Below are 63548 nucleotides of genomic sequence, written 5' to 3'. Positions count from 1 at the left end.
ACATTTGTTGTTGAAGTAGAAGTCCTGGGAGTGCATTCTGACGAAGAACAGCAAAGGTAATCCAATTTTTCTAATAGTAATTCTGAGTTTAGGTGACCCCGAAGTTGGCGGATGTCAAAATAGCTAGCTGTGATGGCCGAGCTATGTACTCAGAATATTGCAAAATGTGCTTTCGCCGAAAAGCTATTTTAAAATCGGACATAGCCAGACTGCATAAAGGAGTTCTGCATCTATAATTCATAATTTAATTGTTATGCATTTTGTCAACGTTTATCAGTTAATTCACCGGAAGTTTTTGGTGGGTATGTTAGTTCTGAACAACACATGCTAATGTAAAAAGCTGGTTTTTGATATAAATATGTACTTGATTGAACAAAACATGCATGTATTGTATAACATAATGTCCTAGGAGTGTCATCTGATGAAGATCAAAGGTAAATGCTGCATTTAGATGTGGTTTTGGTTTATGTGACATATGCTTGCTTGGAAAATGGCTGTGTGATTATTTGTGTCCATGTACTCTCCTAACATAATCTAATGTTTTGCTTATGCTGTAAAGCCTTTTTGAAATCCGACAATGTAGTTAGATTAACGAGAGTCTTGTCTTTAAAATAGTTGATTGTTTGAGAAAATTGAACTGTAGTGTTTTAGTTGGTTTTGTATTTCGCGCCGTGCGATGCCATTGGCTAGGGGTTCCGCTGGCAGAACGGGGTTCCGCTGGCAGAACGTCTGTCCTCAACGGTTAATAAAAGACTGCACTATGCAAGTAACCATTTTGGGTACGTTCGTAAATTCAGTCTGGCCATCTAATACGATTTCAGAGTAGAGGGGACGGCAGCAGTGGGGTAGTCTATGGCGATACGGATATCACTGATATCTACATAGCACATTGATGTGAATCACACTGCTGCTCTCTCATTTAGCAATTTGCGCCTTACAGATTGTGGTTGTTGTGGATGGCTGTTCACAAATCTAAATGTGTATTTGAACCCAATGATGGTTGAATCCAAGAAAATTAAGCTGCCTATCAATCATTGTTTTCGAAACCAGTGGACAGCCAGTATAAAAAAATAAAAAAAATAAAAATAAAGCGCTCTTGCAACAGCTGCATAGTGCAGATCCCAGCCTATGGAATAAAAGTGGGGCTTTTATTGCTCATGACGCCTGCTGACTGAAGTGTTGTGGAATATAACTAAAAGCACGTTTTTAGTCAACATTTGGTTAGCTAGCTTCTTTGGGATAGGGGGCAGCATTGGGAAGTTGATGAAAAGCGTGCCCAGAGTAAACTGCCCGTTTCTCAGGCCCAGAAGAATATGCATATAATTCATAGATTTGGATAGAAAACTAAAGTTTCCAAAACTGTTAAAATAATGTCTGAGTATAACAGAACTCATATGGCAGGCAAAAACCTGAGAGAAATCTAGCCAGGAGGTGGGAAATCTGAGGTTTGTAGTTTTTTTAAGTGATCGTCTATCCAACATCCTGTGTCTATGGGGTCAGATTGCACTTCCTAAGGCTTCCACTAGATGTCAACAGTCTTCAGAAAGTTGTTTCAGGCTTCTATTGTGAAAGGGGAGAGAATAAGACCACTGACAGTAGGTGGCTCAGCTGAAAGCCTTTAGTTGTTTATCGCGGGCGAGCTCCGTTCCCTTGCTAATGACAATGGAATTGTCCGGTTGGAATATTTATGATAAAAACTTTAAAATGGTGTATAATACTTGTATGTGAGGAATTTTAATTATGAGATTTCTGTTTGAGTTTGGCGCCCTGCAATTTCACTGGCTGTTGGCGAGGTGGGACGCTAGCATCCCGAACGATCTCAGAGAGGCTAGCTAACCATGTCAGGGTCTGTAACTACCTTAGCTAGCCTAGTCTGACACTTCTTCTGGACTGTCTTGTACAATGTTTCACTTGTTATCTAACGTTAGGTAAGTTAGCCAGCTAAGTTACCATAACTAGATTTCACTTGTCCATCTGGGTTCATTTAAGCAAGCTATTTAGCTAGCGTTACTGTACTGGTTTGCAATGGTTTCTGACAGTGGCAGATTCAGTCGGACTTGTGAAGTTTAGGAGGATGAATGAAAATTTGCTTGCTATCGTTAGAGTTTCTTAAATTTGATGTAGCCAAGTTAGTTTAGCTAGCTAGCTATGTTTCTAACATGTCTTTACTTAAATGCAGAGGTCAATTAATACACAGCTTTGTAAAGATATGCTGAATGACTAGAACCTGGCCTCTGATTCCAAAGTTTGAATGTAAGTTAAACTGAGAAATTCCTTCTGACAGTGGGGACAGAGCTTTGGGGAAAAAAGATTTGACCCCGTGTAAAACAGCATCTACATCTTCCACATTTTCATCAATAACCAATAGTACAACCTTAATGGAAACTTGAAAGACAGCTTCACCAGAGCCTCTTAGAACCATGCAGCCACTTTGGGACTAGATACATTACATGCACAGCCACCATAGATAGGCCTTAATTTTACCTTACATGTTGACCACACCGCTCGCTTTACGTGCTCGAGTGTTGCAAAATAAATGTACGTGTTATTCAATCATTTCATTGAAACTGCTCTCACGCGTCTGTGTAGCCAAATGCTAAAATAGAACTTGGTTATATTTGACGCTTGATGCATTACAAGGCTCTCTCATTTCCTCCGTGGTTTTTAGGAGCATAAAACAATGTGGGTGATTGAAAGACACCTTACAGTTGGTTGAGATATAAAGTCCACAGAAGAACTGCTACTGGAGGAGAGATTACTAGAAACTATTCATTTTCGCTTTTATCTGTGGATTAAATATCAGAGTAGAGAACACACGATTGTGTGTGACTCAAAATGGTTCAAAATTATACAAAGATCAATAAAAAAGGGCCTTGTGCATTTCAGGTAAAATAACAACCCAATGTTTATCTCCCAGGACAAATTATTTAGCAACAGCAAACTAGCTAGCTAAATGTCCATGAATCTTTCATGTGTTTCGATCTGTCCCCAAATTAATATAGTTGGTTCAGAGTTTGTTTTGATATTTCAACCTGCATGTCTGGATCGCATCTGATGTGGATGTACAAAATCAACATGCACACAATGGCGCACTTGTGTGCCCAGTCTTGACAGCATGTTACTTGCTTTATTGGTCATTTGCACAGATATTCTGTCACGGTGACCAACCTGACACACATCACAGGCCGGGAGCAGTTCATGGGCACTCAGGGGTAAAGTGCTTTGCTCAAGGGCACAGCAGCAGTAGGTAGTATACAGAGATATTGTAGCTGGTAACGGATCACTCCCTCTTCTGGCTGACGGATCACTCCCTGCAGATTTCCCCGGAGGCAGCTTGGGGTTCAAATATCGGCCTGCCTTTCTAACCTTGAAGCCACTGCCGCCCCCATTCATTTCTCTTTCCTCACTCCCTTGCCTTTGTTCAACCATTTGGCTGAGCGTTACAACCCTTCCCTCAAAGTATTTAATTTAGAAATGTGGGTGAAACTATCCCTTAAATCTCCCCCCTACCGTTTAGGCCTAGCGGTTAAGAGCGTTGGGCCAGTAACTGATAGGTCGCTTGTTTGAATCCCCGATCCGGAAAGGCGAGAAGAAAAAAACAAACAAAAAAAAAAACACGTTCTGCCCTTGAGCAAAGCAGTTGACCCAACAACAACTGCTCCCCAGGTGCTGAAGATGTCGATAAGACAGCCCCCCACACATCTGATTCAGAGCAGTTGGGTTAAATTCAGAAGACACATTTCAGTTTAATGCATTCAGTTGTGCATCTGATTAGGTACCCCCTTTCCTTTTAACCCTCTTTTGCAGTGGAAGAGATGGACCAGGAAACGCTCTTGCTTTTGGTCGACTCGAATAAAGCCTGAAGTTAAACATAAAAGCCTTACGAGCAGAAGTGTTTTCTGTAAACGGCACCTTTTTTTTTTTATACATGAGGGGAGGTCCTCATGTCCAATCAAATCATGATTGGACATGATTTGGAAAGGCACACACCTGGCTACAGTATATAAGGTCCCACAGTTGGCAGAGCAAAAACCAAACCATGAAGTCGAAGGATTTGTCTGTAGAGCTCCGAGACATGATTGTGTCGAGGCACATATCTGGGGAAAGGTACAACATTTCTGCAGATTGAAGGTCCCCAAGAACACGGTGGCCTCCATCATTCTTAAATGGAAGAAGTTTGGAACCACCAAGACTCTACCTAGAGCTGGCCGCCCGGCCAAACTGAGCAGTCGGGGAGAAGGGACTTGGTCAGGGACTTGGTCAGGGAGGTGACCAAGAACCCAGTGGTCACTCAGAGAGCTCCAAAATTCCTCTGTGGAAATGGGAGAACCTTCCAGAAGAACAACCGTCTCTGCCACTCCTCAGTAAAAGGCACATGACAGCCCGCTTGGAGTTTGCGAAAGGGCACCTTAAGACTCTCAAACCATGACAAACAAGATTCTCTGGTCTGATGAAACCAAAATTGAACTCTGGCCTAAATGCCAAGCGTCACATCCGGAGGAAACCTGGCACCATGCCTACGGTGAAGCATTGGGCTCCCGAGTGGCCCAGCGGTCTAGGGCATCACTATAGACCCTGGTTCGATTCCAGGCTGTGATTGGGAGTCCCATAGGGCAGCGCACAAATGTCCCAGCGTCGTCCAGGTTTGGCCAGTGTAGGCTATCATTGTAAATAAGAATGTGTTCTTAACGGACTTGCCTCGTTAAAAGGTTAAATAAAAATTAGAAATAAATGGTGGTGGCAGCATCATGCTGTGGGGATGTTTTTCTGCGACAGAGACTGGGAGACTAGTCAGGATGAGGCAAAGTACAGAAAAGATACTTGATAAAAACCCTGCTCCCAAGCACTCATGACCTCAGACTGGGACAAAGGTTCACCTTCCAACAGGACAACAACCCTAAGCACACAGCCAAGACAACACAGGAGTGGCTTCAGAACAAGTCTCGGAATGTCCTTGAGTGGCCCAGCAAGAGCCCGGACTTGAACCCAATCGAACATCTCTGGAGAGACCTGAAATTGTGTTCTGTTTTTTATTTGTAATACATTTAAATTGATTAACAGTTTTTGCTTTGTCATTGTGGGGTATTGTGTGTAGATTGAGGGGGGAAAAACAATTTAATGTTATAATATGGCTAACAAAATGTGGAAAAAGTCAAGGGGTCTGAATACTTTCCAAAGGCACTGTATACTTAAATGTTTCATGAGCTGAAATAAAAGATCCTAGAAATAGTACATATTTCTCAAGCTAATTTCTCAAATTTTGTAAACAAATTCGTTTACATCCCTGTTAGTGAGCAGTTCTCCTTTGCCAAAATAATCCATCCACCTGACAGGTGTGGCATATCAAGAAGCTGATTAAACAGCATGATCATTACACAGGTGCACATTGAAATGTCACTCTACAAGGTGCAGTTGTCACAAAAAACAATTCCACAGATATCTCAAGTTGAGAGAGCATGTAGTTGGCATGCTGACTGCAGGAATGTCCACCAGAACTGTTTCCAGAGAATTTAATGTGACTGACAAGGGCCCTAAAACATTATTGGATCATTAGGTACATTTTTTTTAAATATTACATTATTAACTCATTAATATAATATTTCATTCACAATGTACTAATAAAACCAACATTGCTTTTTCTTTTGTTTTTGACCAAAAGTTAAAATCCATTGAGCCTCTGTATTGCTAGTGTCACGGATGTCGTAGGAAGGAGCGGACCAAAGTGCAGCGTGTGTCGTTTCACATTTTATTTACACTGTGAAACTATGCAATACATAAATAAACTGAATGACAAACAAACCGTGACGCAGATGTGAAACATACACTGACTCAAAGATAATCTCCCACAAACCCAGGTGGGACAAACACCAACTTAAATATGACCTCCAATTAGAGACAATGACCAGCTGCCTCTAATTGGAGATCTCAAACAAAGCCCAACAGAAATACAAAAACTAGAACCCAACATAGAAATACAAAACTAAAATACAACATAGAAAAACGAAACTAGAAAACCACCGTCACACCCTGACCTACTCCACCATAGAAAACAACAACTTACTATGGTCAGGACGTGACAGCTAGCAGTGAATTGCGAGTGAGGAGTGCCGGTGGAGCATCATGTCTCAGCTTCCTAAAGAAAAACCTGGCTTCCAAAAATGTAAAGAAAGAAAAGAAAGACAGGAGAGAGAAAAGGGCGACAGTTATGTCACAATTTTTCACAAAGGAAGGTGGGTGTAGTCCGTGAGTGGTGGAAATTAACCTGTTAGCTTAGTCCACAGTGAAATAGGCTACTTTTGCTCCCCTAACATTAGTGACTGAATATCTTCAGAAAATTCAGAGTGTTTACATTTCACTCTTTTAGCCGACATTTAATCAATGCAGGCAAACGTTTATCAAGCTTTTCATACTAAATCAGTTGTCCCTGCCTGGTGCCAGGCCCAACAGATGCAGCTTCAGGATAAAGTCCCTTCTGTGTGCCGACCACTGATCATGAAGTATTCCAGAGATCATACACCTGAGTTTCAAAATGAAGACACCTGAACTGACACCTATGCTGCCCCCCTAACTTGTCCTCCTGAATGCAATTTGTAAGATGCAGCATTTCTTTACGTGTATTTTGCACACTGCCTGGGACTGTTGCCGGTGGCAAGAGAACTTTCAGTAAGCTAAAACTGATAACGATTTGAGGTCCACTATGTCCCAAGACAGGCTTTGCGGTCTTGCCATGCTGTCCATTGAAAGTCAGTTGGCTAGAAAGCTGGACTTAAGACTTGATCAGTGACTTTGCTAGCAAGAAGGCTCGGCGCTGGGCTCTGAGTAAGGCTGAGCAAGTGCCATAACTGTTAAATGGCATGGCTATTGGATCACTACACACATAATGCCCACAGGCTGAGAACAAGATATATCTCAAAGTAATGGCTGGATTGCCATACAATGTGCACAATCAAGACCAAGTGGAAGTGACCACTTGACCTTTCATCTAGCGCCACCATCATGCCTTTTCATATCCATTTTGTTTTCCATTTCCACTTTTACAGCTGCTAATTTTCTAGTTGGTATGTATACTTCGTTCAAAACTCTGCTGATTTTATTATTTTGTTTGTTATATTATTCTATAGTTGATCATGTTAATTTATTTTATTTGAAGAGGTTAATGTATATTTAAGTTATATTTATTTTAAGTTTGTCACAGGCCGGCTCATAGCCTGTGGCAAAAATGAGGGGACATCAGCAACAGGTATAGGCCAATTCAAAAGGTTCTTTATTGTAAAACAAAACTATTAACTCTAAACAAAGAAAAAGGAATGAGGTGTGGAAATGTCATAATGTAAGGTGCATGTAAGGTGCATGGATAGATGCATGTGTGTGAACATGACTGAGTGGAAACTAAACCTACAAAGGAACAAACAAAACAGGATCATACCTGGAGAAAGAGGTTAGTGGAGCAGTTTTATACCCTGAGCCCAGGTGGCGCCAATCACTAATGACCCTCCTCTGCCTGCAGGAGGAACCGCCCCTGCACTGCAGAGCAGCCGTGACACCCCCTCCTTAAAATGAGGGTCCCACCCTCAATCCAAATTACGACCCAACACTCAAAACAATCCAAAACTCCCAAAAAAGAACAAAAAAAACAGATACCAGTCCCGGCTCCTAGTAGTAGCACCGTGTCCCCTAGCTGACTGTCCGTCCTCAAACTCAGCAGCCCTGGTACCTGGGGAGCAATTTAAGAGGAAATTGGTGCAGACAGCACGCAGGGGTCAGCAGAGAGAAAATACAAACTAGGCTAACGGAGCACGGGACAGAGCATCAGCAATAATATTATCCTTACCCCTAATGTGTCTAATATCAAGGTTGAATGGTTGCAAGAACAAAACCCAACGCATCAGGCGCTGGTTGGGATTTTGCAGGGACTTCAGAAAAGTGGGTTGTGGTCAGTGAACACAGTTAAACGGGTTAAACCAGAACCAACATAGACCTCGAAGTGCTGTAAAGCCCAAATGAGACCTAAAGCCTCCTTTTCAATTACAGAATAGTTCTGCTGACACTTATTACATTTCCAGGAAAAGAAACTGACTGGACACTCATTATCATTTTCCTGGAGAAACACAGCCCCAGCACCGATTTGACTGGCATCTACCTGCAATTTGAAAGGCTTCCCAAAATTTGGTGCTACCAACACAGGTGCCAAACACAAAAGAGCCTTAACTGCATCAAATGCCTCTTGACACTGGGTGGACCAAAAATTCAGCCTTGGCATTCAGATTGTCAGGGGGGACAGTACTACAGAAAAGTTTACAAAAAGCACGGTAGTACCCCGCCATTCCCAGGAAGCGCACCAGTTCTTTCTTTGTGGAGGGCTGTGGGAACTGCTTCACAGCCTGAACCTTGGCTTCCACAGGACAGACAACACCCTGACCAACAACCTTGCCTAGGTATGTGACTGTAGCTTTGGCAAACTCACACTTGGCCAAATTGATAATCAACCTGGCCCACACAAGTCTTTCGAACAGGGCTTGCACTCTACATACATGCTCCTCCCAAGAGTCTGAGTAGACGACCACATCGTCCAAGTACACGGCACACCCTTCCAGACCTGAGACCACCCGATTCATCAGCCTCTGGAAAGTGGCTGGAGCATTCCGCAACCCGAGAGGCATCACTCTATAAGAGAACAAACCAGGGAGAGTTAAAGGCAGCAATCTCACAAGCTCTTTTGGTAAGGGATACTTGCCAATATCCCTTTAAAAGATCAAATTTTCTAACATACTTTGCTGACCCAACTTGATCAATACAGTCCTCCATCCTAGGAAGAGGGTAAAGGTCTGCTTTAGTAACATTGTTCACTGATTATAGAAAAGTTCAAGGTCTGAAAGTGGAATCAGAATTTGACCAGAAGACAGGGTGAAGCCCAATTTGAATAACATGGCTCCGCAATACCATTGTCCAACATATGCTGCACCTCTGTTTCCAATTGCACTCTACTCCTGAGAAACGATAAAATCTGTTTAATAGGCTTAGCATCTCCGATGTCTATGTCATGCTCAATTAAATGGGTTTTCAATAGAGTGTCAGAAAACAGGGTAGCTTCTAATAAGAGCTACCAATTCATCACGTTTGTCAGAGTCGAAATGATCTACCAAAACCAAGGTTTTGCAAAGTCTGGGAGTTTTTCAACCAACCTTGTAAGACCTCATCCGAAACTCTAACTACCTCCTCTCCCCCCCTCCACAAAAGATACCCTTGCTGGGGGCACTGAAGGTTGCTTCGTAAAGATGTTTAGTTTTCCATCTGCCCACACCGTATTACCTGCCAAGTCATTGCCCAAAATCATGTGGACTCCCTCTACTGGCAACTGGGGTCTAACCCCAACATCTACATCACCCTCTACCAGACCACATTTTAGGGTAACTTCATGTAAAGGAGAAGAGAATGGAACTAAACCCATACCACGTACCATTACACATCTGCCAGTATCAGACTCCTTAGAGAACGGCAAAACAGATTCCAGCATAAAAGAATCTAGTGTCTCTTAAGATCTTGATCGAAACATTTTGGTTGCCATCTTTCAGGGACACTAAACCATCTGAAATAAAGGCTGAAAAAAAAAAAAACAGTGGGAAGACTGAGAATCAAACTCAACTAGTGGCTGAAAACTCACCCTGGTGGTCAGAGGCTGTAACAGAAGCTGCCATAACTGCAGATTTAACTTGACCTGACTTTTTTTATTTAAGTAGAATAAACAATCTTTCTTCCAATGTCCTTCAACTAAACAGTAGCGACAGGTATTAGCATTAACCGGTGCTTTAAGTCCTCCAGACCCAAACTTCTGCTGAGGCCTCGGGAAAGAAGCACCAGAAAATGTTGACCTACTATTCCTAGAAGTAAAGTTATTTTTATGGTACATGTCACCATTTGACTCAAAATGGCTTTTATGTGTTAGCCTGTACTCATCTGCAAGGACTGCTGCATCACTTGGAAACTTACCTTTACGTTCATTCATGTATGTAGCAACCTGGTTAGACAGAATTTTTGAACTGTTCTAACAATCAAATTAGACAGATCCTCAAAAGTACTAACTTCTGAAGCTGTACACCAACGATTAAATGCAGAAGTGAAATCATGAACAAACTCAGAATAGGTTTGTGAATCTAGCTTTTTCCTGTAACGAAAACGTTGACGATATGCCTCTGGCACAAGTTCGTAAACCTTCAGAACTGCTGATTTAACTTTAGAATACACTTTACTGTCAGCTACACTCAGTGCTACAAAAGCCTCACGTGCTTTACCTGTAAATACACATTGCAACAACATAGTCATGTCCAAATCTGACCAAGCTCTAGCTTCCGCAATACGCTCAAACAAAACAAAGTATGTGTCTGGATCTGACTCTTCAAATTTAGGAAACAAACAAAGATTGTGAAACAAACTGGTAATTCTTTTGGTCTATTAGAGCGATTGAGAAATGCTATCTCCAACTGCATTTGCAACAGCTCCCGCTGCTGCTCAAAAGTTAAATGAAGGACTAGACTGAACTTGTACCCTCACTACTAGCAGACTGACCCGAAAAAAACACCTATTTCCTTAAGACCCTGCTTTAATTTAGTTTTAACAGTCAATATTTTTTATCAACATCAATCTGATAATGTTCAGCAATTTCAATTAAATGCTCCTTAGTACACAACTCTAAGGCTACCTCTGAAGGAGCTTGAACAAGTCTTCCATTCTGAGTAGTTATTTTCCTCAACCAATACAACTATTATACAATGCAACTAAATGATAAAAAAAAAAAAAAAACACAACTCACCTGCAGTCCGTCTGGGTTCAAGGACAGGAGCGACACCCCACTATCCTCCAAAAACAACTAACTAACTAACTGGCCCTGGTCTTCGTGCAGTCACATGTGGTGGGGTTTTATGCACACAAAACCAGTGGAGTGGAAAAGACAACCAGAAACTGGCGGCCCCCCCCATAACCACAGAGATGCTCCCGAGCCGATGTAGGGTAAAAGGGAAGCTCAACCCACGTTCACTGCCACCTAAAAAAAAACAAAAAACACCACGAGCCTCGTACTGACACTCGCTGATAAGCCTGAACAGGAGAGGACTCCCACTTGAACAAAAACCCAGAGTGAATTGTTAACCAAATTTAGCTACCAAGCTAACTGAACCAAAAGAACACATGACTCTCAATGCTCTCGCCAACAATATTGGCCCAACCAAAACATCCCCTCAAAAAAAAAAAAGTGGCAATAAAACAAGTCAAATAAGCCAAAATACAAATAAACAAAACGTATCAATAATAAAGCAAAGACAATGGACAAAACCTTAACCAACTATGACAAAATGTTAACTAAAATACTAAAGTACAATTAACTTTAACTTATGGATGAGCCCCCACTTGTCACAGGCAGGCTCATAGTCTGTGGCAAAAATGAGGGGACATCAACAACAGGTATAGGCCAATTCAAAAGGTTCTTTATTGTAAAACAAAACTAACTCTAAACAAAGAAAAAGGAATGAGGTGTGGAAATGTCATAATGTAAGGTGTATGGATGCGTGAATATGTGTGTGTGAACATGACTGAGTGGAAACTAAATAAACCTACAAAGGAACAAACAAAACAGGATCATACCTGGAGGAGCAGGGAGAGAGAAAGAGAGAGGTTAGTGGAGCAGTTTTATACCCTGAGCCCAGGTGGCTCCAATCACGCCAGCTCCAATCACTAATGACCCTCCTCTGCCTGCAGGAGGAACCGCCCCTGCACTGCAGAGGAGGAGCCGTGACAAGTTATTCATTAAGAGAATTAAGAGAATTTTCCATTCAAGGATTATACCATTAAACTTACATTTAGACTGTAAAAGATGGCCTTTAGCACTTTTCTTATAGAGGGTATCAGTCTTCCATCAAATAGTGAATTCCTCTGTATGCAGAATGTTGCATGCATGTCTGCACAGTGTTATATTTTCACAGCTCACTGTCAGTAAATATCGTACAGTGAATATTTGACGACAAGAGAGTTGCAAGCCTGCAAAGGTAGAGTTATTTAAACCTTTGATTGGGTTCTGGAGGTGTGTGGTTACAGTAATTGCGCAGGGTTGGTGTGGCCTGTGGTGGTGGGGCCCAATGTGATATCTTTTCATGGGGCCCAAAATCTCTGTCGGTGCCCCTACACAGACCAGATGTAACCACACCCACCCAGGACCTCCACATCTGGCTTCTTCACCTGCAGGATCATCTGAGACCAGCCACCAGGACAGCTGATGAAACTGAGGATTATTTCTGTCTGTATTATAGCCATTTTGTGGGGAAAAACGAATTCTGATTGGCTGGGCCTGGCTTCCCAGTGGCTGTGCCCATCCCCAGTCATGTGAATTCCATAGATTAGGGCCTAATGATTTATATGAACTGTAACTCAGTAAAATCAATGAAATTGTTGCATGTTGCGTTTATATTTTTGTTAAATATACATTGAGATTATTACAGATAAGAGTGATATTATTTGTATTTGTCAAACAGCAGCCAAGCATCAATCATCATGCCACCAGAATAAAACCATCAATATTTATTGGAATGGAGCAGCAAGCTCGTCACCTTGCACATTCACCATCCAGTGAAGTTCATCATAATTTATTACATATGTAGCCTAATAAACTGCATGCTTTCCCGAGTCGTTGAGGGACGACCACACAACATATCAATGCATGATTACAAGTTTACTTCAATATGATGGTTATTATATCAATATTTGTACATAAAGGAGTTTCCACTGCCATTTATCGCATAATACATATCCCACCATGTCGAACTAACAAATTGTCTGTATGCATTTATAAAATTGTACCGGCATTTCATGTTTCCACCAACCCGGTCGTGACTTTTTTCATGCGTCAGTTAATTAATCCGCATGAAATGGTTGGCTGAAAATGTGGCTAGTGTTGTGTAAATGAACCTATGAGCCCAAGCCCCAAATGAATGGAAGATCTTGGCATCAAACAGGGATTGGGTGTTGATTGATGTAAATGGATATATAATATAAAAAATGTATTGTGTGTGATTGCATTGTCAGTGTGCCTCCATGCTTTCATGCTTTTTTAATTTTATGCTCAATTATGGTTGAGTTCCTGCACCAGGCGGAGGTGACCGGACCCTGCCCACTTGTGTTTGCTCACAGGTGTTTAGAGTCATTAGTGGACCGGCATTGGAGCAAGGTATACTGCTTGATGCACAGGATGTCCTATTATGTGTTTATCAACTTTCCCACTGTGCCCCAGCATGGGAATTCCGTCAGACCACGGTGTATCATCTGCCAGGAACAGAATTTCCAGCAGTAAGACTGTTGCGAGCATGTCTTTTTTCCACTAACAATAGTGGTTAAATATCTGCTCTTGTTTGTAGTGTGTGAAGTGGCAGAAGGAAGCACAAGCCTCCGGCTGATGTGTTCCTGTGAATTAATAGATCAATGGATGGATGAGTCATGAGTGTCTCATTCCAATGCTAATATGCTCTTAAGGCACTATTTACAGCTCTGTTAAATTTACTTTTAGTTTGTTTTTTAATGCATTTGTGCCTGCTTTTTGCCTTTAGTTCAACTACTAGTTCAATTTATTTGAAATACAAATGTTACATTTTGGGGATTGTGAAAAGTACTTTATGAATGAAATACAGTAAGTAATGAGCATTAGTCCATGTCCTTTGGAGTGAACTTCAAATGTAATATTTTACACTTATTCTGTTTAACAATGTTTTAACTCGACCCAAATGTAGACCCTTATTGTATGGCAATAAGGCATGGTGTGTGTGTGTTTGTGCTGTCACCTAAGATTTCCCGAATTATGTAACTGAATGTGAATATCTATTGATTAGTTGTGGCACTGTGATAGACAGATCTGTGTTAATACCACAGACAGTGTCACATGCATGCATGTTTTGTTTTTCTCAGATTGTAATCTGGGTTGTTTTAACCCAGCAATATAGTCTAATTTACTCAACAGTTGGGCCAAGTACTCAACCCAAGGTGCTAGGTTAGAAGCACAGCCCAAACCCGCTGTGTTGAATTAACCCAATGCTGTGTTTGTTTAATATTGACCCAGCTCTGTGTTGTAAAAATTACACAAATTGGGGTATTTTTAATAACAAAGCATTTTTGAAGAGAAAAAATTATGATTTTTGGAAAAATAATGATATTCAATATGTGACCCGATTCAGGAAACAAGGCATATGTCGCAAGTCACAACTTCACAGGAGATCTTTTTGAACATAAAAAAAGGTTTTGGGCAGAAATACCTTATCGAACATGAACTTTCATTTGCCTTAATATCAAATTTGAATGCTATCTGTAAATACAAATAAAATTGTTATATTACGAGCCTAGTTGGTTTAGCCACAGAAAAAGTCAGCAACCTTCCCACTAGCCATGATTGGCTGAGATAATGAGTGAGCTGGACATGCCGAGAGATGAGTTTGGATTGGGCTACCATACTGCACGCGTCTATCTATTGAAGCTGGTCAGTATGCTTAGGTAATCGTGTCGAATGTGTACAGTCGTGGTCAAAAGTTTTGAGAGTGACACAAATATTAATTTCCACAAAGTTTGCTGCTTCAGTGTCTTTAGATATTTTTGTCAGATGTTACTATGGAATACTGAAGTATAATTACAAGCATTTCATAAGTGTCAAAGGCTTTTATTGACAATTACATGAAGTTGATGCAAACAGTCAATATTTGCAGTGTTGACCCTTCTTTTTCAAGACCTCAGCAATCCGCCCTGGCATGCTGTCAATTAACTTCTGGGCCACATCCTGACTGATGGCAGCCCATTCTTGCATAATCAATGCTTGGAGTTTGTCAGAATTTGTGGGGTTTTGTTTGTCCACCATCCTCTTGAGGATTGACCACAAGTTCTCAATAGGATTAAGGTCTGGGGAGTTTCCTGGCAATGGACCCAAAATATCGATGTTCTGTTCCCCGACCCACTTAGTTATCACTTTTGCCTTATGGCAAGGTGCTCCATCATGCTGGAAAAGGCATTGTTCGTCACCAAACTGTTCCTGGATAGTTGGGAGAAGTTGCTCTCGGAGGATGTGTTGGTACCATTCTTTATTCATGGCTGTGTTCTTAAGCAAAATTGTGAGTGAGCCCACTCCCTTGGCTGAGAAGCAACCCTACCCAATAATGGTCTCAGGATGCTTTACTGTTGGCATGACACATGACTGATGGTAGCGCTCACCTTGTCTTCTCCGGATAAGCTTTTTTCCGGATGCCCCAAACAATCAGAAAGGGGATTCATCAGAGAAAATGACTTTACCTCAGTCCTCAGCAGTCCAATCCCTGTACCTTTTGCAGAATATCAGTCTATCCCTGATGTTTTTCCTGGAGAGAAGTGGCTTCTTTGCTGCCCTTCTTGACACCAGGCCATCCTCCAAAAGTCTTCGCCTCACTGTGCGTGCAGATGCACTCACACCTGCCTGCTGCCATTCCTGAGCAAGCTCTGTACTGGTGGTGTCCCGATCCTGCAGCTGAATCAACTTTAGGAGATGGTCCTGGCGCTTTCTGGACTTTCTTGGGCACCCTGAAGCCTTCTTCACAACAATTGAATCGCTCTCCTTGAAGTTCTTGATGATCCGATAAATGGTTGATTTAGGCGCAATCTTACTGGCAGCAATATCCTTGCCTGTGAAGCCCTTTTTGTGCAAAGCAATGATGACGGCACGTGTTTCCTTGCAGGTAACCATAGTTGACAGAGGAAGAACAATGATTCCAAGCAACATCCTCCTTTCGAAGCTTCCAGTCTGTTATTCAAACTCAATCAGCATGACAGAGTGATCTCCAGCCTTGTCCTCGCCAACACTCACACCTGTGTTAATGATAGAATCACTGACATGATGTCAGCTGGTCCTTTTGTGACAGGGCTGAAATGCAGTGGAAATGGTTTTTGGGGATTCAGTTCATTTGCATGGCAAAGAGGGACTTTGCGAATTAATTGCAATTCATCTGACCACTCTTCATAACATTCTGGAGTATATGCAAATTGCCATCATACAAACTGAGGCAGCAGACTTTGTGAAAATTAATATTTGTGTCATTCTCAAAACTTTTGGTCACGACTGTATACTTCTAAACCAATTTACTCCCACTCAATCTGAGTAGTGATTATGTAAATGTCTGCCTTGCTCATGCTCTAATTGGATCTAAGGTTGATCAAATCAATTTCCAGGTTTCTTGAAAAATGATAATTTATCTCAACGAGACTTACCTGTTTAAATAATATGTGTAGTGACTAAAGAGGTACTGTCTCCTGCACTATTCAGGTGCAAGCTTAAACTATTCCCTTCAATGTGTGTGTAATTTGCCTCAATGGAAGGAAATTAGCACCTTCACAGAAAGCAGCCATTGAGAAAACAGACCCTCCTACCCAGCACGATATTCTCTCTCTCGCCCTCCCTTTCTCTACTCTCTTTTTCTGCACTTCAGCATTGTGAATGTGTTTCATAGCACTGTACAGTATGTCGTCATTGAACTTGCCTTAATCTGTGTTCCATATGGAAAAAGGGTACAGCTTTTGATAATAGAACCCTCATTCAATACAACACATTAATTTCATAAGGAAATACACTATAATGACATTGTGACAAGGTTATGGTTCCTGTAGAATTAATTCTATTGAGTTCTATTGAATTGCATATTCATTGAGACGGGAAATTGTTGTATGGCACATCCGAACACAGTCTTAAAAAACTTGCATTGATTAAGTTGTATGGATTTCTGAACCAAATTTGAGTACCATTTGTCATGGGCTCAAAGGACCACCAAAGAAGCAAAATGGACACTAGATAGAGTATATTATGATAATCTAGAAACACTCAGCACAGTGCAGTTTACTTGGACAGGTAGTTAGTATCTGTCAGTCAGTTCCAACAATCGCTAATCTTTTATGCTCCTCATTGTCCCAGAAGCCTGTCTGACTGGTTGCTAATCACCCACCCACCCACATACCCACCCACCCCCTTCCCCCAACAAAGTCACACACAGATAAACAGATGGGAGACAAACCAACCAAGGCCAGGGAATGGTGAACAGGTGACATCTTCAATAGGTCAGTGAAGAACCAAATGAGATACAGAACAGCCAATCAATCACAAACACTGGACTTCTATATTTAGTGTCAAATGTTTTTCATTACATACCCATAAAATTTCGTTTCCACATTTCTCCACTTAAGAAACCAAGTTGTCTCCTCTGCTATTCCAATCCGATGTGTCCTTGGCATTTCGCAAGTTGTAAGTCAAGTTTATTGCAGTTGCCCCTGTCTTCAGACAGTGTTCTACAGTGCACAGCCAAGCCTTATATTGTTCCTTTTATTGTCATCTACTGTAGATCGCACGCACAGTTGTCAGAGTTCTGTGGTTGGCTAGGGGAAGGATGTGGTTGTTCTGCTGGAGTTTCAGTACTCTTAGGGTCGAGTCCTACTTGGGTCTTTGTGCTGCTTGGATGAAGTTCTGGTTCGGTCTCTGTACTGATTTGATGAAGTCCTGGTTGGGCTTTTGTGCTGCTTGAATGAAGTCCTAGTTGGGTCTCTGTGCTGCTTGGATGAAGTCTTGGTTGGGTCTCAGGTCTGTTATTGTTTGCTATGGGTTGACGTGGAAGCTGGGTCTTCACAGCCGCCCTACCCAAGACGCCGCGGGGCTCTCTCACACACACTCTACAGTTCTTACCGTGGCCCGCCTTCGAAATCTCTCTGCTGCGCGCCTCCTGTATCCTCTGTATCCTCCACTTGCGCCCCCTGCCTCTGCCACCGCTGCCTGCAGCACTCTTGCCATCCCTCTGTCTCTGTGGCTCGGCGGCATCCTGCGGCTGGCGCTGCTGGCCCAAAGAAGTGGCCAGGTCGGAGTGGGACGAGGTGCTGTCGATGAGCCTCCTCCCCAGAGCCAGCGGTCTCACAGGCAGGGCCAGGCGCAGGCGCTTCCAGAAGAGAGAGGTGGACGGCTCCGACTGGCGTCCCCTCCAGGTGATGGTGGCGGTACTGCGGCGTAGCTGCTTGGCCTCAGTGCAAGAGGCCGGTAGTCTCGGGAGGGGGCTGTAAAGGATGGTGATGATGTGGGCATGGCTGGTGAGCTGGATGTAGAGGCCCAGGCGACACTCCAGCAGGCTGACACTCTTCTCTGTCAGGTAGGCTGGGCTCAGGACCACCAGGAGCCGGCGGCTTGACTGCATACACCTGAGGACAGCCTCCGACACATCTAGGGGAGAGAGACTCACCTTAGGAACCTACTAGGATGGCACAATGACATTATGGGCAACATTCAATAAAACCTCATTGCGGTATTTAAAGATACACTATGTGCGTTTAGTTGATGACTGTTTACATCAAATGTTGGATTGAATACGCAAATATAAACATTTCTTATCTCATTAAATCGCACAAATACTTAATTTTAAGGAAAAAAACATATATGATTTTGCTCGTGGATATGGGGAGGAGAGGTAGGCTCATTTAGAGACAATACTGTATATTCTGTCTATTTAAGGGACCCATTTTGGCAGAAGAGCACCCACAAATTCTGTTTTGCAAAAGCTGTTTTGCTAACACAGACTGTAATATGTTCTGGGATTCTTCCTATGGCATTGAGGAGTACACCACATCAGTCATTGGCTTCATCAATAAGTGCATCGATGACGTCGTCCCCACAGTGACCGTACGTACATACCCCAACCAAAAGCCATGGATTACAGGCAACATCCGCACTGAGCTAAAGGCTAGAGCTGCTGCTTTCAAGCTTATAAGAAATCCCGTTATGCCCTCCGATGAACCATCAAAGAGGCAAAGTGTCAATACAGGACTAAGATCGAATCGTATTACACCGGCTCTGACGCTCGTCGGATGTGGCAGAACTTGCAAATCATTACAGACTACAAAGGGAAGCACAGTCGAGAGCTGCCCAGGGACACGAGCCAACCAGATGAACGTAACTACTCATATGCTCGCTTATAGGCAAATAACACTGAAACATGCATGAGAGCACCAGCTGTTCCGGATGACTGTGTGATCACGCTCTCCGCAGCTGATGTGAGTAAGACCTTTAACCTCTCTAGGGTCGGCGGGACGAAATCGTCCCACCTACGTAACAGCCAGTGGAATCCTGTGGCGCGTTATTCAAATACCTTAGAAATGCTATTACTTCAATTTCTCAAACATATGACTATTTTACACCATTTTAAAGACAAGACTCTCGTTAATCTAACCACACTGTCCGATTTCAAAAAGGCTTTACAACGAAAGCAAAACATTAGTTTATGTCAGCAGAGTACCCAGCCAGAAATAATCAGACACCCATTTTTCAAGCTAGCATATAATGTCACATAAACCCAGAAGACAGCTAAATGCAGCACTAACCTTTGATGATCTTCATCAGATGACAACCCTGGGACATTATGTTATACAATACATGCATGTTTTGTTCAATCAAGTTCATATTTATATCAAAAACCAGCTTTTTACATTAGCATGTGACGTTCAGAACTAGCATACCCCCCGCAAACTTCCGTAGAATTTACTAAAAATGTATTAATTTACTCACGATAAACGTTCACAAAAAGCATAACAATTATTTTAAGAATTATAGATACAGACCTCCTCTATGCACTCGATATGTCCGATTTTAAAATAGCTTTTCGGTGAAAGCACATTTTGCAATATTCTCAGTAGATAGCCCGGCATCACAGGGCTAGCTATTTAGACACCCAGCAAGTTTAGCACTCACCAAAGTCCGATTTACTATAAGAAAAATGTTATTACCTTTGCTGTTCTTCGTCAGAATGCACTCCCAGGACTTCTACTTCAATAACAAATGTTGGTTTGGTTCAAAATAATCCATAGTTATATCCAAATAGCGGTGTTTTGTTTGTGTGTTCAAGACACTATCCGAATGGTAAAGAAGGGTGACGAGCACGACGCATTTCGTGACAAAAAATGTCTAAATATTCCATTACCGTACTTCAAAGCATGTCAACCGCTGTTTAAAATCAATTTTTATGCCATTTTTCTCGTAAAAAAGCGATAATATTCCGACCGGGAATCTGCGTTTAGGTAAAAAGACGAAAGAAAATAAAGCATGGGGTCGACTCGTGCACACGCCTAAGCCCATTGTCCTCTGATCGGCCACTTGCCAAAGGCGATAATGTGTTTCAGCCTGGGGCTGCCTCGATATCATTCAGCTTTTTCCCGCCTTCTGAGAGCCTATGGGAGCCGTAGGAAGTGTCACGTTACAGCAAAGATCCTCAGTCTTCAATAAACAGAGACAAGAAGGTCAAGGAATGGTCAGAGAGGGCACTTCCTGTAAGGAATCTTCTCAGGTTTTTGCCTGCCATATGAGTTCTGTTGTACTCACAGACACCATTCAAACAGTTTTATAAACTTTAGGGTGTTTTCTATCCAAAGCCAATAATTATTTGCATATTCTAGTTTCTGGGCAGTAGTAATAACCAGATTAAATCGGGTATGTTTTTTATCCGGCCGTGTAAATACTGCCCTCTACCCCCAACAGGTTAAACAGGTCAACATTCACAAGGCCGCAGGGCCAGACGGATTACCAGGATGTGTACGCTAGCGTCCCACCTCGACAACAGCCAGTGAAATTGCAAAATTCAAAACGCCAAATTCAAAACAACAGAAATCTCATGAATAAAATTCCTCAAACATACAAGTGTTATACACAATTTTAAAGATACACTTCTTGTTAATCCAGCCACAGTGTCTGATTTCAAAAAGGCTTTACGGTGAACGCACACGATACAATTATGTTAGGTTTGCGCCTAGTCACAAAAAAACATACCGCCATTTTCCAGCCAAAGAGAGGAGTCACAAAAAGCAGAAATAGAGATAAAATTAATCACTAACCTTCGATGATCTTCATCAGATGGCACTCATAGGACTTCATGCTACACAATACATGTACAGTGAGGGAAAAAGGATTTGATATTGTACGTTTGCCCACTGACAAAGAAATGATCAGTCTATAATTTTAATGGTAGGTTTATTTGAACAGTGAGAGACAGAATAACAACAACAAAATCCAGAAAAACCCATGTCAAAAATGTTATAAATTGATTTGCATTTTAATGAGGGAAATAAGTATTTGACCCCTCTGCAAAACATGACTTAGTACTTGGTGGCAAAACTCTTGTTGGCAATCACAGAGGTCAGATGTTTCTTGTAGTTGGCCACCAGGTTTGCACACATCTCAGGAGGGATTTTGTCCCACTCCTCTTTGCAGATCTTCTCCAAGTCATTAACCTCTCTAGGGTAGGGGGCAGTTTTTTCACATCCGGATAAAAAACGTACCCGATTTAATCTGGTTATTACTACTGCCCAGAAACTAGAATATGCATATAATTGTTTGATTTTGATAGAAAACACCCTAAAGTTTCTAAAACTGTTTGAATGGTGTCTGTGAGTTTAACAGAACTCATATGGCAGGCAAAAACCTGAGAAGATTCTGTACAGGAAGTGCCCTCTCTGACCATTTCTTGGCCTTCTACACTCTCTTTATTGAAAACTGAGGATCTCTGCTGTAACGTGACACTTCCTACGGCTCCCACAGGCACTCAGAGGGCGCCAGAACGTTGAATGATGACTTTGCAGCCCATGGGAGAACAATGAGATGGGTGCTCGCATGCACATGAAGAGGCCATTTTCAACTTTGAGTCTTTGAACGAAAACAGGGTTTCCCGGTCGGAATATTATCGCTTTTTTACGAGAAAAATCGCATGAAAATTGATTTTAAACAGCGTTTGACATGCTTTGAAGTACGGTAATGGAATATTTAGAATTTTTTTGTCACGATACGCGTCCGCGCGTCACCCTTCGTCACCCTTCGGATAGTGTCTTGAACGCAAGAACAAAACAGAGGATATTTGAACATAACTATGGATTATTTTGAACCAAACCAACATTTGTGGATGAAGTAGAAGTCCTGGGAGTGCATTCTGATGAAGAACAGCAAAGGTAATCCAATTTTTCTTAAAGTAAATCTGAGTTTGATGAGGGCCAAACTTGGTGGGTTTCAAAATAGCTAGCCCGTGATGGCGAGCTATCTACTCAGAATATTGCAAAATGTGCTTTTGCCGAAAAGCTATTTTAAAATCGGACACCGCGATTGCATAAAGGAGTTCTGTATCTATAATTCTTAAAATAATTGTTATGTTTTTTGTGAACGTTTATCGTGAGTAATTTAGTAAATTCACTGGTTGTTTGCGGTGGGTATGCTAGTTCTGAACGTCACATGCTAATGTAAAAAGCTGGTTTTTGATATAAATATGAACTTGATTGAACAAAACATGCATGTATTGTATAACATAATGTCCTAGGAGTGTCATCTGATGAAGATCATCAAAGGTTAGTGCTGCATTTAGCTGTGGTTTTGGTTTTTGTGACATTATATGCTAGCTTAAAAAATGGGTGTCTGATTATTTCTGTTTTGCTTTCGTTGTAAAGCCTTTTTGAAATCGGACAGTGTGGTTAGATTAACGAGAGTCTTGTCTTTAAAATGGTGTAAAATAGTCATATGTTTGAGAAATTGAAGTAATAGCATTTCTAAGGTATTTGAATATCGCGCCACGGGATTCCACTGGCTGTTGAGTAGGTGGGACGATTTCGTCCCACATACACTAGAGAGGTTAAGGTTGAGGCTGACGTTTGGCAACTCGAACCTTCAGCTCCCACCACAGATTTTCTATGGGATTAAGGTCTGGAGACTGGCTAGGCCACTCCAGGACCTTAATTTGTGTCTTCTTGAGCCAATCCTTTGTTGCCTTGGCCGTGTGTTTTGGGTCATTGTCATGCTGGAATACCCATCCACGACCCATTTTCGATGCCCTGGCTGAGGGAAGGAGGTTCTCTCCCAAGATTTGACGGTATATGGCCCCGTCCATCGTCCCTTTGATGCGGTGAAGTTGTCCTGTCCAGAAATACACACCCAAAGCATAATGTTTCCACTTCCATGTTTGACGGTGGGGATGGTGTTCTTGGGGTCATAGGCAGCATTCCTCCACCTCCAAAGATGGCGAGTTGAGTTGATGCCAAAGAGCTCCATTTTGGTCTCATCTGACCACAACACTTTCACCCAGTTGTCCTCTGAATCATTCAGATGTTCATTGGCAAACTTCAGACGGGCATGTATATGTGCTTTCTTGAGCAGGGGGACCTTGCGGGCGCTGCAGGATTTCAGTCCTTCACGGCGTAGTGTGTTACCAATTGTTTTCTTGGTGACTATGGTCCCAGCTGCCTTGAGATCATTGACAAGATCCTCCCGTGTAGGTCTGGGCTGATTCCTCACCATTCTCATGATCATTGCAACTCCACAAGGTGAGATCTTGCATGGAGCCCCAGGCCGAGGGAGATTGACAGTTCTTTTGTGTTTCTTCCATTTGCGAATAATCGCACCAAATGTTGTCACCTTCTCACCAAGCTGCTTGGCGATGGTCTTGTAGCTCATTCCAGCCTTGTGTAGGCCTACAATCTTGTCCCTGACATCCTTGGAGAGGTCTTTGGTCTTGGCCATGGTGGAGAGTTTGGAATCTGATTGATTGATTGCTTCTGTGGACAGGTGTGTTTTATACAGGTAACAAACTGAGATTAGGAGCACTCCCTTTAAGAGTGTGCTCCTAATCTCAGCTCGTTACCTGGATTAAACACACCTGGGAGCCAGAAATATTTCTGATTGAGAGGGGGTCAAATACTTATTTCCCTCATTAAAATGCTAATCAATTTATAAAAATTTTGACATGCGTTTTTCTCGATTTTTTTGTTGTTATTCTGTCTCTCACTGTTCAAATGAACCTACCATTAAAATTATAGCCTGATCATTTCTTTGTCAGTGGGCAAACGTACAAAATCAGCAAGGGATCAAATACTTTTTTCCCTCACTGTATGTTTTGTTTGATAAATTTCATATTTATATCCAAATATCTCAGTTTACATTGGCGCGTTATGTTCAGTAATGTTTTGCCTACAAAACACCCGGTGATATTGCAGAGAGCCACATCAATTTACAGAAATACTCATCATAAACTTTGATGAAAGATTCAAGTGTTATGCATAGGATTATAGATAAACTGTCCTTAATGCAAACACTGTCAGATTTCAAAAAAGCTTCACGGCGAAAGCACACCTTGCGATAATCTGAGTATAATTATTGGCTTTGGATAGAAAACACCCTAAAGTTTCTAAAACTGTTTGAATGGTGTCTGTGAGTATAACAGAACTCAACAATTTACTAAATTACTCACGATAAACGTTCACAAAAAGCATAACAATTATTTTAAGAATTATAGATACAGAACTCCTCTATGCACTCGATATGTCCGATTTTAAAATAGCTTTTTGGTGAAAGCACATTTTGCAATATTCTAAGTACATAGCCCAGCCATCACGGGCTAGCTATTTAGACACCCGGCAAGTTTAGCCTTCACCAAATTCAGATTTACTATTATAAAAGTTTTATTACCTTTTGTTGTCTTCATCAGAATGCACTCCCAGGACTGCTAGTTCAATAACAAATGTTGGTTTGGTCCTAAAGAATCCATCGTTATATCCGAATAGCGGCGTTTTGTTCGTGCGTCCCAGACACTATCCGAAATGGTAAATCAGGGTCGCGCGCATGGCGCAATTCGTGACAAAAAATGTCAAAATATTCCATTACCGTACTTCGAAGCATGTCAACCGCTGTTTAAAATCAATTTTTATGCAATTTATCTCATAAAAAAGCGATAATATTCCGACCGGGAATCTCCTTTTCGGCAAACAGATGAAAAATCACAAAGACGGGGGCGGCCAGGGCACGCGCCTAAGCCCACAGTCCCTTGATCGGCCACTTGAGAAAGGCGATAATGTGTTTCAGCCTGGGGCTGGGATGACGACATTCAGGTTTTTCCCGGGCTCTGAGCGCCCATGGAAGACGTAGGAAGTGTCACGTTAGAGCAGAGATCCTTTGTAAAAGATAGAGATGGCAAAGAAGTTCAAGAAATGGTCAGACAGGCCACTTCGTGTAAAGGAATCTCTCAGGTGTTGACCTGCCATTTGAGTTCTGTTATACTCACAGACACCATTCAAACAGTTTTAGAAACTTTGGAGTGTTTTCTATCCAAAGCCAATAATTATATGCATATTCTAGTTACTGGACAGGAGTAGTAACCAGATTAAATCGGGTACGTTTTTTATCCAGCCGTGAAAATACTGCCCCCTAGCCATAACAGGTTAACACCCGGCAATTCTACAATCTAAGCTTGATGCCCTCAAACTCACACAAATTATCAATGAACCTACCAGGTACAACCCCAAATCCATAAACACGGGCACCCTCATTGATATCATCCTAACCAACCTGCCCTCCAAATACACCTCTGCTGTCTTCAACCAGGATCTCAGCGATCACTGCCTCATTGCCTTCGTCCGTAATGGGTCTGCGGTCAAACGACCACCCCTCATCCCTGTCAAACGCTCCCTAAAACACTTCAGAGAGCAGGCCTTTAATCGACATGGCCCGGGTATCCTGGAAGAATAATGACCTCATCCCGTTAGTAGAGGATGCCTGGCTATTCTTTAAAAGTGCTTTCCTCACCATCTTAAATAAGCATGCCCCATTCAAAAAATGTTGAACCAGGAACAGATATAGGCCTTGGATCACTCCAGACCTGACTGCACTTGACCAGCACAAAAACATCCTGTGGCGTACTGCATTAGCATCGAATAGCCTCCGTGATATGCAACTTTCAGGGAAGTTAGGAGCCAATATACACAGGCAGTTAGGAAACCAAAGGCTAGCTTTTTCAAACAGAAATGTGCATCCTGTAGCACAAACTCCTAAAAGTTCTGGTACACTAAAGTCCATGGAGAATAAGAGCACCTCCTCCCAGCTGCCCACTGCACTGAGGCTAGGAAACACTGTCACCACCGATAAATCCGTAATAATTGAGAATTTCAATAAGCAATTTTCTTCGGCTGGCCATGCTTTCCACCTGGCTACCCGTACACCGGCCAACAGCCCTGCGCCCCCCACAGCAACTTGCCCAAGCCTCCCCCATTTCTCCTTCTCCCAAATCCAGATAGCTGATGTTCTGAAAGAGCTGCAAAATCTGGACCCCTACAAATCAGCCAAGCGAGACAATCTGGACCCTCTGTTTCTAAAAGTATCCCCTGAAATTTTTGCAACCCCTTTTACTAGCCTGTTCAACCTCCCTTTCATATTGTCTGAGATCCCCAACGATTGGAAAGCTGCCGCGGTCATCCCCCTCTTCAAAGGCAGAGACACTCTAGACCCAAACTGCTACAGACCTATATCTATCCTACCTTGCCTTTCTATGGTCTTCGAAATCAAAGTTAACAAACAGATCACTGACCATTTCGAATCCCACCGTTCCTTCTCCGCAATGCAATCTGGTTTCCGAGCTGGTCATGGGTGCACCTCAGCCACGCTCAAGGTCCTAAACGATATCATAACCGCCATTGATAAGAGACATTACTGTGCAGTTGTATTCATCGACCTGGCCAAGGCTATCGACTCTGTCAATCACCACATTCTTATCGGCAGACTCAACAGCCTTGGTTTCTCTAATGACTGCCTCGCCTGGTTCAACAACTACGTCTCAGACAGAGTTCAGTGTGTCAAATTGGAGGGCCTGTTGTCCGGAACTCTGGCAGTCTCTATGGGGTGCCACAGGGTTCCATCCTCGGGCCGACTCTTTTCTCTGTATACATCAATGTTGTTGCTCTTGCTGCTGGTGATTCTCTGATCCACCTCTACGCAGACGACACCATTCTGTATACTTCTGGCCCTTCTTTGGACACTGTGTTAACTAACCTCCAGACGGGCTTCAATGCCATACAACTCTCCTTCCATGGCCTCCAACTGCTCTTAAATGCAAGCAAAACTAAATGCATGCTCTTCAACCGATCGCTACCCACACCTGCCCGCCCATCCAGCATCACTACTCTGGACGGTTCTGACTTAGAATATGTGAACTACAAATACCTAGGTGTCTGGTTAGACTGTAAACTCTCCTTCCCGACTCACATCAAACATCTCCAATCCAAAGCTAAATCTAGAATTGGCTTCCTATTTCGCAACAAAGCATCTTTCACTCATGCTGCCAAACATACCCTCGTAAAACTGACCATCCTACCGATCCTTGACTTCGGCGATATAATTTACAAAATAGCCTCCAATACCCTACTCAATAAATTGGATGCAGTGCCATCCGTTTTGTCACCAAAGCCCCATATACTACCCACCACTGCGACCTGTACGCGCTCGTTGGCTGGCCCTCGCTTCATACTCGTCGCCAAACCCACTGGCTCCAGGTCATCTACAAGACCCTGCTAGGTAAAGGTCCCCTTATCTCAGCTCGCTGGTCACCATAGCAACACCCACCTGTAGCACGTGCTCCAGCAGGTATACGTCTCTGGTCACCCCCAAAGCCAATTCCTCCTTCGGCCGCCTCTCCTTCCAGTTCTCTGCTGCCAATGACTGGAATGAACTACAACAATCTCTAAAACTGGAAACACTTATCTCCCTCACTAGCTTTAAGCACCAGCTGTCAGACCAGCTCACAGATTACTGCACCTGTACATAGCCCATCTATAATTTAGACCAAACAACTACCTCTTCCCCTACTGTATTTATTTTGCTCCTTTGCACCCCATTACTTCTATTTCTACTTTACACTTTCTTCCACTGCAAATCTACCATTCCAGTGTTTTACTTGCTTTATTGTATTTACCTCGGCACCATGGCCTTTTTTGCCTTTACCTCCCTTATCTCACCTCATTTGCTCACTTTGTATATAGACTTATTTTTCTACTATATTATTGACTTAGTTTGTTTTACGCCATGTGTAACTCTGTGTTGTTGTATGTGTCAAACTGCTTTGCTTTATCTTGGCCAGGTCACAATTGTTAATGAGAACTTGTTCTCAACTTGCCTACCTGGTTAAATAATAAATAAATAAATAAAAGGCACTACAGAGGATAGTGTGTACGGCCCAGTACATCACTTCCTGCCATCCAGGACCTCTATACCAGGCAGTGTCAGAAGGCCCTGAAAATCGTCAAAGACTCCAGCCACCCTAGTCATAGACCATTCTCTCTGCTTCCGCACGGCAAGTCTAGGTCCAAGAGGCTTCTTAACAACTTCTACCCCCAAGCAATAAGACTCCTGAACATCTAATCAAATGTCTACCCAGAGTATTTGCATTGCCCCCCCCCCCCTTTTTTTACACACTGCTACTCTGTTATTATCTATGCATAGTCACTTTAATAACTCTACCTACATATACTTATTACCCCAATTACCTCGACTAACCGGTGCTTTTCACATTGACTCTGTACCAGTACCCACTGTATATAGTCTCGCTATTATTATTTTACTGCTGCTCTATAACTACTTATTACTATTATTTCTTATTCTTATTTGTATTTTTTAAACTGCATTGTTGGTTAGGGGCTTGTAAGTAAGCATTTCACTGTAAGGTCTACACCAGTTGTGTTTGGCGCATGTGACAAATACAATTCAGAGGCGATTTGATATTCTGCAAAGCCAGATTTTTTCCAATGGTCAAATAAAATTACAGAATAGTTTTGATGTACTATAAAGGAACGTAGTGTGAAAACGTACTAATCACTAACAAGTGGACTCCCCTCAAAACTGTGCACATTAATCATACTAATTTGTCATTGCTATGGCATGTTCGACTGAATTTCAGCCTGTATATTTTCCATGATCAAAAACAATGACAAATTCACATACTCATAGCCATCATAGATATCACCTTCCAGAAATATATTTCAACCAGCAACTCCAAACACAGTCATGTGAAAGATTATGCATAATATGACAAACATTAATGAAAATGTGATGAAATTAAATGACATGGATGAAATGGATACTGAGATATGAAAAAAATGCATTTATTCAGATAAACATTTACATATGAAAGTATACAAAATGAGACAATGTGAGACCCTTTCAAAAGAGCATTTAACAGAATGCAAAACAAATGGATGAATGGTTTCTCATTCACAAAAAGGAAACAAGACGACAGTGTAATAATGGATCAATGGTGTGTGTGTGTGTGTGTATGTGGGTGGGCGTGCGTGCGTGCGTCACATATATGCTATGCCATTCTGTATTCTAAGTGCGAGTTGTGTCTTCCACCATGTTATTATGCTCGCTGTGTGTCTATAGCTATATTCTGCAGTGGTAAAACGTTACTATCTTGGCTCTGTAGCTAGTCTTTAATCCTTCTGACAGGTAGCTCCACACGGAGTCGCTTCCAGAACCTAGAGGACAGATCGCTGGATTTGTCCCCTTGCCATCGGACCAATGCCAGGGCTACTCTCGCTCGCCTCAGCTCGCGCACCCAGCCGCCCCGCCTCAAGGGCTTATACTGGACCAGGATGACCCGCAGATGTCCACCCCATGCCATGCTGTCTAGCCCTGCCTTGAGCTCCAGCAGGGCCTGGGTCCCCTGGAGGCCGTATCCTGGGCTGAGCACCACCAGGACGCGGCGACTGCGGCCCACAAAGGTCAACGTCTCGTCAGTGATGGCTGGGAAGGGGATCACACCATTCTCACTCAGTAACACAGCGCTTCCGAGGGGGTCGGACTGAGCAAGGCGCTATGCAGATTCACTAATCTTGATCACATAATGAGTCATTTTGGATGCAAGATGATTTGTAGATCAGTGATTCAGCACAGCGCCTTCATTCAGGCCAATCCTCCGAATCTTCTAATGGTAATAGCATGTGTCATTGTTAGGGCCAGGGGAGGTTTGCTGACCATGTGACATGACCAGGGAAAACACCAGGCCCTGGTTGTAGGCTATTAGAGTTTTTCCTGGTCAGGTTGTGGTCAGGAAAATCTCTGGTCTGTAATCATCTCCCTAACAATTCCTACACATTTCTACCCACTGGTTCATTCTTACACACTGTTCCCCTTTCTCTCATACACTCCTTATCCCGCTGTTGGACTGTTCCATACTGATATCAGTGCCTGAAGATAGACCATACTCACTCCCTCCAGGAAGGCTGTCCCTGTCGAAGATGCAGACGGTATAGCCCAGCTCATTCTCCAGGACCCTGCGGAGTGTCAAGAGGACAAATTGCTCCTCCTCGCTATTCCTCGCGTACGAGATGTAGATGTCATACTCCTTGTCGTCTGAATGAGGGAGGAAGCAGAAACACAGTAAGAAGAAAAAAATGTATTTCAGAGATGTCATTATTAGCGTCAGGAGTTTCCTGACCACATTAGTTTTTCCAGATCAGGTTTAATACGTTGGAGCTAGGTCAAGTGGTCAGGAAAAACAAATGGCCCTAGTTGGTTATTCTTAGCAAGGTCTGTCTGTACAGTAGGTGTCCCACCTGTACAGCGTTCGTCGGTTCCAAACCAGGAGCGATAGAGCAGCAGCAGCTCCAGCCAGAAGATGTGGTAGACCACGAACAGCACCAGCATCAGGAACAGAGTCACGCCCAGGCCACAGCCCAGCTCCACGGATGGCAGGTACACTGAAAATTCATTAGAGAAATTGGGTGCCTCGGGCTGGACTAGTTGGTAACACCATCACCTGCAGCATATACTGTACCAATATTCAAGGCGACATTTTCACAGTGCAAAAGAATTGTGCAAAGTGCAAAAAATAGCATAAACCAAACATGTTATTTAACCTACTGTATATTTAGGCAGGTGATTCCCATTGAGGCCAATGTCACAGTATGATTTAACAAGAATTTTGTAAACTGAGCAATACATCTATAGTTTCCTCTTTATAAAGCACATTGTTGAAGAAAAAGTTACAAATGTAATCACACTGATTACAATGAGGTTTATTGTAATTTTAGCACTTTGCACAATTATTTTGCACTATAAAAATGTTGCCCTCAGTCTGTGGTAGCCTTAAATCAAATCCAAACCCTCCTACCTGTATGTCTCATCCTGCTCTCCCTCACTGTTACGCCTGCTTATCCCCCCAAAAAAATAATAAAATGGGAAAGGCCTGTGTGATATAGCCAACTCTTCTAGGCTACAGGATTGGTGTGACCTGCACTCACTGGAAATACTATTGATAATGATAATATACTGTACTTTTGTTTGTTCATTCTTTAGAGCCTAAGATGTTGGGGGAAAGGGGGGGTGCTATGCTGACATATGGAATTGTTTTAAGATGGTCATACTATGGATCATTTAGCTTGTTTGTTTTAATTCTTTTTTTTTACACATATTTAACCCCTTTTTTGAGTAGGCACAAAACTACCTTCATAATTCCATATTTTTGTTTTTACAGGTACTGGTTACCTTCAGACGAGTCCCATGACACAATCTCAGCTTTCCACAGTGCAGTCCCATTAATTTGTAGCCCAAACGGTTCAGACACTACCAAACAGAAGTTGGCAAATAGACGATGCCGACTACCAACTTCAGATATCTGTAGCTTAAACTGACGGATTTTACTGGGAATTGTTTTATTATGTAACTTAGATTGATGCACCGGTGCTAGGGAGTTAAGCACCTTTCACACGAGTCATTGCAGCCCAATGTGCTTCACAAGTTATTGCTTGAAATAATAAAACATAGTCGTACACTAAAGCATGTAGCATGTAAAAAATAAAACAAAAAACAGAGCAAGATATAAAACAATGGTATAAAAATAATACTAATAAAGGAAACAAAGAGAATTTATCAAATGTAAAAGCATTAAAACAGAATAAAAAGGCAAACTAGTTAGAAAACAAGATAAGAATATTGATTTTTTTTAAGAATGTTACACTAAACAGTCCAAACCTCTGCTACTTACCCTCTGCAGAGATTAAGTTATTTTTAAATTCTATCATGGAAACGATCGGTGGTGGAAATTCAAATAATGAGGAGAGGCAAAGCCAATAATCAATCAACGTATTACTTTTATTAAAAACGTATTGTAATAAGGAGGCTGGTCGCACCACCCATGCAGGTGAAATGGAGTGAGAGCCCCCTGTACAAAAAGTACAAGAGCATTGATATAGTCAAACTACCCCATGCAAGCATCTGCAAAACACGTGGCCCTATGTATGTGTGTGTGAGGGGAGACAACTGGGTGAAAAGGTTGCCTCAGTGTGTCGCAACTCCAGACATACTTCCTCGAACAATAGCTCAACGGTTCCCCCAAGTTGGGCAAGCGTCTTTGACTATCGGCCCAGATGACGTATGGTCGTACTGGTCACACACACACACACAAAACATGAATCTTTCGCCCAGAAACAGGCTCCAAACAAAACAATAGATATATCATTGGTGTGCAGGATAAAACCTTTACTCTGTCTCCAGTTAACTTAAGAGGAACCAGTCAGTTTCTGTCAAGTCTTGGCAGAGTGCCCAGACATCATGGGGTCATTCTACACACACAGAACTGTTAGACCAGGCCTCTATCAAGGCACGCACACACACTTTTCTACCTATATGAGTTTGTTAAAGAAACTATCTCAAGCCCAATGCCTAGGCTTAAAGACGGCTATTTTAGTACAAAAGCATTAGTAAGGTTTAACAGAAAATGTCCTCACAGATCACACAACAGTCCACAAGATCAACCACAGAGCACTAGCTACACACCACTTTCCCATAGTGACTAATACAATATTCAGCACATTTCCACACAAATGATCAACAAATGTCATATTGTGTCATGCTATGCTCTGTGGTGTTTTAAATCATTCCTCACCCTCCTCTTCTAGCACTGCCCTGCGGGTGGCTACATCTCGGCCGTTGCGTCCGGAGCAGTTGTATTCTCTGGTCAGGTCCTCTGAGCTGAAGTCCTGGATGCGGAGCACATTCTCAACTGTCCAGTCCCCAAAATAATTCAACACCACCCTGTAGGATAGAGAGATGAGGGGAGGAGAGAGGAGATGAAGGGAAGGAAAAAATTGGACAGGGGTAACAGAAGAATGAGAGGATAGAAACAAACAAAATATCTGTATAAAAGAATAGAGAAGAATAGAAATGAGAAGATAAAGTAACAGAAGAGACAAGAAAAGACAGAAGAGGATGAGACTTACCTAGAAGTGAATGAGATGCGGGGATCAGCTAGCTGATCTACAGTCTTCCCATCGATGGTCCACCAGGTCTCCCTGGGTCCTTCCAGGTAGGGCAATGACACCCTGCATATGAGAGTCACCTCTGACCCTGCAACAGTCACCACGGCAATCAATTCTGCTGCATTACCACGGGAACAATGTCTACTGTGCTACTGTGTCACCATGACAATATCACCCAATCTCATCAACTCACAAAAAAATGCAAGTAACATTCTGTGAAATGGTATTGATTGTACTCGATTGCCAGTAATCAAATGAATGTGGAACTGTCACTTTAGTCTGCACCCTGTGATGGGAAATATTATTATTGGCACAACCAAAGAACAGCTAAACTGGTACAACACTCTACACTAACTGGTGCAACAAATATAACCTACAACAAAGCACACTGGGAAATATGTTAAATGAGGCCCAGAAGTCACAATACTATGCACCCACAATTGGTCAATAGGTTGGAAATGTACTGTATTCTATGTGGTGATATTATTCTAACATCTGAAATACAGATATTCTTTCCTCACATATGACAATTTTCACACAATGCAGTGTAATATTTTGTCAAACGTTTACAGTGCATGTTGAGTTGTTAAGTTGAGCCTTGCTGTTAGAAAACAAATCAAAGTATCCGTCTTTCTGTTATCACATATGTATCTCCCCAAACGCACTCAATAATCATTGCCCATCTCAACTTTCAAATTAGTGACAGCCAACACATAAGATAAGTTTATCAAACTTAGTTATAGTAACTTCTAAGTTCTAAAACTGATCTCAAGTCAGTTATTAAAATGTTGGAGATGGAGAGGCCTCAACGTGAGATTCACCTCTGACCCTGCAACAGTCACCAAGGCTATCAATACTGCTGCATTACCATGGGAACAATGTCTACTGTACTAGATAGTCACCATGACAATATCACCGCTTCAGCCATAACTACAACGTTGTCACATTAAACATTTGAATAAAATTAAAAAGGGATAGCCAAAACTCTGATGTTGATGATTCCATGTGTCAATGTTGAGTATTATTTATTTTTTCTATTTATTGAGACAACTCTGTCACAACCATATGCTTAGTATTAATTCTAATTTGATGATCACAACAGCGAAAAGTGGGAAGTGATGGTCTGATCTTCAACTGAATTGTATGACTTGTTATGGGGAAAGAATTGAATCTGAGTTGAATAAGTTTAACTTCATTTATCATAATATTTTCTGAGTGTACAAATCATTAGGAGCACCTTCCTAATATTGAGAAGAACCCCCTTTTGCCCTCAGAACAGCCTAAATTTGTCAGGCCATTGACTCTACAAGGTGTTGAAAGCGTTCCACAGGGATGCTGGCCCATGTTGACTCCAATGCTTCCTACAGTTGTGTCAAGTGGGCTGGATGTCCTTTGGGTGGTGGACTGTTGAGCGTGAAAAACTGCACAGCATTGCAGTTCTTGACACAAACCGGTGCACCTGGCACCTTACCCCGTTCAAAGGGACTTAAATCTTTTGTCTTGCCCATTTACCCTCTGAATGGCACACATACACAATCCAATTTTTTCAAGGCTTAAAAATCTTTCTTTAACCTGTCTCCTCCCCATCTACACTGATTGAAGTGGATTCTCGCAACTGACACTGATAAGGGATCATAGCTGTCACCTGGATTCACCTGGTCAGTCTGTCGTGTGTGTGTGTGTGTGTGTGCGCGCGCTTGCACACACACACGTTCAAAAGTTTGGGGTCACTTAGAAATGGCCTTGTTTTTTAAAGAAAAGCACTTTTTTTGGTCAATTAAAATAACATCAAATTGATCAGAAATATAGTGTAGACATTGTTAATGTTGTAAATGACTATTGTAGCTGGAAAACACGTCTCAACGTCAACAGTGAAGCGGCGACTCCGGGATGCTGGCCTTCTAGGCAGAGTTCCTCTGTCCAGTGTCTGTTCTTTTGCCCATCTTAATCTTTTCTTTTATTGGCCAGTCTGAGATATGGCTTCATCTTTGCAACTCTGCCTAGAAGGCCGGCATCCCGGAGTCGCCTCTTCATTGTTGACGTTGAGACTGGTGTTTTGCAGGTACAATTGAATGAAGCTGCCAGTTGAGGACTTGTGAGGCGTCTGTTTCTCAAACTAGACACTCTAATGTACTTGTCCTCTTGCTCAGTTGTGCACCGGGGCCTCCCACTCCTCTTTCTATTCTGGTTAGAGCCAGTTTGCGCTGTTCTGTGAAGTAGGGAGTAGTACACAGCGTTGTATGAGATCTTCAGTTTCTTGGCAATTTCTCGCATGGCATAGCCTTCATTTCTCAGAACAAGAATAGACTGACGAGTTTCGGAAGAAAAGTCTTTGTTTCTGGCCATTTTGAGCCTGTAATCGAACCCACAAATGCTGATGCTCCAGATACTCAACTAGTCTAAAGAAGGCCAATTTATTGCTTCTTTAAATCAGCACAACAGTTTTAAGCTGTGCTAACATAATTGCAAAAGTGTTTTCTAATGATCAATTAGCCTTTTATTATGAAAAACTTGGATTAGCTAACAACGTACCATTGGAACACAGGAGCGATGGTTGAAGATAACGGGCCTCTGTAAGCCAATGTAGATATTCACTTACAAAAAATCTGCTCTTTCCACCTACAATAGTCATTTACAAGATTAACAATGTCTACACTATTTCTGATCAATTTGATGTCATTTTAAATTTGCTTTTCTTTCAAAAACAAGGACATTTCTAAGTGACCCCAAACTTTTGAACGGTAGTGTGTGTGTATATATATATATTTGTTTCAAAAACAAGGACATTTCTAAGTGACCCCAAACTTTTGAACGGTAGTGTGTGTGTGTATATATATATATATATATATATATATATATATATATATATATATATATATATACACACACACATATATATATATACATATACACACATATATACATATACACACATATACACACTACCGTTCAAAAGTGTATATATATATGGGGGGTGAAAAGTATTTGATCCCCTGCTGATTTTGTACGTTTGCCCACTTACAAAGAGATGATTAGTCTATAATTTTAATGGTAGGTTTATATGAAAAGTGAGAGAGAGAATAACAACAACAAAAATCCAGAAAAACGCATGTCAAAAATGTTATAAATTGATTTGCATTTTAAATGAGGGAAATAAGTATTTGACCCCTCTGCAAAACATGACTTAGTACTTGGTGGCAAAACCCTTGTTGGCAATCACAGAGGTCAGACGTTTCTTGTAGCTGGCCAGCAAGTTTGCACACATCACAGGAGGAATTTTGTCCCACTCCTCTTTGCAGATCTTCTCCAAGTCATTAAGGTTTCGAGGCTGACGTTTGGCAACTCGAAACTTCAGCTCCCTCCACAGATTTTCTATGGGATTAGGTCTGGAGACTGGCTTGGCCACTCCAGGACCTTAATGTGCTTCTTCTTGAGCCACTCCTTTGTTGCCTTGGCCGTGTGTTTTGGTCCTTGTCATGCTGGAATACCCATCCACGACCCATTTTCAATGCCCTGGCTGAGGGAAGGAGGTTCACACCCAAGATTTGACAGTACATGGCACCGTCAAATGATGCGGTGAAGTTGTCCTGTCCCCTTAGCAGAAAAACACCTCCAAAGCAAAATGTTTCCACCTCCATGTTTGACGGTGGAGATGGTGTTCTTGGGGTCATAGGCAGCATTCCTCCTCCTCCAAACATAGCGAGTTGAGTTGATGCCAAAGAGCTCCATTTTGGTCTCATCTGACCACAACACTTTCACCCAGTTGTCCTCTGAATCATTCAGATGTTCATTGGCAAACTTCAGACAGGCATGTATATGTATTCCTGAGCAGGGGGATCTTGCGGGCGCTGCAGGATTTCAGTCCTTCACGGCGTAGTGTGTTACCAATTGTTTTCTTGGTGACTATGGTCCCAGCTGCCTTGAGATCATTGACAAGATCCTCCCATGTAGTTCTGGGCTGGTTCCTCACCGTTCTTATGCTCATTCCAACTCCACGAGGTGAGATCTTGCAGGGAGCCCCAGGCCGAGGGATATTGACAGTTCTTTTGTGTTTCTTCCATTTGCGAATAATCGCACCAAATGTTGTCGCCTTCTCACCAAGCTGCTTGGCGATGGTCTTGTAGCCCATTCCAGCCTTGTGTAGGTCTACAATCTTGTCCCTGACATCCTTGGAGAGCTCTTTGGTCTTGGCCATGGTGGAGAGTTTGGAATCAAAGTGATTGATTGCTTCTGTGGACAGTTGTCTTTTATACAGGTAACAAGCTGTGGTTAGGAGCACACCCTTTAAGAGTGTGCTCCTAATCTCAGCTCGTTACCTGTATAAAAGACACCTGACCTGGGAGCCAGAAATCTTTCTGATTGAGAGGGGGTCAAATACTTATTTCCCTCATTAAAATGCAAATCAATATAACATTTTTGACATGCGTTTTTCTCGATATTTTTGTTGTTATTCTGTCTCTCACTGTTCAAATAAATAGACTGATCATTTCTTTGTCAGTGGGCAAACGTACAAAATCAGCAGGGGATCAAATACTTTTTTCCCCCCACTGTGTGTGTGTGTGTATATGTGTATATATATATATTTATTACACACTGCTCAAAAATAAAGGGAACACTTAAACAACACAATGTAACTCCAAGTCAATCACACTTCTGTGAAATCAAACTGTCCACTTAGGAAGCAACACTGATTTACAATACATTTCACATGCTTTTGTGCAAATGGAATAGACAACAGGTGGAAATTATAGGCAATTAGCAAGACACCCCCAATAAAGGAGTGGTTCTGCAGGTGGGGACCACAGACCACTTCTCAGTTCCTATGCTTCCTGGCTGATGTTTTGGTCACTTTTGAATGCTGGCGGTGCTTTCACTCTAGTGGTAGCATGAGACGGAGTCTACAACCCACACAAGTGGCTCAGGTAGTGCAGCTCATCCAAGATGGCACATCAATGCGAGCTGTGGCAAGAAGGTTTGCTGTGTCTGTCAGCGTAGTGTCCAGAGCATGGAGGCGCTACCAGGAGACAGGCAAGTACATCAGGAGACGTGGAGGAGGCCGTAGGAGGGCAACAACCCAGCAGCAGGACCGCTACCTCCGCCTTTGTGCAAGGAGGAGCAGGAGAAGCACTGCCAGAGCCCTGCAAAATGACCTCCAGCAGGCTACAAATGTGCATGTGTCTGCTCAAACGGTCAGAAACAGACTCCATGAGGGTGGTATGAGGGCCCGATGTCCACAGGTGGGGGTTGTGCTTACAGCCCAACACCGTGCAGGACGTTTGGCATTTGCCAGAGAACACCAAGATTGGCAAATTCGCCACTGGCGCCCTGTGCTCTTCACAGATGAAAGCAGGTTCACACTGAGCACGTGACAGACGTGACAGAGTCTGGAGACGCCGTGGAGAACGTTCTGCTGCCTGCAACATCCTCCAGCATGACCGGTTTGGCAGTGGGTCAGTCATGGTGTGGGGTGGCATTTCTTTGGGGGGCCGCATAGCCCTCCATGTGCTCGCCAGAGGTAGCCTGACTGCCATTAGGTACCGAGATGAGATCCTCAGACCCCTTGTGAGACCATATGCTGGTGCGGTTGGCCCTGGGTTCCTCCTAATGCAAGACAATGCTAGACCTCATGTGGCTGGAGGGTGTCAGCAGTTCCTGCAAGAGGAAGGCATTGATGCTATGGACTGGCCCGCCCGTTCCCCAGACCTGAATCCAATTGAGCACATCTGGGACATCATGTCTCGCTCCATCCACCAACGCCACGTTGCACCACAGACTGTCCAGGAGTTGGCGGATGCTTTAGTCCAGGTCTGGGAGGAGATCCCTCAGGAGACCATCCGCCACCTCATCTGGAGCATGCCCAGGCATTGTAGGGAGGTCATACAGGCACGTGGTCACACACACACTACTGAGCCTCATTTTGACTTGTTTTAAGGACATTACATCAAAGTTGGATCAGCCTGTAGTGTGGTTTTCCACTTTAATTTTGAGTGTGACTCCAAATCCAGACCTCCATGGGTTGATAAATTGGATTTCCATTGATTATTTTTGTGTGATTTTGTTGTCAGCACATTCAACTATGTAAAGAAAAAAGTATTTAATAAGATTATTTCTTTCATTCTGATCTAGGATGTGTTGGTTTTTTTTTCCAAAAAATAAAGGGAACACTTAAACTTTTTTCTTTACATAGTTGAATGTGCTGACAACAAAATAAAAATTATATATATATATATATATATATATATATATATATATATATATATATATATATATATATATATATATACACACATACACACATACACACACACACACACACAGTTGAAGTCGGAATACCTTGACTTTCTTGTCCTTAAGCCATTTTGCCACAACTTTGGAAGTATGCTTGGGGTCATTGTTCATTTGGAAGACCCATATGTAACCAAGCTTTAACTTCCTGACTGATGTCTTGAGATGTTGCTTCAATATATCCACATAGTTTTCCTGCCTCATGATGCTATCTATTTTGTGAAGTGCACCAGTCCCTCCTTCAGAAAAGCACTCCCACAACATGATGCTGCCACCCCCGTGCTTCACAGTTGGGATGGTGTTCTTCGGCTTGCAAGACTCCCCCTTTATCCTCCAAACATAACGATGGTCATTATGGCCAAACAGTTCTATTTTTGTTTCATCAGACCAGAGGACATTTCTCCAAAAAGTACGATCTTTGTCCCCATGTGCAGTTGCAAACCGTAGTCTGGCTTTTATATGGCGGTTTTGGAGCAGTGGCTTCTTCCTTGCTGAGCGGCCTTTCAGGTTATGTCGATATAGGACTCATTTTACTGTGGAGAGAGATACTTTTGTACCCGTTTCCTCCAGCATCTTAAACAAGGTCCTTTGCTGTTGTTCTGGGATTGATTTGCACTTTTCGCACCAAAGTACGTTCATCTCTAGGAGACAGAATGCGTCTCCTTCCTGAGCGGTATGACGGCTGCGTAGTCTCATGGTGTTTATACTTGCGTACTATTGTTTGTACAGATGAACGTGGTACCTTCAGGCATTTGGAAATTGTTCCCAAGGATGAACCAGACTTGTGGTCTACAATTTTTTTTCAGAGGTGTTGGCTGATTTCTTTTGATTTTCTCATGATGTCAAGCAAAGAGGCACTGATTTTTAATGTAGGCCTTGAAATACATCCACAGGTACACCTCCAATTGACTCAAATTATGTAAGTTAGCCTATCAGAAGCTTCTAAAGCCATGACATCATTTTCTGGAATTTTCCAAGCTGTTTAAAGGCACAGTCAACTTACTGAATGTAAACTTCTGACCCACTGGAATTGTGATACAGTGAATTAAGTGAAATAATCTGTCTGTCAACAATTGTTGGAAAAATGACTTGTGTCATGCACAAAGTACATGTCCTAACCGACTTGTCAAAACTATAGTTTGTTAACGAGATATTTGTGGAGTGGTTTAAAAATGAGTTTTAATGACTCCAACCTAAGTGTATGCATACTTCCGACTTCAACTGTATATATATTGATGCCTAATTGGCATGTTGCTAACTGGTCTGCATAAACCAATATATATATATATATATATATATATATATATATATATATATATATATATATATATATATATATATGCTTTTCAGTATTTCTACATCTTTAGATTGTACACCATTTCTCTCACACATGCTTTGTCATCGTACTGCTGTCAATTCTCCTTTTATCTCTTTCTGTGTCAAGTTGTCTGGATGTCCTTTGGGTGTTGGGCCATTATTGATACACACGGGAAACCGTTGAGAGTGAAAAACCCGGCAGTATTGCAGTTCTTGACACAAACCGGTGCGCCTGGCACCTAGTACCATACCGCATTCAAAGGCACTTAAATCTTTTGTCTTGCTCATTCACCCTCTGAATGGCACACATACACAATCCAATTGTCTCAATGATTAAACATCTTTCTTTAACCTGTCTCCTCCCCTTCATCTACACTGATTGAAGTGACATCGATAAGGGATCATAGCCTTCACCTGGATTCACCTGCTCAGTCTATGTCATGGAAAGAGCAGTGTTCCTAATGTTTTGTACACTCTGTGTATATCTTGATCAATATATTGATATGCTGATGTATCTAATAATCTCTCTTTACCTACCTTGTTTGACAGGATAGAGTTGCTCCTTGGCAGGGTTGAGTATATTTGGCTGTTTGGGTAAACCACTGGAAGCTGAGAGAAACACAAAGCAGAAATTACGCTCAACTTATTGAAAGTTTGACATTATCATATTGCAATATCAGATATTTATCCATAAAACCTTAACTATAGGAAATATTCAAAAACATATCACTGAATTGCTTTCATGGTCTCAAACATTAACAAAAGGATGTACAGTGCAACGTTCATAGTTACAAAATATTCAGATAGTTGTGAAAAAGGCCTTACACACTGCGGTTACATTGACCACTCTGGTGAATTTGATGGCTCTTCCTTTGGTCTCATAAGTGACCACACAGTGGTACAGTCCTTGGTAGTGCTCCAACATTACATGGATGACCAGCTTGTCTCCTTTGAACACACGATCGATGTTGAAGTTCCCGAAGGCATTGCACTCCTGCTCAAGGTCAACACAAGAGGGGGAGGGGGGGGGGTAGAGCACAGTAGATCACAGGAGGTTGGTGGCACCTTAATTGGGGATGACGGGCTCGTGGTAGTGGCAGGAGTGGAATTAGTGAAATGGTATCAAACACATGATTTCCATGTGTTTATGCCATTCCATGTGCTCTGTTCTGGCCATTATTATGAGGCGTCCTCCCCTCAGCCGCCTCCACTGAAGTAGATCATCCTTAGTAGAAGAGAGGAACCAAAGAGGTCCATTGACCATTTGGTCATGAGGTGTATGTCCTGCCATGCTTTGTTAGAGGTTATATTTGTTAGACCCATTAGCGAGACCAACTCCTTGCCCTTGTGGTTAGAGTTTCCATCCTGCTTGGTACTCAGCATTAAGGAGATGGTTTGGGAGTAAGTCCCTGCGATAGACTGGCATCCTGTTGTATTGTAACGTGTTGTGTTCCACTTTTACAGTAATTTTATTGTCAACTATTTTATAGTTGATTACTCTACAGAATATTCCGTCATGTGTTTCTACACTGGGTACAAATTGACAATCAACATAAAACAAAGACAATACAATTGTTTATACAACGAGTGGGTCTAATCCTGGATGATGATTGGTTGAAACCGCATTCTAGATGGATTTAATACAACTGTGATGGCCAAAACATAAGATATGTTCAGAGAATTCAAAACTTAAAAGGTTGATTTTACTTAGAAGGTTTTAAACTTAACAAAAAACTGTGGCCAAAACATTGGAGAGTCCTCAAATTTTGTAATCAGTGATGAAACCAGTCAAACTTTATAAATCAGTCTTGAAATGGTAATTTACTATTCGGTATCTTAGCTGTAAAATTAACAACAAATGTTCAGCTAACAAATGCAGTAATTTGTTAGACCAGAATGCCTTGAGGTCTACAGTAACATATTGTAAACTGGTATAGCAGCACATTACTGTATGATTTACTGTAAAAAGAAAAATACAGCAATCTGTTACAGTGCTGATTTTCAGGTGTATGGTAATGTTTTTAAAATTCTATAACTGCCTTAATTTTGCTGGACCCCAGGAAGAGTAGCTGCTGCCTTGGCAGCAGGTAATGGGGATCCATAATAAATACAAATATGCGCATATTTTCATATCCCAAAATTTAGACTGCCAAACAGCAAACACCTACTTAGACCCAAACATCTCTTCAAAGGAAGCTACTACATATAGTCCAGTTTGTTACATTCTCTATGAAATTGGCTTTTAAATTATGTGTAATTCAAAATAGTGAGCTTTGAAATGTTGTATACATGTCCATTTTAAAGTGGTTAAAAATCATGACATTTCGTTGACACTAGTATGATAAACCAAAAATATATAAAAATCTCAATCTTGATGGAAATGTATGTAAACTTTTTGAAAATACTAATATTAATAGAACAAAATACTAACAACTCTCAAAACTGATAGGTAGATGGAATTGTGGTGCCTGGCCCAAATTATAACCAAAAACATGTTTATAACCTAGTATACAATCTGACAACAATGTTTTGAACCCTAGGGTATACTGATGATTGCAGTGCTTTTTAATAAGGAACCTATTTTTTTAAATTGTATCAAGTAATACACTTTCTTAGCTGCTATTTGTTTTATGTACAGCATCCAAGTGACAGTACTAGCCATTCTCCCATATGGTAAATTAAATTAATTGTACACAGACAGACCGAGGGTCACCTTACATGGTACCAGGTGACAGAGTGGCTAGTGTTAGGCAGCTTGATGTCCTCCAGGTCAGGGCAGGTTAGGGTCCTGCCCTCCTGTATGGGCGCGATGACTGGGGTGGGAGGTACAGCAGCCTTCACCTCACAGTTAGGGTCCTGGCCACTTGGCAACACCTCCAGACGCACGGCAATCTTGGCACACGATGTCCTGTTTCTGAGAGGGGAAAGTACACACACCATGTTAAAATCAGACAAACTTTGACTTTGTCATAAAAAATGTAAAAAAAGATATTGTAGGTCAGGAGGTTTTGGCTCAGGATATGATGCACCTTCTGACCATCTGACTGATAATGATGATGGGTTCAAAAGAATGACACATTTTTTTATACAAACATCTGCTCATAGACAGGTTTTCTTGGCACTACCGAGCCCAGTCTCCATCCTACCTCAGCATGCAGATGTACTGGCCCGCGTCCTGCATGGTGGTGGGCTGCAGCCAGAGCTTCTCCCTCTCCTTGCTGAGCCTCTGGTCGGGGTGGTGGAAGTCGATGGGCTGTTCCAGGTCCTGACCTGCAGCCACGTGGTACCACACAAGGTTGAGGCCTGCTGCCTGGACCGAGCTGTAGTTGTAGACAGTGGGATGGGAGAAGAGAGGGCACAAAAGCCAGCATGCCTCCCCCTCCATCACCCTCACGGCTCCATCGCCTGACTCGCCCCAGTCGTGGCACTGGATCACTGAGAGGGATAGAGGGATTACTCTAGACAGACAAAAACACACCTCTCTCTCTTGCTTACATTGTACCTCACTTCACATGTTGTATTTAGGAACATTGGGCTTGGAGAAGTGGGATAGGGAGAAGGAGTGAGATGTGGGGCACTCTGCTGATATTGGGGAGCCTCTACTACTGTAGTCCTCATCATATGTTTCTGTAAATGGGTGGAGGTAGGGGGCTATGCTGGGCTGCACGACAGTTTGACGGTAATTCCCCTGTCAGATTCACACAGAGTATAAATCTGACTATTAAAAGAACCCCTGCAAGTTTCTGTTTGCAGAGGTCTACACGCACCACACCGACACACATACACTTTCTTAAACAATACTAACGGGAGATGACATGCACCTGCAAGCTAAAATAAGCTTGTCCCACAAGAATAAACCAGTGATTTAGCTGATATTACATTGATATCAGACGCTCCAACAGATCCATGGAAGATGCCATTTTCATATTCACACGGCTGTAACACATCTGGACAAGAAGAACATCTATGTGAGAATGCTCTTCATTGACTACAGTTTAGCATTCAACACTATTGTTTCCTTCAAGTTTGACACCAAGTTCAGAGCCCTGGGTCTGGACCACACCCTCTGCAACTGGATCCTTGACATCATGAAGGGCAGACCACAGGCTGTGAGGATTGGCAACACCTCCTCCACACTGACACTTAACACAGAGATCCCCCAAGGTTGTGTCCTCAGCCCTCTGCTATACTTCCTTTTCACTCACAACTGTGTGTCTTTGCACGACACAAACTCCATCATCAAGTTTGCTGACGACACCACGGTTGTAGGCCTGATAACCAACAACGACAAGTCAGCCTATAGAGAGGAGGGAAGTGAAATGGTATTGTGGTGCCAGGACAACAACCTCTCCCTTAAGCCAGTAATTGTTAATTGAGGAGGATCCACATCAAATGGACTGCAGTAGAGAGCCAGCAGTTTTATGTTCCTTGGCGTCCACATCACCGAGGACTTGTCATGGACCAACAACACCACTCTTGTCAAGAGGGCACAACAGCGTCTCTACTTCCTAAGGCTGCTGAAGAAATTCAGAATGCCACCCCAGGTCCTCTCCAAAAACTACCGCTGCACCATCGAGAGTGTCCTGACCAGTTAGATCACAGTCTGGTAAAGGAATTGCTCTGTCCAGCATTCTCACATAGGTGTTCCTTTTGTCCAGGTGGGAAAGGGCAGTGTGGACTGCAATAGAGATTGCATCATCTGTGGATCTGTTGGGGTGGTATGCAAATTGGAGTGGGTCTAGGGTTTCTGGGAAAATGGTGTTGATGTGAGCCATGACCAGCCTTTCAAAGCACTTCATGGCTACAGGAGTGCTACGGGTCGGTAGTCATTTAGGCAGGTTACCTTAGTGTTCATGGGCACAGGGACAGGTTGAAAATGTCAGTGAAGACACTTGCCAGTTGGTCAGCACATGCTTGGAGTACACGTCCTGGTAATCTGTCTGGCCCTGCGGCCTTGTGAATGTTGACCTGTTTAAAGGTCTTACTCACATCAGCTACGGAGAGCGTTATCACACAGTCGTCCAGAACAGCTGATGCTGTCATGCATGCTTCAGTGTTGCTTGCCTTCGAAGCGAGCATAGAAGTTATTTAGCTCATCTGGTACGCTCGTGTAACTGGGCAGCTTGCGGCTGTGCTTCCCTTTAATCCACACCTTAACCTGTTGGGGCTAGGGGGCAGTATTTGCACGGCTGGATAAAAAAATGTACCCGATTTAATCTGGTTACTAATCCTACCCAGTAACTAGAATATGCATATACTTATTATATATGGATAGAAAACACTCTAAAGTTTCTAAAACTGTTTGAATGGTGTCTGTGAGTATAACAGAACTCATTTGGCAGGCAAAACTCTGAGACATTTTCTGACAGGAAGTGGATACCTGATGTGTTGTATTACCTTTAAACCTATGCCATTGAAAAACACAGGGGCTGAGGAATATTTTGGCACTTCCTATTGCTTCCACTAGATGTCACCAGCCTTTACAAAGTGTTTTGAGTCTTCTGGAGGGAGATCTGACCGAACAAGAGCCATGGAACGATGATGGCCCATTAGACACCTGGCGCGCGAGTTCATGTTGGGTACCCTCGTTCCAATACGTTATAAAAGAGAATGCATTCGTCCACCTTGAATATTATTCATGTTCTGGTTAAAAAAGGCCCTAATGATTTATGCTATACAACGTTTGACATGTTTGAACGAACGTAAATATATGTTTTCCCCTCGTTCATGAAGTGAAGTCCGGCGGGCTTAGATCATGTGCTAACAAGACGGAGATTTTTGGACATAAATGATGAGCTTTTTTGAACTACATTCGTTATGGACCTGTGATACCTGGAAGTGACATCTGATGAAGAGAATCAAAGGTAATGGATTATTTACATAGTATTTTCGATTTTAGATCTCCCCAACATGACGGCTAGTCTGTATCGCAACGCGTATTTTTCTGGGCGCAGTGCTCAGATTATTGCAAAGTGTGATTTCCCAGTAAGGTTATTTTTAAATCTGGCAAGTTGATTGCGTTCAAGAGATGTAAATCTATAATTCTTTAAATGACAATATAATATTTTACCAATGTTTTCTAATTTTAATTATTTAATTTGTGGTGCTGACTTGACTGCCGGTTATTGGAGGGAAACGATTTCCTCAACATCAATGCCATAGTAAAACGCTGTTTTTGGATATAAATATGAACTTGATAGAACTAAAAATGCATGCATTGTCTAACATAACCTCTCTAGGCTAGGCGGGACGAATTCGTCCCACCTACGTAACAGCCACTGCTATCCTGTGGCGCGATTTTCAAAACCTTAAAAATCCTATTACTTCAATTTCTCAAACATATGACTATTTTACAGCCATTTAAAGACAAGACTCTCGTTAATCTAACCACACTGTCCGATTTCAAAAAGGCTTTACAACGAAAGCAAAACATTAGATTATGTCAGCAGAGTACCAAGCCAGAAATAATCAGACACCCATTTTTCAAGCCAGCATATAATGTCACCAAAACCCAGAAGACAGCTAAATGCAGCACTCACCTTTGATGATCTTCATCAGATGACAACCCTAGGACATTATGTTATACAATACATGCATGTTTTGTTCAATCAAGTTCATATTTATATCAAAAACCAGCTTTTTACATTAGCATGTGACGTTCAGAACTAGCATACCCCCCCGCAAACTTCCGGGGAATTCGCTAACAATTTAGCTAACACTCGATATGTCCGATTTTAAAATAGCTTTTTGGTGAAAGCACATTTTGCAATATTCTAAGTACATAGCCCAGGCATCACGGGCTCGCTATTTAGACACCCGGCAAGTTTAGCACTCACCATAATCATATTTACTATTATAAAAGTTTCATTACCTTTTGTTGTCTTCGTCAGAATACACACCCAGGACTGCTACTTCAATAACAAATGTTGGTTTGGTCCAAAATAATCCATCGTTATATCCGAATAGCGGCGTTTTGTTCGTGCGTTCCAGACACTATCCGAAATAGTAAAGAAGTGTCACGCGCATGGCGCAATTCCTGACAATAAAATTCTAAGTATTCCATTACCGTACTTCGAAGCATGTCAACCGCTGTTTAAAATCAATTTTTACGACATTTTTCTCGTAGAAAAGCGATAATATTCCGACAGGGAATCTCCTTTTCGGCAAACAGAGGAAAAAATCCCAAAGGCGGGGGCGGTCGGGGTCACGCGCATAAGCCAGTGTCTCTTGATCGGCCACTTGAGAAAGGCGATAATGTGTTTCAGCCTGGGGCTGGAATGACGACATTCTGTTTTTTCCTGGGCTCTGAGCGCCTATGGACGACGTGGGAAGTGTCACGTTAGAGCAGAGATCCTTAGTAAATGATAGAGATGGAAAAGAAGTTCAACAAATGGTCAGACAGGCCACTTCCTGTAAAGGAATCTCTCAGGTTTTGACCTGCCATTTGAGTTCTGTTATACTCACAGACACCATTCAAACAGTTTTAGAAAATTTAGGGTGTTTTCTATCCATATGTAATAAGTATATGCATATTCTCGTTACTGGGTAGGAGTGGTAACCAGATTAAATCGGGTATGTTTTTTATCCAGCCGTGTCAATACTGCCCCCTAGCCCTAACAGGATAATGTCCTAGGAGTGTCATCTGATGGAGATTGTAAAAGGTTAGTGCATCATTTTAGCTGGTTTTATGGTTTTGGTGACCCTGTCTTTGAATTGACAAAACATTACACACAACTCTTGTAAATGTACTGTCCTAACATACTCTAAATTTATGCTTTCGCCGTAAAACCTTTTTGAAATCGTAAAACGTGGTTAGATTAAGGAGATGTTTATCTTTCAAAGGGTGTAAAATAGTTGTATGTTTGTAAAATTTGAATTTTGACATTTATTTGGATTCAAATTTGCCGCTCTTGAAATGCACCTGCTGTTGATGGAGTGCACCACGGGTGGGACGCTTGCGTCCCACCTAGCCCATAGAGGTTAAAACACACACACACACACACACACACACAGTGACACTTATGTTGACCGTATTACTGCCACACCGGCGGTCACGAGTCATGATGGCAGTCAAATTCCGTGTGACCGTTTAGTCATGGTAATTAGGCTTCTCCAAGCTCTAATGCTGCTGATGGTTATTAGTTGTCTACCAAATGTGCTAACTACCTGGTACACAGCACTCTATTGTCCCTCTAATCACTCTGTGAGCAATGCAAATGTAATCAAAAATCTAATCAAACACTTCATGAGAGACCATGAGCTCATGTTGCGCAACATTTCTATAGGCTATGCAATTGTGTGAGAAAACAGAATTTTTATGGATTCTATTAGAAAGAGCAGGATCCCATCAGCTTTCTATAGGCTAGGCCTACTATTTATCAATTCTTATAATATTAAGCACATTGCTTCACTTTACAACAGGAGTATAGCCTACCTGGCTGGCATAAAAATGAACCACGGGAAAAGCGTCCTCCATTTGCTATTTAAGTGCATAGATGACACTTTTTTCCCATGCCCTTGTTCCAAGACAGGTGCATGATAATGGTCCATTCTAAATCAAAACTAATTTCACACATATATTACTTAGTATATGTGAAGACAATATTAAATTAAGAATAGTCTGATGGGTGACAATATTATCTATCACTTGTGGATTATGTATTATCACTTGTGAATGATGCCCAGCTTGTGCAGTAAGGCAAGGAACAGCGCAAGCCTTTTTTTTGCAACTTTTTCAAATCATAGTCACACACCTCATGTAGCCTAGCCCATAGGCCTATATGTTTTGATAAGGTTTGTATCACAACTAAAGTGGCCAAATAATTCCTGAAAATTAAGCAGATTAATCTGCTTTATAACTGGTGTAGAGCCTAAGAGGCATACATAGGCCGCACGTGAGTTTCACAATTGGGGAAGATCATTTTCACCATAAAAATGCACATTTTTAATAAGCATTACATGCATAATCGCATTTGTCTTCACTTTCGAGAACAGTGTTTTCCCGCTAATTGATTGTATTTTGGAACTATTTTTTTTTTCTTGCACAGAAGGACAAGTTGACCAGTAGCATAGGTCAACTTTTGATCTATGGGGGATAGTCAACTCAGCAAAAAAAAGAAACGTCCCTTTTTCGGGACCCTGTCTTTCAAAGATAATTCGTAAAACTCCAAATAACTTCACAGATCTTCATTGTAAAGGGTTTAAACACTGTTTCCCATGCTTGTTCAATGAACCATAAATAATTAATGAACATGCACCTGTGGAACGGTCGTTAAGACACTAACAGCTTACAGACGGTAGGCAATTAAGGTCACAGTTATGAAAACGTAGGACACTCAAGAGGCATTTCTACTGACTCTGATAAAGAAAAATGCCCAGGGTCCCTGCTCATCTGTGTGAACATGTCTTAGGCATGCTGCAAGGAGGCATGAGGACTGCAGATGTGGCCAAGGCAATAAATTGCAACGTTCGTACTATGAGACGCGTAAGACAGCGCTACAGGGAGACAGGATGGACAGCTGATCGTCCTCACAGTGGCAGAACACGTGTAACAACACCTGCACAGGATCAGTACATCCGAACATCACACCTGCGGGACAGGTACAGGATGGCAACAACAATTGCCTGAGTTACATCAGGAACGCACAATCCCTCCATCAGTGCTCAGACTGTCCGCAAAAGGCTGAGAGAGGCTGGACTGAGGGCTTGTAGGCCTGTTGTAAGGCAGGTGCTCACCAGACATCACCGGCAACAACGTCGCCTATGGGCACAAACCCACCATTGCTGGACCAGACAAGACTGGCAAAAAGTGCTCTTCACTGACGAGTCGCGGTTTGGTTTTACCAGGGGTGATGGTCGGATTCGCGTTTATCGTCGAAGGAATGAGCGTTACACCGAGGCCTCGACTTGGAGGTGGATGGTCCGTCATGGTCTGGGGCAGTGTGTCACAGCATCATCGGACTGAGCTTGTTGTCATTGCAGGCAATCTCAATGCTGCGTTACAGGGAAGACATCCTCCTCCCTCATGTGGTACCCTTCCTGCAGGCTCATCCTGACATGACCCTCCAGCATGACAATGCCACCAGCCATACTAATCGTACTGTGCGTGATTTCCTGCAAAACAGGAATGTCAATGTTTTGCCATGGCCAGTGAAGAGCCCGGATCTCAATCCCATTGAGAACGTCTAGGACCTGTTGGATCGGAGGGTGAGGGCTAGGGCCATTCCCCCCCAGAAATGTCTGGCAACTTGCAGGTGCCTTGGTGGAAGAGTGGGGTAACATCTCACAGCAAGAACTGGCAAATCTGGTGTAGTCCATGAGGAGGAGATGCACTGCAGTACTTAATGCAGCTGGTGGCCACACCAGATACAGACTGTTACTTTTGATTTTGACCCCCCCCCCCTTTGTTCAGGGACACATTATTCAATTTCTGTTAGTCACATGTCTGAACTTGTTCAGTTTATGTCTCAGTTGTTGAATCTTATGTTCATACAAATATTTACACATGTTAAGTTTGCTGAAAATAAACGCAGTTGACAGTGAGAGGATGTTTCTTTTTTTGCTGAGTTTAGATAGGCTAGTGCTTTTGCTGTTCGTTAGGCCTAGTCATCTTGTTGGCTGATGAAAAGTAGGCTATATGTGGACAGTTCTAACATCTTCAATATGCACCTCGGAATTCGTTAAGAGGGACGCACACAGTTGCTTCCCTGATGTGTCTGTCTTCATTCACTTGTAGCCTATTTCTTAGCTGAAATGCTAAGGGCATTGGCTACATCTTAGAGAGCCATGTGAGTGAGAGGTGCTTTGGAGCACGGCAGCTGGAAGAAGGGAATTATAATTATATTCAGCCCAACGGCACAACGGCCACTTTGGCAGCAAAATGGATGGATTTTTTTTAAGGGGGCATTATGGCCACACAAGGGGGATGCCACTGGGAAATTCGAGGCCTGGTGAGAATATTATCAAGTACTTGTCAAATTGTGAATGAGAGACTGATGAAGTGTGTGCAGCTTGACACTTTAAAATAATCATCATTAGAGTCCATCACTCAGCCTTAGAATGTATTAAAAATCAAATATATAGCTCAACGTTTGTTTCACAACTGAAGTTTAATAAATAACTATAAATTAAGCATATAGGAGGACCAGTTACTTTGTTAACCGCTTAACACAGAATAGCCACATGTGCGCATATCCTTAGCTTAATAAAATATTATGTTCAATTGTATTCTTCATACTGTGAAATAATAAAAATAATGTCATGGAATTCTAAGCAAATCTTGTCTGCTAAATTAACTAGTTTAGCCCACAGCCATATCAGGGCCTAACTTAAGGACAACTCAGAGTATGCTATTCTGTTATTCTGAAATAGACTAAATTTTCTTCATATTATGTTTTTTTTAGACCTGTCCAAAGTAAATAATGGATTTAGTGTGATGGTGTAGGCTATATTAAATTGATTTATTAGACTTTTTAAAATGTAGATATCCAAAGGTCTGCATCATTGGCTTGTGGAAGCCAGGAGATGCTAAACATGTTTATGTTAATTAATGGTCAATTACCGTGAGACCGGCAGTTATTTGCTTGACAATCACCAGCTGACAAAATCTCATGACTGCCACAGCCCTACACACACCCATACAGACATAGAAACATCCACACACCCCCAAACACAGACATTCATGCTAGAAACATATCACAACTGCTGCTACCAGACTCTTACTGTTATTGCTAAATACTGCACAATTTAAACTCTTGCCTACTAATCCCACCTTCCCCAAAACACATGTAAATATTGGACTATATCAATTGTGCCTTCCTGTATTATACTATTCTGCTGAGCTATTTACTTTACGTTTGTATTCTTATCTTTTATTTTTTCTTGTTGTTGTTGCATTGTCGAGAAGGAACCTGCAAGTTAGCATTTCATTGGACGTTGTACACTACAGGTCAAAAGTTTTAAAACACCTACTCATTCAAGGGTTTTTCTTTTTTTTTTTACTATTTTCTACATTGTAGAATAATAGTGAAGACATAAAAACTATGAAATAACACATATGGAGTCATGTAGTAAACAAAAAAGTGTTAAACAAATCGAAATATATTTTCTATTTGAGATTCTTCAAATTGCCACCCTTTGCCTTATAGCTTTCCCTTTGCCTTATAGCTTTCCCTGTGGCTCAGTTGGTAGAGCATGGTGTTTGCAGCACCAGCATGGTGTGTGCAACGCCAGGGTTGTGGGTTCGATTCCCACAGGGGGCCAGTACAAAAAAATGCATGAAATGAAACGTAATGTAAGTCGCTCTGGATAAGAGTGTCTGCTAAATGACTAAAATGTAAATGTAATGACAGCTTTGCACACTCTTGGCATTTTCTCAACCAATTTCATGAGGTAGTCACCTGGAATGCATTTCAATTTCTTGTTAACCTGTTAGGGCTAGGGGGCAGTATTGACACGGCTGGATAAAAAACGTACCCGATTTAATCTGGTTACTACTCCTGCCCAGTAACTAGAATATGCATATAATTATTGGCTTTGGATAGAAAACACCCTAAAGTTTCTAAAACTGTTTGAATGGTGTCTGTGAGTATAACAGAACTCAAATGGCAGGTCAAAACCTGAGAAGATTCTGTACAGGAAGTACCCTGTCTGACCATTTCTTGAAGTTCTTTGCCATCTCTATCAATTACAAAGGATCTCTGCTATAACGTGACACTTCCTACGGCTCACATGGTCTCTCAGAAGGCGGCAAAAAGTTGAATCGTGGCTTTGCAGGCTCTGGCTGAAAAAAAGTAGCGCGTTTGGGTAGTGGCTGGTTACAGTACTGTGAGACTCAGGCTCGTGCCCGCGTCGACCGAAAGCTTTCTTTTCCTTTGTCTGTTTACCTAAAAGGATATTCCCGGTCGGAATATTATCGCTTTCTTTCTAGAAAAATGGCATAAAAATGGATTTTAAACAGCGGTTGACATACTTCGAAGTACGGTAATGGAATATTTAGATTTTTTTTGTCACGAATTGCGCCATGCTCGTAACCCTGATTTACCATTTCGGATAGTTTCTGGAACGCACGAACAAAACGCCGCTATTCGGATATAACGATGGATTATTTGGGACCAAACCAACATTTGTTATTGAAGTAGCAGTCCTGGGTGTGCATTCTGACGAAGACAACAATAGGTAATCAAACTTTTGTAATAGTAAATCTGAATTTGGTGAAGGCTAAACTTGCCGGGTGTCTAAATAGCTAGCCCGTGATGGCTGGGCTATGTACTTAGAATATTGCAAAATGTGCTTTCACCAAAAAGCTATTTTAAAATCGGACATATCGAGTGCATAGAGGAGTTCTGTATCTATAATTCTTAAAATAATTGTTATGTTTTTTTGTGAACGTTTATCGTGAGTAATTTAGTAAATTGTTAGTAAATTCCCCGGAAGTTTGCGGGGGTATGCTAGTTCTGAACGTCACATGCCAATGTAAAAAGCTGGTTTTTGATATAAATATGAACTTGATTGAACAAAACATGCATGTATTGTATAACATAATGTCCTAGGGTTGTCATCTGATGAAGATCATCAAAGGTTAGTGCTGCATTTAGCTGTGGTTTGGGTTTTTGTGACATTATATGCTAGCTTGAAAAATGGGTGTCTGATTATTTCTGGCTGGGTACTCTGCTGACATAATCTAATGTTTTGCTTTCGTTGTAAAGCCTTTTTGAAATCGGACAGTGTGGTTAGATTAACGAGAGTCTTGTCTTTAAATAGCTGTAAAATAGTCATATGTTTGAGAAATTGAAGTAATAGCATTTCTAAGGTATTTGAAAATCACGCCACTGGATTAGACTGGCTGTTGCGTAGGTGGGACGAATTCGTCCCGCCTAGCCCAGAGAGGTTAAACGTTAATTTGTGGAATTTCTTTCCTTCTTAATGCGTTTCAGCCAATCAGTTGTGTTGTGACAAGGTAGGGGGGTATACAGAAGATAGCCCTATTTGGTAAAATACTAAATCCATATCATGGCAAGAACAGCTCAAATAAGGAAAGAGAAATGACAGTCCATCATTACTTTAAGACATAAAGGTCAGTCAATACGGAAAATGTCAAGAACTTTTAAAGTTTCTTCAAGTGCAATCGCAAAAACCATCAAGCGCTATGATGAAACTGGCTCTCATGAGGACCGCCATAGGAATGGAAGACTCAGAGTTACCTCTGCTGCAAAGGATAAGTTCATTAGAATTACCAGCCTCAGAAATTTCAGGTCAAATAAATGCTTCAGAGTTCAAGTAACAGACACATCTCATCATCAACTGTTCAGAAGAGACTGAATCAGGCCTTCATGGTCGAATTGCTGCAAATAAACCACTATGGTGGATCTAGGCATGTAGGCAGTAACTTAGGCAGATGAGTGTATAGCGTGAGTGTATAGCGCGTATGTTATTGTGTGTGTGTATGCATGTGTCAATGTTTGTGTTGCTTCACAGTCCCCGCTGTTCCATAAGGTGTATTTTTATCTGTTTTTTTTAATAAATTTTACTGCTTGCATCAGTTCCCTGATGTGAAATAGAGTTCCACGTAGTCATGGCTCTATGTAGTACTGTGCGCCTCCCATAGTATTTTCTGGACTTGGGGACTGTGAAGAGACCTCTGATGGCACGTCTTGTGGGGTATGCATGGGTGTCCGAGCTGGGTGCTAGTACTTTAAACTTTTAAGCCAGCTCGGTACCTACAGCTTGTCAACACCTCGTACAAAAACAAGTAATGAGGAAGTCAATCTCTCTTCCACTTTGAGCCATGAGAGATTGACATGCATGTCATTAATGTTAGCTCTCCGTGTACTTCTAAGGGCCAGCTGTGCTGCCCTGTTCTGAGCCAACTGCAATTTTCCCAAGTCCCTCTTTTGGCACCTGACCACACGACTGAACAGTAGTCCAGTTGCGACAAAATCAGGGCCTGTAGGACCTGCCTTGTTGATAGTGTTGTTAAGAAGGCAGAGCAGCGCTTTATTATGGACAGACTTCTCCCCATCTTAGCTATTGTTGTATCAATATGTATTGACCATGACAGTTTACAATCCACGGTTACTCAAAGCAGTTTAGTCACCTCAACTTGCTTAATTTCCACATTATCTATTACAAGATGTAGTTGAGGTTTAGGGTTTAGTGAATGATTTGTCCCAAATACATTGCTTTTAGTTTTGCAAATATTTAGGACTAACTTATTCCTTGCTACCCATTCTGAAATGAACGTTTTGCAGTCATTTCCGTCGCTGTAGTAGCTGACGTGTATAGTGTTGAGTCATCCGCATACATAGACACACTGGCCTTGCTCAAAGCCGTCGTTAGTAAAGATTGAAAAAAGCAAGGGGCCTAAACAGCTACCCTGGGGAATTCCTGCTTCTACCTGGATTATACTTGAGAGGCTTCCATTAAAGAACACCCTCTGTGTTCTGTTAGACAAGTAACTCTTTATACACATTATAGCAGGGGGTGTAAAGCCATAACTCATATGTTTTTCCAGCAGCAGACTATGAGCGATAATGTCAAAAGCTGCACTGAAGTCTAACAAGACAGCCCCTATAATAATTTGATCATCAATTTCTCTCAGCCAATCATCAGTCATTTGTGTAAGTGCCGTGCTTGTTGAGTGTCCTTCACTATATGCATGCTGAAGGTCTTGTGAAATAGCATTGTATCTGGTCAAACACAATTTTTTCCAGAAGTTTACTAAGGGTTGGTAACAGGCTGATCGGTTGGCTATTTGAGCCAGTAAGGGGGGCTTTACTATTCTTGGGTAGCGGAAAGACTTTAGCTTCCCTCCAGGCCAGAGGGCACACACTTTCTAGTAGGCTTAAATTGAAGATGTGGCAAATAGGAGTGGCAATATCGTCCGTTATTATCCTCATAATTTTCCATCCAGATTGTCAGACCCCGGTGGCTTGTTATTGTTGATAGTATTTTTAAACAGCTTCTAAACAGCTTCTACCTCCAAGCCATGACTCCTGAACATCTGATCAAATGGCTACCCAGACTATTTGAATTGCCTCCCCCTCTCTTTTACACTGCTGCTACTCTCTGTTATTATCTATGCATAGTCACTTTAATAACTACATGTACATATTACCTCAACTAACCGGTGTCCCAGCATACTGACTCTGTACGGGGACCCAGTACAGAGCCTCGCTATTAGCCTCGCTATTGTTATTTTACTGCTGCTCTTTAATTATTTGTTAGTTTTATTTCTTTTTGGGGGGATATTTTTCTTAAAACACCTGTTGTAATTCGGCGCATGTGACAAATAAAATTTGATTTTTGATTTGATCTCTGTGAAATATGACTTCAGGTGTCACTGGTGTTGAATTTCCACCACAATATGTTAGAGAAAGATCACACTGAATGATTCAGAACATGAACAATCATTTGTCTTGGTAAATTGTATTTTATAACATAAGGAATTGAAAATTCATCACCAAAGAGCGTTTTCACCCACTTGTTTGCAGCAGCAGGCAGGTTACAACAAGCTAAAACCAACTGATGAAATCACTGGCGACCGATATACTTGCACATAATTTGTGCAGAAGTAGAGAGATGTGGGTTTATTTTTACTACTTTCTCACTGTCTATCGGAGTATGCGTCTGTGTTTGCCCCTGGTCCCCAGTGCCCCTGTTTCATACAGTAGCAAGTGAGTCATGCTACCAGAAGACAGGTCGCAGGAGACAATGTTCGCGAATGGATTTAAAATATTGATAAGTGGCAGTTGGGACATCGGGTGTCACGAAATGTTGACCCTGAGGACCTGCATATTCGCGCTTTAAATGGAGCTTTTTTCTCAATATAAGTACCTGGGTGTCTGAGTAGATGACAAGTTATCCTTCGTAACGCATATAAAAAATATGACTAAGAAGCTAAGATCCAAGATTGTTTTTTATATCGAAATAAATCATGTCTTAGTATTAAAAATAGGATAAAGATTGTTCAAGCAATGCTTCTCCCTGTTTTGGATTTTGGTGAAATTGTTTACATACATGCGGCAACCTCTGTTTTAAAACCCTTGGACGCAGTCTACCATTCCGCAATACGTTTAATCACAGGGGACCATTTTAGGACTGATCATTGTCGTTTGTATAAAAATGTGGGATAGACCTCTCTGTCTGTAAGAGAGCTACATTCTCTTTTATTTATTTACAAAGCAATCTTACAGAAACTCCCTCCATATGTAACTTCATTAATTAAGATAAGAATAATAAGTTACCAAACCTGTTCACATGAATGGATAACACTAGAGATCCCTTCAGTCTCCACAGATTTAGGAAAATCCATGTTTAGTTTTTTTGCCCCTAATTTGTGGAACAATACACAGAGTTCACTACAGCTAGATGTACTGGTGCCACTCATTATTGATTGAGGACCTGAATGTCATTGCTTTTATTCAATGTTTATTTTTGTTAATTGTGTGCTGAATTATATTGTTTTATACACGTATATATGTTTTAATATTCAGTTTTTATTGTAATGTGTACAAGGCTCTCTTGTAAAATAGATTTTTAATCTCAGTGTGACTCCCTGTTTAAATAAAGGTTAAATAAAATAAATTAAAACCATTTTTTTTTTTTTTTTAATTGTCAAAAATGATTATTTTGGCCAAAACACTTGCAAACTCAAGTGATCACTATCGAACACAACAGCGAGTGGACACTCAATAAAGGTCTTAGGGGCCAAGTGTTCGGTTTGGGATTCAGCCAGAGAATGTGGTCATTCAACCAGAAACATAACGGGCCTGTCAACCTATTCTCGAATTCCCAATGTCAAGTCAACCTCAAGCTAGTCCTGCATCGGGTTGGATACCCACGGTTCCCCCGGGGTGAATCAGCTGGCGGATGGAATGAAAACATTATTTCAATCCGTGAGTCAGCTCGCGGTTCAGAACAATTACATTGCAGGTCGGAAACATTTAAAATCAAGATAAGGCTACCAGCCAGACACGCATTTATAGTGTGTATAGGATGGTGTGACGTTCGTCGTAAGGAGTAGACCAAGGTGCAGCGTGTTGAGTGCTCATGATAAATATTTATTATTAACTCAGAACACTATACAAAAACAATGAAAGACGAACGTCACGTTCTGCAGGCTTCACTGAGCAATACAAAAACAAGATCCCAGAACCCCAGGCGGGAAAAACCCCTACTTAAGTATGATCTCCAATTAGAGACAACGAGGACCAGCTGCCTCTAATTGGAGATCATCCCAAACAAAACCAACATAGAAATACAAAACTAGAACATGAACATAGAAATACAAAAACATAGAAAAACACCCCGTCAAACCCTGACCTACTCTACCATAGAAAATAACATCTTACTATGGTCAGGACGTGACAAATGGGGAACTGTCCCTTATTTGTGTGGTGCTAAAACTTTTTAATTTGGCCACGCTCAGAGTTTATGTTCCTTCTCCCCATGTGAGAATATGACACGTTGCCAAGTTTAGTTTCCTGGATAGCCTAGCTCACGCGAAAATGGCTATCGTAGAACTAACCGGATAAATAAAAAGAAAAGGATATTGTGGTAAGGGAAACAGGTGCTGCGCGAGTGAAATCCCCAGTTTGGAAGGTCAACAAAGAGGAAGATGGATACATAGGTCTATCTGCTTGCACTTTGTGTAGGCTATTTGTTTTCCATAATTCGGTCAACTTTCAGTTAATTATTACATTAATTCGGGCATATGCAGGCCATAGAAAGTGTAAACCGGTGCAGGTAGTAATTTGAGTAGCCTACTAAATAAATGTAGCTTATTTTTGCAGCCTATATTTGATTCTGGGAATAGTTTGTTTAAGTTGTAGTGTGTTTAAGTTGTAATTAGGCCTAAACCTTTTTATTATCTAAACAATATTGAATGTAAAGATATTGTTTTGTTAGGTTGGCTATAGGCTTTCATTGGGTAAGAAGGCTAATTAAAAATCAGAATCACCATTATTCGCCAGGTACATTTGCACACTCACAATTGTACTTTGTGATAAAGGCAATTTTTGTGATTTGAGTGACGCATCACATTGTGAAAATAAAAATATATAGTTCTTAATTCATGGCATGGTTTCCTTTTATCAAATGTTGAATAGACATGAATTCATGCAGGGAAGGGGAATAGTAATAATAGCCTAATAGTATTAATTATAATAAAGCCTACTACTGTGAAGTCACAAATACAATTAATTAAAATGATGTCATATGGCAGGTAAAGGATCGGCTCTCGAAAACAATCCTATGCGAGTGGGTCGGGTTGCAGAGAAAAATCTGTCCTGATGGGTAGGGTTCCGAACTGATGTGGCCGGCATGAGGTGGGTGCGACTCCAAAAAACAGACCTGTGCAGGACTCTACCCCCTACACACATAGTTATGGGATAGTTTGGGAAGGGCTGGATAGGTGTAATAAATATGGTGTGAACTCCATTTAGCAAAGTGGAGCTATTCTTATATTCATATCCAATATTTTATCATCTACATGAATTGCCTACGGGGGGAACTAGGGGTCATATTCGGAGTGTAGCATAATACTGACCAATCAAAATCTCCTTGTCTGAACTATCCCTCACCTGAGTGGACACTGGATGGAGTGGTGGCTGGAGTAGCCCCGCCTACTCCCACCATGGCAACTGAGAGAGACAGGAGAGCTGTGATGAAGAGAGCCCTGAGGAGGGAGAGGGAAATCATTACCATATGTCTGCCTCGATCTCTACAATAACTCAGCTATTAATTATACAAATATTGATTTAGCACTCAGTCAGTTCTGTCAAACTTTGGAGGGGGTTGAGGGAAAGAGAAAAAATGATGGGACAGGGTCATAGTAAAGGCAGACGAGGGAGAGAGAGAGAAGAGTTGACGGGAAAGAGAGAGAGAGACATGGAAGGAGACAGAAAGAGACACAGAGATGCAGGGAAGGAGACTACATCAGGATTGTGAGAGAGAAAGGAAGAAATAAGTGGAGGGAAGGAGAGAGTAAAGAGAGAAGAGGCGGAAAGGAGAGAAGGGGGATATCAAATGATGGTGATCTGCCACGCATGAAAGGACTGAGATAGGTAATGACAGGTAGTGGCTCCCTGGAAGCACATATGGGTGCCTCCACATTGATCACCGCTTTTTACTGCAACAGCACAGAGGGAGATGAACAAGAGGCTGCCTTCTGCCCAAAGTCTCTGTGCCACACTATCACTGACTAAGGCACTAAAGAGAAATTGGCATGGCCTTGGCTTGGTCTGCCTATCCAGATACATTGGCACTGAACAGAGATGCTGAATTAAATACACACAGACACTTAGGGCGCAATTCAATCAAACCCACTTTGCAGTATTTAGAGCATAGCTCTTGATTCCCATGGTGACATAAAATCACAGATTTTTCTATACTCTTACAAAACAAAGTGCTATCTAGAACCTAAAAGTGTTCGTTGGCTGTCCCCATAGGAGAAACCTTTTTGGTTCCAGGAAGAACCCCTTTGGGTTCCATGTACAACTCTTTCCACAGAGGGTTCTACCTGAAACCAAAAAGGATTCTACCAGGAACCAAAAAGGGTTCTCCTCTGGGGACAGCCGAAGTACACTTTTGGAACAATTTTTTCTAAAAGTGTACTGTAAAATGTACAACAACAACCAGGTAGACTACCCACATACTGTATAGATACAGTTGTCAGAATAAAAAGTGTGCATGCATGAGCATTAGTTTGTAATTAAAGAAACTGTTGAGGTGGTTTTGATTGAATTCCAGACAGACACAGTGACACGTGGAAGAGGAATATTAGAAACACAGCGATGAAGATGAGGTCTCTATGACCATGGCACAAAACATGGTCAAATATAAACACAGATACACTGAATGTAACATAAAAAACCCCAAAAAGAACGTTAAACTCACACAGATGTGTAATCTGAAAACAGATGTTTATCTTATTACTAAATGACATATTGGTTTTCTTACCCTGTAAGCAGTCTATGGACAAGGTAAGGAAACCAATATATAGGCCTAATTGTGAAACTTGGGTGAACCATCTCTTTCAACTTTGAACTATCCCTTTAAACTCACTTCAGTTAATTCTCAAAAGCAACATATGCTGACTTGTGTAAAATAAAGTTAGGTTATTTCATTTGATGTACAATACCATTTTGGACGCAACAGCATTTTAATTTTAGGTTAACAGCAATTTAACTCAAAACCACTCTCTTCTGCTTGTGTCACAAATGACTGCTTTAGTATCCAATTTTCTGGAAACATTCCCAATGCTGCCTGAATTGGCATAGAATTTCTCATAATCATTCAACCATGGGATCGAAAGGGAGAAGTTTTCTAATGAGTCACGAAATTACTTAAAAGGGGACGTATTCTAGGCTAATTCAGGCAGCATACATTAATTGATTCTGCTTCCACAAAAGAGCACTCATTATGTGTTTGAAAGAAAATCTCATTATCCGCTATGATCGATATCACGCTCTTCTTGTGTCCTCTGGCAAACTCGGAAAACAACGAGACATACGCCAAAATGTTTAAGCAGGTCCGATCAGAATCTGATGGAGAAGAGGACGGTCTTTCTGTCAAAACTGACAAACTGTATGAAAATGCATAAATGAAAATAATTACAATAGATGTACAGAGATTTCTCTGCTTGCAGTGTATGGGAAAATCATTATTTCTTGAATTGTTTGGATTATAGGCTAAAAGTGGATAAAAAGCAAACTATAGGCTGCATGCAACTAGTACTGCAACAGTGCAAAATGCGTAATAAACGAATGAATAGGTTGAGGTGATACTTACATCTCCACAAGTCCACCGGTTCACTCTGTAGCGCTGAAGACGGCAACGGGAACGCGGACACCCCGGGCAGGGCAGAGTGGCTGTCGCAGGGTGAGGAGACAGTCGGCTGCAGCTGAGTCAGACAAACTTACGATCAGAGAGGAACGAGGGACACGGCGGCCGTGCCAGTACCGGGTTTGTTTTACAGTACCATTCACCACTGGACCATAAATCATATGACAAACGACAACCACACGGTCTTAGGAATCCTTCCAATCAAAGCAACACAGTCGAGCACCCTCGAGATACGGCTCAGTAGTAGGCTAGAGTATATTACACATAAAACGTAACCTACCTGTCCGTTTGACGAATGACTGCCAGCCGTCGTAAACTACTTAGAGGTTCTGCGATATGCAAATCTCAGTGAGCCCCCGTTCGATGTCCCAGGTGCCACTTGTAATTTACTTTAAATGACACTCCTCGCATTTTTGTTGCTGGATTTAGGAGTAGATAAAGCCACCAACAAAGTTAATATTTCAGTAAGCTATTGGATAACTCAATCAGACACCAATCTTTCTTATAGACTTCAACATAAACTGCGTTATCGGTTTACAGTTACAAGTGCTACGTGCCAAGTGCTACGACAACATATTTACATTTAAGGAAATAAATAATTCAATGATTTTAGATGTTTCATAGAGCTATGCTTATTGAAATGAGGAAGGAAGTGAATCTTGTACGATAAAGTTCAACTCCTCCCTCTACGGAAAACCCAAGTTGCGAAATCTCCAATATAGGCGTTTTTTCGTCGATTGAGCAGTGACTGCAGTCTATGGGTATTTCTCAATTTTAGTTGCCGTTTCAGCCTTGTATCAGCAGGTAGGGGTCAATCTGCTACGGTTTTCACAAAAATGTGATCACAATAGATGAGTCTAAGTTAATATATTGCATTTAATGGGGGGGAAGATCAGCCTCAAACTATTAATGCATAGAGAAATCTGTCATGGATAGGGATGGGTATTTTACCTTTTTTGACTGTACACGCATGATTAGAACAAGGGTGG

At 41.8% G+C, this 63548-nt stretch overlaps 1 protein-coding gene across 1 annotated transcript; it reads right to left on the bottom strand.

The window, feature by feature from the left end:
- Positions 1–28944: 28944 nt before the first annotated feature.
- On the bottom strand, positions 28945–63183 carry il1rap (interleukin 1 receptor accessory protein). Its single transcript, NM_001123552.1, is given in 12 exon segments — positions 28945–29599; positions 30065–30208; positions 30412–30555; positions 32742–32890; positions 33076–33202; positions 41254–41325; positions 41542–41710; positions 43435–43630; positions 43863–44151; positions 60297–60391; positions 62506–62617; positions 62840–63183. Coding segments are annotated over 11 exon segments (1707 nt in total). The 5' UTR covers positions 62508–62617; positions 62840–63183; the 3' UTR covers positions 28945–29279.
- Positions 63184–63548: the final 365 nt, after the last annotated feature.

Source organism: Salmo salar, chromosome ssa09 (genome assembly GCF_905237065.1).
Source record: "Salmo salar chromosome ssa09, Ssal_v3.1, whole genome shotgun sequence".
In the NCBI taxonomy this organism is placed as follows: domain Eukaryota; kingdom Metazoa; phylum Chordata; class Actinopteri; order Salmoniformes; family Salmonidae; genus Salmo; species Salmo salar.
The sequence above is the reverse complement of the archived record's forward strand: the minus strand, read 5'-3'. Positions and strand labels throughout refer to the sequence as shown.